The sequence below is a fragment of the Gymnodraco acuticeps genome, unplaced genomic scaffold, assembly GCF_902827175.1.
Source record: "Gymnodraco acuticeps unplaced genomic scaffold, fGymAcu1.1, whole genome shotgun sequence".
NCBI lineage: Eukaryota > Metazoa > Chordata > Actinopteri > Perciformes > Bathydraconidae > Gymnodraco > Gymnodraco acuticeps.
Window position 1 is genome coordinate 1 of NW_022992185.1, and position 72089 is coordinate 72089.

Here is a 72089-nt window from a genome sequence, read left to right on the forward strand (position 1 = left end):
TCTCTCTCTCTCTCTATCTCTCTCTCTCTCTGTCTCGGTCTCTCTTCTCTCTCTCTCTCTCTCTCTCTCTCTCTCTCTCTCTCTCTCTCTCTCTCTCTCTCTCTCTCTCTCTCTCTCTCGACAGCCCGTCAGTATCAGGGTTAGTCAAAATGAATCCCTTGGCCGGTTTCTAGTGTTCATTTACCGTTTTGTCTTCTCTTTGCTTAATCGATTTGAAACCAAGTCTAACGTAGCTTAAACTTAACGTTAGCTTTCTAGCCTTAACACAACACGTTCACGCACCTTTCTCTGTGGGGTTTGTTGTATAGTGACGAATGAAGTTGGATGTTGTGGTGGTCGTTGTCATTGATTCTTTATGCTTGCAGACCCTGCATATCGCTGTTCTCTTCTTATTACCGTCATCGACAACATAATCCTTGAATCCAAACTTCACTATTTTTGGAGTAAAGCTAGCTGCTGCCATGTTAACTGACACTCCTGCCTTCTAGTGGGTTGCCAGGTTTGCGTGCATGGCGCTATAATAATCCAATCGCATTTCGAAAAAACTAAACGTAATATCTCAATACAAAAACAAATGCAAATATAAAATGTTGTCTCAAACTTAAGTCAAGTCTCAAGTCATGAATACCAAGTCAAAGTCAAGTCAAGTCTTTTATCAATGTTAGTCAGGCAAGTCTCAAGTCCAAAAATATGCGACTTGAGTCAAGTAGTCATGTGACTTGAGTCCCCACCCCTGATGGCAGCCATTCCATTCCAGCGTCTGTTGAATTCCAAAACAAAAACAGAGAAATGTTGTCAGTAGTTTAGAGAATAAAATAAAAGAAGGTTAATTTTACTCAAACACATACCTTTAAATAGTAAAACCAGAGAGACTGATAATGCTCTCTTGTTTTTTTCCAGAACTGTATATGCCACAACAACAAATGACTTTTTAAATGTTCCTGAAAGCATGCTTACATGATTGGATATGATGCAACAGGTCATGAAAGGAATAGGAAAACATGTGTTCAGCTTTTATCTGACAAACTAATGCTTGTGTTGGTCTTGTTTATAAGTTAATATCTGTGTTGGCTCACTGATCCCCGCACTGTTTCCAAATGAGGGTCAAATGAGCTGGTCATGCTGATAAGAGTACCATGTGATGAAGAGTGGCCAATGGTTCAGAGGCAGACTGGACAATGATGGAGGGCTGAGATAAGGAGGTCAGTGTGGCCGAAGTAAGGCCTCATGGGACAGGAGATAGGATCCTGGCTGGACTTCAGACTCTGCAGCAGGTTAGACTGTCTGAGGAGTCATGTTGGCGCTTGACCCGAGACAGAAATCTGACTCTGACCCGACATGAACCTGGCTCAGTTTGGTCCACATCCCAACAGACTTTGACAACTATCATGTGTCAGAAAGCAAGACCCCAACGACCCACGTATTCCCTTTTTAATAAGTATATTAACAAATAGGTATGATTTTTTTCAAAATATTTGTGAAATTGAGCTCCAACCAAATTGAGTCATTCAATACAAAATTCAGCCCAACCCGACCCGAGCACAACAGGTAGGGTTGCTTTTGTTGCGTCTGGCATCAGTGTCACACTCTCATATGCACTGGGGCAAGAGAATGTCAAAATGTAGGACCGGTTACAGTGTGGCACAACCAGGACTGGTGAAGAAAGTGTGCCAGAAGCTGCTTGATGATTAATAAAGCCCATTCGCTCCAGGTGCTTTGTGACAGCTGAACAATTTTTGCAATCCTTGCTTTAATCACTTGTTTTTATTAATTTCTACTACACACTTTTATTCTCCCCCCTCAAACCACACTCTTTCCTGCTCCCTCCTCCCCTCCTCCCCTCCATAACCCCAAGCCCGTCCCTCCACCACCACCTCCCTCTCAACCCCCCACCGGCTGTGGGAAAGCCATTTTATCAGCGTCTGTCCGTTGTTCTCTGGTGGGGATAGATACAGAGAAGATAGATGAGTGTTTTGACATGGAGAGTGTTAGACAAACACTCTTATCAGGCCCGCCACTTTAGACCGACCCCCCCGAAAAATTCGCCTGAACCATTGACTAGCTGAGAAGGGGAGGGGGGAGGGGAGAGGAGGGGCGGTCGGAGGTGGTAGGAGGGGAGGAGAGACAGATTTGTGTATGCGTTTCGATCAGAGATAACAGTGAAACCAGAAAGTTTCCCACTGTCACTCTCCAGTGTTTCTGACACATGTTGTTCCTCAGATGTGCAGAGACTTGTGTAAAGTACAGACTGCTGCCCATGCTGCACTCAGATCTGTTTTAAGTAGATGGATCAGTGTGCCATGCCTCGGGGCTAACTGGCTCTATCAGGACTGCAGCAGGCTCAGGCCTCAGCCGTCACCGCCATCCTTCGACAGTTATCAATTTGAGGAAGTACACAAGAAGTTTCCTCTGTTTCCCCGGCCAGGACAGAAAGAGCACGGCTGGTATCACACCCCCCCTGCTGGTGGTATCACACCCCCCCTGCTGGTGTCAAACCCCTCCTGCTGTCGAGCGTGGACAGTTTCAGCTGTTTTGTCTGAACTGATGCAGGGTTCAGCTCAAGTTCATCCACATTCTGTCTTTTTGTTTGTTGTTTTGTTTTTGCATTTGAGCCCGTCATGTGGTCTCTATTAAATGCTATGGTTCATGTTTTAACACTATGAAAGGTATAAAAAACACTTTTTGATTAAAGACCATAGTTTCTATTAATACTAGTTATCCCAGTATCGAATAGTCAGTAAGACATCTCCCTCTTCAAAAAAAACGTTAGTACTAAAAGCTATAAGTAAGGGTGACTACAAGCTATAAATAAATGAAATATGTTCATGCTTACAAATCATTTGAAAAAGGATGTTTTGATACCTATGATATAAATGTACCTACAGTTGTTTTATATCCCCTGATGTTAACCAATCCTTTCTGTGTCCTTCCTCTAGATGAGCTGGAGTTAAGTGAAGTAGGGGGGGGCAGCAAGGTGGTCGCTGGCAGGGATCTCGAAACAGACACAATGTGGGGCCCCTACCCAGGAATCCTCCAATCAGAGGGCAGCACAGAGGATCCTGATACAGAGGTAAGACCTCCACTTACCTCTTGCAAAGAGTCTGTCATGGTGACTGAGGCTGAGCCACTATCACTATGTATCAATCCTTATACACATGGACATGATGCTCTTCCTGAATAGCCTCAATGCACTATAACAAATGATGAAAAGCCATTGTAAAACAATAGAAGGTTTCAATCATCTTAATTTATAAATTATGTTTGTCCTACGTTGTTGAATTTGTGATATTGAGGTATTTGTTCTGCTTTTGGTGTGCCCTTGTCTTGCATTGAAATCCTGCTAGATATTACCACTAGAAGATTACAGATATTCTAAACATATTAATTTATAGTATTGACTGTTGACATCAATAGAAACTATATTGTAACACTGTTGGTGAGCTTAAGCTTCAGTTCAAAATCGTATTATGTATGTTTTCTAATATCTGCTAACCGTGGCTGACGGCACACACAATTATCTATATTTTCTAAATTCCACCAGTGATATCTGACCTGTAATTGCAAGTACAAATAAGTTGTTATTCCAAACTAGTTTGAAGCTGTCGACAATTACTGTTTAACAGTGGTGGCTGGTGGAAAATATTTTTGGTGGGGCTGTTGATATAGTGAGTAAAAAAATATTTTTTGGGAGAATTGACCCCTTAAATTAGGACTTCTGGTGATGTAATGGCGCGTTTCCACGGCAGCGCGGAGCTCGCTTTAAGCGTGCCGAGCCGTGCGGGGCCCGTTTTTGGTTGCGTTTCCACTTGGCCTAGTACCGGCTAGCGGGTCCTAATTCACAGTATTTCTGGCCCCATAAAATTGTGGTTCTAGGGCCAGGAACAACCAGGCTGAGTCGGGCTGAGTATGCTAAACTAGAGAGAGAATCGCTGGCAAGGGAGCTACAACTACAACAAGATGAACATATTTGACCGTGATTTAATTGTAATACACGTTTCAAAATGATGCCGAAGTAACAACATACTGATACCGGATAGTAACAACCATGAATTAATGCTTTGACAAGTCTGCAGACAGACGGCAGGCGAAAAACCCTTTTAAAATGCGTGTTTTCTAAATGGAGATTGGCTAAGCTAACGTTGTAAATGCTCCGACCGTCACAGGAACATGTGACTTATCAGTAACTTTAGACATCGTCGTAACACCATTTTAAACGAGATTTTATTGTAGATTATACATTTTACTGATACCAATTATAAAATATTTACCTTGTTTATTAAAATAAAAATAAAATAAAAATATATATATATTTTTTTAATTTTGTATGTGGGAAGAGGTGGGGCGGCGCCCCTATGGGCCGGCCACCACTGCTGTTTAATCTTTATAAGAATAGTCTTGGAATCATTTGTTAATTATTTTAGAAAATTGTTCAGAAAATGAATTCATGTGATGTAGAGAAGACATCACTATGTGAGTCTCCTCACACACCGGGGACACATATTTATGTGTAAAAGACATCAAAAAGTGCATTTTGCATGATAGGTCCCCTTTAATAAAATGACATCTTCACACAACACTGAGGTTAGAGTTGATTACTGTAACTACAGCAGGATTTTGTGTGTGTGTGTGTGTGTGTGTGTGTGTGTGTGTGTGTGTGTGTGTGTGTGTGTGTGTGTGTGTGTGTGTGTGTGTGTGTGTGTGTGTGTGTGTGTGTGTGTGTGTGTGTGTGTGTGTGTGTGTGTGTGTGGTGTGTGTGTGTGTGTGTGTGTGTGTGTGTGTGTGTGTGTGTGTGTGTGTGTGTGTGTGTGACCGGAAGGAGCCCTATCAGGCTGGGTTTGTGCATCATGTGCAAGTCCATATGATACTGATGCTAGGAGAGGTTTCCTGGCATGAAGCACAAAACACAACACAGAGACATAATCTCACACACACACACACACATATATATATATGATATATTAATGCAATTTGTGATCTACCTTGCTTTACCTGCTATTTTCAGTTGCCAAATGTGAGTCCAGCTTAGCCCAGTGTAACTGTCCATGTCTGTCTGAAGCAGATCATATTCTGTTCACTAAATGGCCCATTCAGTTCTCCTCTCCTTCACTTCTTTCCTCTCTGATCTCTTCTCTTCTCTCTTCTCCTCCTAGCCGTCCCCTGACTCCCATCCTCTCCCCTCTCTTCTTCCTCTCCTCCCAGCCCTCCCCAGACGTCCGCCTGTTTTTTATCTCCACATGGCGCCATCCTCCTGGATAACAAACCCCAGTGATTGATTCCTGCTTGATAGGCTCTCATTTCTAAGATTTCATTTATTATCAGTATGGTTCTGAGTGTACAGAAGATATGTGTGTGTGTGTGTGTGTGTGTGTGTGTGTGTGTGTGTGTGTGTGTGTGTGTGTGTGTGTGTGTGTGTGTGTGTGTGTGTGTGTGTGTGTGTGTGTGTGTGTGTGTGTGTGTGTGTGTGTGTGTGTGTGTGTGTGTGTGTGTGTGTGTGTGTGTGTGTGTGTGTGTGTGTGTGTGTGTGTGTGTGTGTGTGTGTGTGTGTGTGTGTGTGCACTGACTCTCACTCTCGCACACACTCTCTCACCCATCACCTTTTGTTCTTCCCCTCCCTTCCGCTGCCCATGCCTCCTCTGGACTGTAAAGTCAGTGTCTGTTCTTTCAAAGGTTCCCTTCGTAAAGAAAGCATCTCATTCTGACTCTAAATACATATCTCTCTCTTCTTCCTCATTTTCTGCCCTTCCTACCACCCTCTCCCCTCCTATCTGCGTCTGAAGAAGTGAGGAGATGGACATTCAGTATCTGCTGGAGATAGTGGCCATAATCTCACATTCCTCCTGTGTTTCTCCCCCTGTCACTCCACATCCTCCCCCTTCTCCATCTATCCCTCCCTCATGGGTCAGCAGGGGTCAGGGCTATCCTCCTCAGTGTGTGTGAGAGTTTCTTCTCCTGCTGCGCAGCTGAAGCCCAGCATCAAACCCAGTTCACAATCCTTTTCTACAAGTATAATATTCTGTACTCATCTTCCCATTTCTACCACATATACAGTACTGCCCCAGCAGGGTGGGGGGAGGTCGGGTTAGAATGAAGAGTAAGAGCTGTTCATTATTAGTTCATATTGGGTGGTTCATATAAAATGGTATAAAACCTACAGGAAATTATACAATGTCACTGTAAATTGACATTTACAAATTAACAACAACATGTTTCAACAACTTTGAACCACACACTCATTTTGACATGTTCTGACTTTTTTCTGAGCTTAGCATTGTAGGAGAATATCGTACATCAACAGCACACTCAAATCTGAAGTGTATATATATACTGTGCTTTGTAACTTCTCCAGTGTGAACACTGCATACTGTGTGCAGCATAGGAAGCTACTTCCTGCCAGGAGATTGGAATTACAACTCTATGATCACATGCCCTTTTTGTTTGTTTAGGCATTCTAATTATTCCAGTGTTTTGTAAACTCTAATTGCAGATACAAATTGATGGCTAGAAAGCCACAAACATAGCCCAACTTAATATTCTCTTTTTTATTATACTCGTTTTTTATTATACTCATCTCATAGACATGGTTGGATTGCTTGTAGGAGTAATCCTCATTCCTTTCTTCATATCTTTTGTTTGGCACAATACATTGCAAACTGAAGGTGGTGCAGAGTGACACACATTTTATTTCTGAGACACAGCTTTTAAAGTATAGTGGGGTTACAGTTTGTATCTTATCTTAGAGAGATGTCATCTTTCGACTGGGCCCCGCTCTCTCAGAATCCTTCTCTGGTTCATCTCCCTGTTATGGACATGCTTCATCCTCACCATAAAATATGTGAGATCTATTGCAGTTGTCTAGCCTTCCTCACTTTGATCTTATTCGTGCTGTCTTCCTCAGTCCTCATCCTTCCTGGGCTCTGTGAAGCCCCCAGGCTTTGCCCCCCGTCTCTGTATGATTGGCATGGCCCAATCGGCAGTGTTGCCCCCCTAGCATCGCCCGCTTTCTCAGAACTTTTTCTTAACAAATGTTCCTCTTATTTGGCCCGGACAGATAAGTTTAATACGAGGCTGGCCCAGCAACACAACTACACCTGGAAGCATTTCAGTGCAATGATTATTTTTTTCTTAAACAATACAAAATGAGAGGTATTTGACGTTGTCTTGGCTTGTTGGTGTATTATCATGTGGGTGGGGTGAGTTGTCAGTTCTGAGAAATCAGGGTGGAGCAGAGAGAGAGAAATGAGATCCAGTGCTCGCTCTCCCTCCAACAGATCTCCTTCATTAGATTATTGCCGTGTTAACTGGTCTGTGTCATATGGAAATCCTGCCATTTGCATCTCTTGAGAAAGAGGCGTAAAACCATTTATCTATTTAAATATATTCTGGCTGATATGGCTGTTGGACTTTAGAACACGGTATAATAATGTTTACTGATCAGCTGATCGCTGGCTGCTGATTCCTCATCGTTTTTGGTTGAGTGAACAACCTGGTCCTCCTCGACAAGCCTCCCATGGCAACCCAGCAGTGAGCACACCACTTGTGCTATTCTGATTGGATCGCACATAAAGAATCTGATATTATATCTCCTCTCCTTCTGATTGGATCCTGCTTTAATTAACTGATAGTGCAAGTGCATGTGATTGGACCGAAGTTGCGGGATTGTTGGGAAATGTCAGTTATATGAGGTGAAAGAGTAATGATGCTTAAGTGTATGCAAACCCAGAGTTTGTTGCATCTGTTGAATCTTCCAAAAGGACAGATGTCCAAAGTAAGCCACAGAAGAAACTCTTACAACATGATCTTATTGTTCTCCCTCCTTCAGCAGCACCCAGCAGCTCGCCCCACCCCAATCCTGTGTTTCTTGGAGAGGCAGCCTGAAGGCACGATCCTAGAAGGAGCAGAGTAAGGGAGTTCAAAGCGTTATCACGCACTGAACGTCTTTTCATCATGTTTTAGAAACAAGCGTTCGCACTAATCCCCCAATAATCTCTCCAGGAGAACTGGGGCGATAAGGCGCGCCACCCACGGCTTTTCAAACACTTTTTGGGTAGTCTCTTCTCACTCCCTATATATCCTCCGCTCTCCCTCCTCTACTCTCCTCTCCACTTCCCTCACTCCCCTGAAAGGACGAGTGAAGGTGATCAGCGTCTCCTTCTCATTTTCTCTAGGGCTGTTTTCCTTTTTTTGTGTTGACTCTGAGCCGGGTTGTTTACATCCTGATTTTGATCTTTTTTATCTGGGCTCATCAACAGTGTTTCTCTGCCTCTCTGTTTCTTTCTTTCCTCCGCCCATCAAATTAGAATGTTAATTAAAATGGTGCTCCTTCAGAAGATGACAAATAGATGATTACAGCGAGTGTTGAGACACCTTCTGCGATGCCCCCCAGAAGAACCCAATACTACAGAACATTATTATGAACTAGAGAGCAAGACCAGAGTTTCTACTTTTAGTTCACAGTCAAATATATTTGTCACCTTATATACTGTACTTTGTGTACTTATTTCTGCTGTAAACTCCCTTTTCTATCTTCTTGTTAAAAGGAAATAGCTCCGCTATGTACACAAATAAAGTCATCAAAAGCAATCAAAGCCAAACATACTTATTGCGTTGGTCCTGGCTTGCAGTAGCCTGTAAGGCGGTGTCAGAGTGTTAGGTGTGAGTGTGAATATTATTTGGAAAAAGATTTGTTTACATTGTTTTAAAGGTCACCTATGTGCAAAATCCACTTTTTCATGAATTGTATCAATTTCTATAAAAACCTGTCTGAAAATGAGCTGATCAGATTTTGGCCACTTTATGATGTCATAACGATGTTTTGGCTTGTGTAACCATTAGCCAATCAGCAACCAAGGTAACCCCCCCCTTATCACCTGAATGTCCTCCTAGAGCACCATTGAGTTCTTTGTAACCAAATGTCTCTCAGAGGGGCGTGGGGAGGGGCTCCTTATTTTCATCTAAAGTAACAGACAGAGAATCAGCACTTTGGAAACAGGGCTGAAACAGAGAGGATTATGGGTAATGCTGCAATGATCTGTTTGGTGTTTCAGCCAATCAGAGACATGTTTTGTATATATCTGAGACCTGTAATATATTGATGTAAAACAGTATAATAGGGGACCTTTAATGTAATTGAATTGGTTGATATATCTGCTGTTAGACAGCCAACTGCTTAGGGTTTTACTCATAAGATGGGCAGACCAACAGCAGTCACTGACGATGTCATCTCAAAGAAAGGTACAGTCCTCTTGCAGCATACAGTGTGGAATGCTGCTTTGAGTCAGCTTTCAGGGTCTCCATCTTCACCAATCAAATCAAATCATTCAAATATTAGATTGAATCCCTCTCTCATATTATTTTTCACGGGAAAAAACTAAAAGCCAAAACTGCTGGGACTTCAAACCTGGACAAGGAGTTTTTGGGCACAGCCCTTGAGTAATGGATGTCTCTTCTCAAAATGTTGACACTGTGGATCATTGCCTCAAGGAGAGCTAGCTTTTATCTGTGGTTATTGAATCGTCGTGCTCCACACAGGCAACCTGTCGTATGACTCGCCCACATCATGACAGCAGCTGTCTGTCTGCAGGTCTGTCAGCCAGGCAGACAGAAGAGCCCGCACCTCAGCACGGGAGAGGGGGGTGATTGGAGAGAGGGGAGAGAAAACTGCCAAATAAGATAAAATACTGATAGACAGAAACTCAGCCAGGCCAGGGGGGAAGAGGAACAAAATAGAGGCAAAGAGAAGGGTGGGAAAGGTCCATCCCCTGCAGGGCTCGACAGTAATGGTTGCCAGGTTGCCATTGGTAACCATTCAGAAAAAATGTCAACCACTTCTTGGCCTTTGGTTGCCATCAGTGGCAACCAGTTAACATAAAGAAATAAGGACAGCAAACAGCTAAATGTGCACCCCAAAATAGATAAATGTTAAATATTTGTTGTATTAAGAGTGATATTTAATTATTGTTGTGACCAGTCGGAACCTGATACTTAAGTTGCACGTGCATTGGTGTGATTACGGAGCCAGAAAGCGATGCACGTTTACTCGCGTGCGCGGTGCGCCGTGTGTTTGTTTTACAAAAGATGGCGAAGCAAATGAAGTTGTTTGACTGTGCGGTAAAATGTTCGGCCAACCCGTCAACATCTCAAACGAATGTTCAAAGTGATTCAACTGATAAAGCGCAAAGTGAACTAGAACGAAAAGCAAAGAGGAAATGTGTAAAGTCTTGAGAGGCGAAATATATGGTGTTATTGTTGTGCCTTTTGAGCATAGAAAATGTTATTGAGCCATTGAACATTTTTGACTACAGAAAAATATATTTTGCAACATCAATTATATTTTGAAGAGAAATTGACTCAAGCCCTCTCACAAACTCCTGCACACGCTCTCTCTCCCTCGCTCAACCTCGCCACCCTGTGTGCGCTCAAGTTTGCCTGCGGGCTCGCTCAAGTTGTCACAGCGTTACAAATGTGCCACAAAACCAACCAAATCTGAGAACTCGAGAAGGTCAATTCTGATTGGCTGTTTTGTCTCCAATCATATTTTCTATCTGAGGTACGGAAAGAGAGGGATTTTAGGTTGCCATCAAGTTTGGCCAGACTAATACATTTCTAATGTTAAATAAATGAAAACCATTCACAGTTAAGAATTATATATTAATTATTAATGCCATAAATGATTGCATACAATTACAGTTTCTTATTTCTCCGGTATGATAGCCGTCAAACAGAAGTTACATCCATTTCTCACTTATTCTAAGAAGAAACACTTTTAGTGGGTTCAATTCTGCTACGTTGTGCCTTCACTTCCGGTAAAAGTTCCTTCAAAATAAGAGTCCCGATCTTATTACTATCAAAATAAAAGTGCCAAACGAAACTTTACCATAGGAAAATATTGGCATACAAATATAATCACTTCTATAAAAGAGAAAGAAGAAACTCGTGACTTGCTCAATTCATTTGTGAGGGATCTGTGAAGAACATGACAACAGCTGCACTACTGGTATTTAGTATACCAGCAATTGAGGGTGGACAAGTTTACTACCACTTAAGTTTCAAATAATTGTGTTAATTACTTATTGTAAAGCATTTGAACATTCTTTTGTGTCACATGTTCATTATTAAGTTGATGTATAACTGTATGGTATCTTAATTATTTAAAATATAAGGCGACTAAAAATGGCAACCGTATTTTCAGTTTTGGAAACCAAAAGCTGATGCCTGGTTGCCAGCCTGGCAACCACTTTTAAAAGTTAGCGTTGAGCCCTGCCCTGAAATAAAACATGAGACAAAAGGAAATATGAGAGAAAATGGAGGAAACGTGGAAGAGAAGGATTAAAGGAGATAGAAGGAGCCGGTGTTCATCACTCAGTGGCTGTGACTGGCTGGTATCTGCATCTCCCTGTCATCTGCAGGGTGAGGAGGAAGGAGCGAGTAGGAGGAGGAGGTGTAAGAGAGGAGAAGAGGAGAGGGAAAACCTCTATCCTCTCTATCTCTGAGCCTCATCTCCGGCAGTTCAGGAGCCTGCTTTCCAAGAGTGCCTCATTTTCAAATCTCTTATCTCGGCCCCCGTTTTAAGTATCGCAGTTTTATATTTTTACATGTCATTTGCATGCAGCTCATCAAACCTGGCTCCCTCCATTTTTTTCTCATGCGAATACGCTGTGACTCTTCTGCTGGGCCGTAGCCATGTAGTGCGTTGACCATATCCGTACCTGGTGAGAGGAACATACAGTGTTAAACAAATCTTGCGTCTCTGTTGAATGTAAAAGGATGTGCGTGAGTGCAACAGAGGAAAAGTGTGTGTGTGTGTGTGTGTGTGTGTGTGTGTGTGTGTGTGTGTGTGTGTGTGTGTGTGTGTGTGTGTGTGTGTGTGTGTGTGTGTGGTGTGTGTGTGTGTGGTGTGTGTGTGTGTGTGTGTGTGTGTGTTGTGTGTGTGTGTGTGTGGTGTGTGTGTGTGTGTGTTGTGTGTGTGTGTGGTGTGTGTGTGTGTGTGTGTGTGTGTGTGTGTGTGTGTGTGTGTGTGTGTGTGTGTGTGTGTGTGTGTGTGTGTAAGGCGGATGAGAGTAGGTTTCTGATTTTATCTGCCTTCCTTTTCTTCTTTGTATTTTTGGAGGATTCACACAGTGACCTCTTTGTTTGGGACAGTGAGTACTCCCCTCCAACCCCCTGGATCGGGAAAGAAACCATTTCCTGTAGCTGAGAGATAGAACGAGAGACAGAAAGAGGGAGAGATTGGACGGGAAAGGAGGGGCAGGCAGACAGAAGGGGAGGAATGAGAGTTGGGGAGAGGACTGGAGATTAAGAAAGAAAGAAAGAGAGAGGGTGAATTGGATGATTGAATGAATGATTTTGTGGGAAGAGTGAAAGAATGAACGATGGTTGAAAAGGTCAGGAGAAGAGCAGGGTGGGTTTTGAATTCCCAGCTAGAGAAGCACAGTGAGAAGGACGGGTGCACCTTCAGGAATGTGTGCTGATCTGCAGATGATGTCACTGGCTCTACTTTTTCTTTCTTTGTCTTTTTTTCTTATTCTTTTTTTTAATGTATCAAACACCCCCCCCCCCCCCCCCACACACACACAGGACACCATGGTTACTGTTTGGGCCACAGTGGTGGAAGGGACTCAGCACTGAAGTCAGGACATGCAGAATAAAGCCCTTCAAATCTTGAATGACATCTACCAGTTTCCCTACTTATGTTCAATGCAGCTGTAGTACCAGTCTGGACCAATTGGAAGCTAGTCTAATATAATGTTATCTAGAGATGCAGTATCTTGGTAGCTATCTATGGCACTGTAAATGTATGCGGCCCAGGAGGGAAGAAGAATATGTTTGAGGTCATTCAAAAACACCTTGCAGGTATTTTGTAAATCAGGAGACACTGACAAGTTTACGCTGTATCCATAGCCGCAGGAAGTCATTTTACTTAGGGGGTGCGGTAAATTGTCAACGGGGGGGGGGGGGCGGGGTGCTAGAACTGTCAAGGGGGGGGGGTAGCCTTGCTGCGGGGACACGGTGGACCTCTGTCGCCTGTCAGCGCAACTTCAATGATGCCGTTTAAAAAGACCGTGAGCGAACCGAGCCCTTGCACCCCTACTTCCCGCGGCTATGTCTGTATCCCCAACAATTATAATCTGTATATGTGGAACTCATTTCAATCATGTTCATGTGCTGACTAGTAACACAAGATCAATGATGTCAGTGCTGTGACAAATTAAAAAACAAACAAAAACAACAACAATAAAGCCCGCTATGGCTGACGGATGTATTCAAAGCGTTTGAACCGATGTTGGCGGGAAGCCTTCACTTCTATTTCAAAGCATCCCACAGAAAAAGTAGTATCTTTATATTCCAAAGAACAGTTGTGTTATTGTTTTCTGTGGCAATAACATTTAATGACCATGAGGCGCTCCTGTTTAGACATGATAAAGTGTAAACAATATGAGACAATGTAAAACAGTATACACATTGAGACACAGATGAGCTAGATTGCACCACTAATGATTTGCATATACAAACATCCTTATTCCCCAGTGGCAGCAGTAAAACTGTGGCCGTTGACAGCTGTTCAGAGAAATCTTGCTGCTCATCTGCACATCCACCAGACCATAGGTGTAGACCAGCTGGGATGTGTGATGAGGCTCTGCATGGTTGCGATCTAAAGATGATTTGCTGTACAGTTCAAATCCCCACCTAAGAATAACAAAAAGCCACAGCCGTTTCAAACATTATTCACTTTCTGAGAAAAGAGCTTCCACCCCGCACCAATTGTTGGAGCATTTGAGAAACAGCTGTGAAAAGGTCAAACTGTGCTTTAATTATAAGCATCCTCACCGTAATAAAATGCTCCACCTCCAGTGAGTAAAGTACTTTGTGGAGAGGAAATGGAATCTGTTTGCCTTCCTGCATCGTATGGATTTCATCTGTTGTATGTATCTGTTACTCACCAGGAGTACCCCGGGCCGGGCAGAGCTGAACCACCATCCCCGGACCGCCACTTGTCTCTCCTCTCTGCAACCAAAACATTATAAATTGTAAAAAACACATAGTCGTAATTATCTACCTTAACATCCCAGTTATTCAGTATCATGTATGCAGTCTGACACGACATGCATACATGTGGGGAGACCACTTTCCCGTGTCTACAGACCTCTCTGCTGAGGAACTCATGTGTAATGAAAGGAGGGACATTTGAAGAACTTTGTATTTGGGCAGCCTCAGCGGCTTCACCATCATACCTGTCTCCATGACGCAATTCACTTTCTCCACCTATCAAGGAAAATGACAGCGGCACTGTTTATCCGCACCGGTGACCTCATGCTGCTGTGTCCCACCACCTCTCCCACAGCCAGCCCGATGTTCTCCCCCCGGCATGGGAAGTGGGCTGGGGTTTTTGATGCCATGCTTCCTCCGGAGTTCACCATGGCGTCAGACTCTGATCAGCCTTAAGCATCAGGAAACACCCCAACAACTTCCCCACCATAATGCTCCAAAGTCAACTAAAATAAAGTCATCAGTGAACCCTGTTAAACTAATACCCATGAAAACATTTTAAAAAACAGGATGCACTCTGAGAGAGAGAGAGAGAGAGAGAGAGAGAGCGAACAAGAAATCATTGTGATTATGAGCGAGAGAACGGAGAAATAAAATGAAGAAATGAAATCCGCCTGGCATAATTTGCATTCAACTTTTATCGGTGTTGAGGAGGGCGTTTTTGGGCCTGATAAGGAGAGGGCGTCACAGGCTGCGCTGGAGGTGGAGGGGGTGTGTGTGGTGTGTGTGTGTGTGTGTGTGTGTGTGTGTGGTGTGTGTGTGTGTGTGGTGTGTGTGTGTGTGTGTGTGTGTGTGTGTGTGTGTGGTGTGTGTGTGTGTGTGTGTGTGTGTGTGGTGTGTGTGTGTGTGTGTGTGTGTGTGTGTGTGTGTGTGTGTGTGTGTGTGTGTGTGTGTGTGTGTGTGTGTGTGTGTGTGTGTGTGTGTGTGTAAACTGACGTTGGCAGAAGAAGATGGTTCTAGAGTGTTGTTGCTGTGCACTAACACACACACACAGTGAACGTTTAGCAGCTATAGTGAGGACAGGGTGTTGGGGGGGTGGGGGGATGTGGTGGAAGCGGGGGGTTAATATCAGACCAAATAATTAGATTCGCTATCGTCTCGGCGGCAGCAGTGCGGGGATCAGGCAGATTAAAGCCAGGCTCGGGGCTGGTTAATATTCATGAGGGGACCGGGGTCCGGGCGAGGGGCTTAGACTGCAGCTCAAACACTCTCCTCTGCTGATGGGGCTTAAGGCAGCACTCTCAACTCAGATGGAGCTCTGCCGGGGAGGCCTGACATCCCATTGATAGATGGAGGGCTATGCGGGTAGTTAGGGTGATACAAATAGAAGACGGGGTGATGTATGTGGAAATACAGATCTTTATTGGAGGATGATGTTTTTAGGAAAAGCTGAGAATGTGACAATTGTGGTCAATCCTCTTGGTACTCCAGATTGACTTTTTCCTTGTCATTTCCCCCCAAATCTCTTCGACCAGGGGTGTCCAAACTTTTTCCAACTTTCATATTCTCGTTAAAAAAAACAGCAACACACTTGTGCTTTACTTATGCACCAGCACTTACAATGGTCTTGCTTGTTTGAAGTAAATATATCAGCATTGTTTTTGTATCTTAAATCGTGCACTTGTTGTAAATCGCTTTGGATAGAATCGTCAGCTAAATGCTACGTAATGTAATGTAATATACTATATTGTGCTGAGCACCACGGTTCGATACCCAGGCAGACTGCTCTCTGTGGGAGGAGACGTGCTCAGCAGGTGTTTCTGTCACAGCAAATGGGATCTGTTGAAGGGGGGGTGGGGGGCATTCCCAGCAGTGAACACTGTCATGTTTTCACTCTTTGTGGGTCGAGGCACGTTCCTCTGGGTGACTGCTGTCTGCCTTTTGAGTCAGTGAGATCGGCGTCAGACCAGAACAAGGGTGATCATTTTGTATGTGTGTCTGCTGTGTGTCCGTGGCCGCAGAGTGTGTACAGTTCTATCTTATTCTTCCTGCAGATTGACATTGAGTATAATATATTCATTATGTGTGTAGTTCTGTAGCCATTTGCAGGTTAAACCCTCCATTTGTTAATTTGTTAAGTAAACCAACATTATCTGCAGCATTTTAAATCCAGCTGTGTTCAAAGACAAATCTGACTTTACCATGATGAAAAACTGGGAATAGAGGAGACTCTATCAATGAGTGGACAACATTGGATTTTATTAAGAGTAATTATCCAATAAGAAAATATGGAGTTTCACACTCACAGTTTTGAACAACAGTCTGTGTGATTGACTGTTTCTCTTCTTTTTTTTGTACACATGAGTGTGTGTGTTTTCCTCATTGCTCTCCCCATTGCCCTATCATAGCAAATTCCAAAGCCGTGGCCGTGATGAATTAGTCTGAAACAAATTAGCAGTACTTACAGCTCAGACGGCTCCAGCATTGGGTTACAAATTAAAACAAAAGAAGCAGTATCTCCACATCAGTGATGTTCCCCATGAAATCCAATACGCTCTGCCTCCGTCTTCATCGTGCAACACACTCAGAGGCTTCCTCCATTCACTCCTTCCTTCTCTTCTCACTGAAAAATAAACACATTTTTGTGTTGGCTTCATTTCGTTCTTCCTTCCTCATTTTTGGGTCCCAAAGCCCATATTTGGAACCACTTTTAATTTGAATAATCTAATTAAAGATGATTTTATGTTTAGTGCATTTGAGCACTTTAATAAAGTGTCTCAATGTAGGAGTTGGGGAGGAAAATATTGTGCAAAGAAAATGCATGAAATGTGCCAATTTGTATGGAACACACTTCCTGTTGTGGGCTCTGAATGACTTCTTGAAAGCCAGGGATAGAGCCAATTGTTACTCACCTGGAGCGGCTGATTCGAACTGATCAGCCTGTCTTTTAATACCACGGTACTGACATCCCAAAGGAGTAATAAGCATTGTAAACGTTGCTGAAACACAGCATAACATGGGGATAAGGATTTCATGAGAAAGTGCTGATAAGCTCTTATGGATTTTAAAAAGCATTTTTGTTTTTGGTGTCAGGAAATATATATTGTTTTAGATATATGCTTACCCAAATTAAGTACATATATTTATATATTCAGTCCCTAATGATTCAAATCATCAGGGACTAAATATATGTACTTGTTTTGGCTAAGATAGCACTATGACTTTGAATTGGAACACATGAAAAGGTTATGTAGTTTAAACAGTTGAAGAGCAGAATACACAATCCAGTGACCTTTGACCCTCAGACTGTCCCTGCTCTGTGCAGTGCTGGGGGAAGGCTGCCTCCTGATGGAGAGGGACAGTACTGCATCACACTGACTCAATGCTGTGCTTTGATAGAAAAAAGACATTCAGCATTGCATGGATAAAATACAAGTGTTTTATTCCCTTTTAAGATGTTGTATTAATTGTATTTCATATAAGATATGAAAGGAGAAAAGGCTGAGCCATACCACACGTATCCCTGATAGAGATACGGTACAGTGCGCTGAGTGTGTCGCTTTGCTAGCCATTGCTTTTAATCAGCTAGTAAATTGACCTTTTCAGAGCCTAACACTAGGACTGGTGCTATTTACAGTGAGAATGAACATACATACTGCCACAATGTCAATTCAGCATTGGCGTATGTACTGCAGTATGCTCCTGTGTACTTAAACCAGTTTACTATGCATTGCTACTAAAGAGATGATTGGTCAGGTTGATGATTGTTGAGAACAGGCATTTTAAAGTTGACATTCTACAATCTATGTGTATGTTTCATGTATTCCCTCTGTCTCATGCCTCCACACACACACACACACACACACACACACACACACACACACACCACACACACACACACACACACACACACACACACACACACACACACAGGCTTTTCCTCTCTTTCCGGTGTGTTCCGTGGATCTTATTATGGCAGCGGTCTGAATAGCCCCTTCCGACCTCATCAGATCTTCTTCCTCTTCCTTTTCTTCTCTCACTCTCTCCTGGGGTCTCTTTCCCTCTTTTATTCCTATTCTCCTCTTTCTTCTTTCTTCTCCTTTATTTTTCCATGCAGCTTTGTTCAGCCCCTGCTCCCTTTATTTCCTAATTTCCTTCTTGGGTAGGGATCATCGTCTGCTCCCTGGCATCCTCTTTATAAATGGGTGTTTGCCACTGGAAACCCATGAGACAGTATTGTGTGACTGTGTATTCCCAACTTACAGCAATTCATGCTTTACTGTTTGAATTTTGATTGTCTCGCCATGTGCATACTGTACAGCAGTGGCAAACCGTGTCTATCACAACTGGACCTTCTGTAGACACACACACACCCCCTCCGCCATTATAATGTCCGTCTTTTCACTCAATTGTCGTCTTGAAAAGGGTATAGACAACAATTCCGCAACAACATCATCTTCATCTGTTGCACTTGCCATTTCAACGTTAAAAACAATAAAAGGGCAAATGAATTGCTTCGTCGCATTTATCTAGATCCTCTGTCTCGAGCCAGTGAACTAACGGGCCTTCAAGAGCAGTGGTTCTCAACTGGTGGGTCGCGAACGGTTTTTTTGTTTTGGGAAATAAGTCAAACTTTTCTTTTGAAGGCCCGATTTTCTAACACTGGGCATGCAGTTGGACTGGAAGTACCGGAGACCATCAACGGTTTTGAAAACTTCTGTCACGTAGTGATCATCTTCTCAATAAAACATCTTTGTTGATATTTTTCGAGTCTTCTGGCCTTTGATCAGAATCGAGATTGTTGCCGGAAGTCCCCACGGAGAATAACTTTGCGGTAGAACTATTCTTTATACATCCATGGGTACAACTTCAGATACAGATGAACACATAATGAAATACGATCCCAGGTTTGATGATTGACAGGTCACAGAACAATGGGAGCTATCTACCCTTACCCACAATTTAAAGTAATTCACACAGACTCTCTCCTCTTTACTCTTCTCTCTGTGTGGAGCAAGCAGCAAGTTGAGCTTCAGAACAAAGTGAAAAACAAACAATGGCATCAAATATTATTAATATGTCGGGTAGTAATACATTTATTTATTTTCTTCTCAGTGTACCAGAATGCGTAGTTTATATGTTAGTATTTCTAAAAAAAATAAACCTTTTTTCAAAGCATACTTTAGTTCTGTGAAGGGTTATAAGGGATATATGCACTGTACTTCACTTCAATTAATAATGTATGCTGAAAAGCATATATATTACAGCATGATTTCTTGTTGAATAGATTTGAGTGATTCAACATTTTGGGTCGCGATTTATTGACCCGAGGCCTGACCAGTTGAGAACCACTGCTCTAGAGTTCCCTGGCAAGGGAAACTCTGAAAGAATACGCCCATTGGCTACAAATCATTATAAAACAGACAAGTCAAATCAAGCAATCTGATTGGTTCTTAGCCTTGATATACTGAGTGTATACCACGGGTAGAATTGTAAGTTACTTTTCACAACAAGTCAGTATCCTTCCGCGTCTGAGAAAAACAGTATACAGTTTGCTTTTCAAACTGGAACAAGAAAGCAGCGGAGAAGTAACGGGGCAGAAACCCTCCTTTTTACGCAGCGGTCCAGACATAGACATCAAACGGCAAAACATATTCAGTGTGCAGTTCCTTTGGCATTATGGCAGGGATATCTAGATACTTTCCAAGGTTTGACATAATGAATTGAGCTACTTTTAAAGCAAGCAACAATGTTTTCAAATCTGTAATCAAAAAGGTCCGCAAAAACGCTATCGACCAATCAGATTGCTTGATTTGACTTGTCCGTTTTATAAATTTACATTTCTTCCGTTACGAAACAAACTTACAAAGCATAAGATTAATTTCGACCTCCGGGGGGGTCTTACTATTGAGGAGTGCCTATCTCCAGAAAAAAAAACGCACCTAAACGACGACATGCAGAGCTACGTGAAGAGCAGGTAGACCAACTGGAAAAGTAGCACCACCTTTCTGATGCAGGTTTTGAAACAAAGCAGAGAAATTATGACCGTTAGTGGCCACAGGTGCGAAATCTCTCTCCAGAGCTACTGGAAGCCGAATCTCGGGTACCGGAGAAAGTGGAGCAATATTCTCGCCACGCCAAGCAACAGCCTAGAACAACCTCAACCTCTACAAGTAACCTCGTAAGCCATTCTACTGATGCTGGACAGGTTTTCAGTGGGTGCACAATAAACGGCAACATACAAACGAATGTAAATAAATAGCCAAATAATGGATCAACGCTCTCTGTCTAATATGTTCGCTAGCTGTTAGTGTTGTTGCATAGCAACCACCTCGCATTATGTCGACCCTCCGCTTCGCGTCGGGCTGAACCACGCCCCTTAGCTGTGATATAATGAGCATATACCACGGCCTGTCGTGAGCTATTGCTTAAATATATGATTGGTTGATAAAACTGTCGATCCAAACGTACGCTCTCAGGCTCTGTTTACTCAAAGACGAAATGGAGAACGAACCGAATTCGGTATCAAAAAAGTCTTCCGTCCACATGGTATCGGCTCAAGAAACGTGTCTGTCCACACGAGACCGCTCGACCCGCTGGAGACACTGTAGTACATTTGCCGGGCCTGTAAGTGGCTGTACTTCCGCCACAAAATACACCAAAAGCAGTGAAGAAGACCCCCCCGAGCATGGTTGCCTGGTTGCCCTTCTGTTTATTCTCTGCGGTGGATTTAGCAACATGTAGTTCATGTTGTTGCTGATGGTTGTGGTAGAGGAGCTGTAGATGTTGCCCTAACATCTGTAGCATGGTCAGTAGCAGTAGCTACTGACCATGCTACAGCAGTGAGCAGCAGAGGTGGGGAGAGGTGGGGCTATGGCTTCATCGTTATCAGGAAATGATCGTATAGGATGTACACACAGAGCCGTTAGGCCCCCCAGAGCGTTTCGTCCGCAGATCTACCCACCTTGAGACCCGTTACCGTTTGAGGGCTGCGTTTCCGCGGTTCCGTTACGGCCTCGTGTGGACGAACCGTCCATACGATAGAGAACTGTAGCGGATACAACCCGTTTCGCCTCCGTGTAAACGTGGCCTCATTCAGTGCAACGGCCAGGGCATTCTATCCAGGATGTAGAATACCTTGGTTAAAGGATGTTCTACCCAGAAACCCAGAAAAATATCTGATTGGTTGAAAAAAAATTCTAACACAAAACCACTCAAATGTGTAGTGCATGGATCAAGAAAGACAAATAAATCAACGTAACACTGTAATATTACAGATCAACAACACAGATACGATTCTAATTTATTCATTTTATTTACATTTTATTTATATAATTAAATCGATTTTTTTGTTTGTTTTATCTGAGTGTTCCAGGGTATTCTCTGAATACCTTGAAGGCCCTGACAGTTCACCACTGCTGTACAGTTAAAGAGGAGAATGGACACTTGAAAGTGACAATGGCAGAGACAATCATTTATTGGATTTGATATATTTTGAGGGAGGGAAGAGAGAAACATCTGGACCAATTGAAACTAAACATTTCCAGCTGTGGAATGGTAGCATATCACGTTATGCACTGTATTGCTAATCCCTTGAACACTTTCATTATTCTGATTATGTAATGTTTGTATTATCATAAAAGACTCATCAACAGTTAACTGTGAGGAAGAATATCATTTACGTTTGTTTTTAAAATCAAGAGATAGTGTAAAAAGACACATCGGCCAGAGTTTAAGGATGCATCTATAAATAGTTTTTTGTCTGACCAGCGTCCAAAATGCAGTGATATGAAGGAGAAGCTTGCTATGAGAACATGAACCTTTTTTTATTTCAATTAAATATAGATTAACTAATTGTTTTGGCACTAATAGTCACAAGCAACATTGTTGGTAAATTCATGTCAATCTTTGTAATAAAAAAAACTCTTTGATTATTATATGTTCATTCTTAAACTAAGCAGGTGTCCTTCATTCTCACTGTGGGGGTGCGTCATTATATACACTGTGTGATGAGTCTAACCCATCCGTTCTGTGTGTGTGTGTGTTTCCAGAACTCTAGGTTTTCTCTGGTGTGTGAGGATCCAGACTGTTGGATGAGTCTGCTCCCTCTGACCTCTGACCTCTCAGCTGCCAACTGCACCATCTACAGCCAACGTGAGTGTTCCAGTGTAGCAACAGCATGTCCACCTGATGTTTCCTGTTGACTGCCCAGTGTTCCCAGTGTGGAGCAGCTCCACCACACTGGCTCAAAGTCATTATTCTGAAACATTTTCCCCCTTACATTGTACTGTTACTTCTCTGTTAAGCATATTTAAGTAGAGCTGCACATTTTAGTCGACTATGCGATCCATCAATTTACAGAAAAAAAGTCTACAACAATTTTGATAATCAATGTATTGATTGCAAGTAAGTATTTAAGCAATAATGGCAGAAAATGTTTTTTATCAGAATCTCAAATATGGAGATTTCCCGCTTTCTAAGTTTTATATCATTTCATTTCATTTTCATTTCAAACCTTTATTTAACCAGATTGGTCCCATTGAGATCATAGATCTCTTTTTCAAGGGAGACCTGCAGCATATAGGTTCCACATGAAACATAAAACAATAAAGGACATTATACATTATATTTACAGGATACATTTACATAGTTATAGACATTTACAAGTGGCCATAGTATCAACGAGCATTTCATTTAGCCTAGCTTTAAAAACATGCAGAGGAATGAGATTGCTCAGTTTCAATTCTTGCTGAAGACTGTTCCAAGCAAATGGAGCTGCGCACATAAAAGCTGTCTTACCTAAGACAGTCCTTGCTCTTGGCACATCTAACAATACTACATCATGCCATCTCAGACAATAGCTGCTTGCAACTCTCTGTGTTATCAGAGAGCAGATATAATACGGGAGTTTACCCAACAAAGCTTTATAAATAAATGTGTACCAATGACTGAGCCTCTTTACAGAGATCTTTATTATCATATCCAAGTAAATCTCTTTACGCCAACATAAATGCTAGAAACCATTCATCAAATGTTTTATTACTAATTTGAAATGTCACGTGAGTGGTTGAAGTAACATGTTAGCAGTTTCCTGAGTAGATGACCCTCATCACTAAGCAGCTATTGAACAGGCTTTCTGGCTTGAACAGGACAGGGACATTAACCCCTGACACTGAGAGGTGGGTCAGTCCCAGGGCTTTGCTATTGTTGACTTCAATGAGAGTAGTTCCACCTTTTCTATGTTCCTACCACCACTAGTCAAAATGTTGTTGCCTCCAGACAACACTACCCCCAAATGGAATAAATGTACTGTATATTAACTTGCATGAAAAAAGATAATCTTTACTCTGTGTTTTTTTGTTAGCTTCCTGTGGTGACCTGAGCTTCTGTGTTTCAGGTGAAGAACTGTTCTGTAAGGTTACCAGGGCGCTTACAGCTGGTGAAAGGCTCCTGGCGGCCCTGTCCCCAACTGTGGGCCCCTGCTCCTCCCCCCCCCAGGCCCAGCTCTCTCCTCCACTCAGCCTCGTCACCCAGAAGCCCCCTGTGGGGACGGAGGACTCTCTGTACCCCCCAGCGCTGCGCTCAGAGATCCAGCTCCTCCCACAGCAGGCTGGCATGGCCGCCATCTTGGCTACTGCCATTGTCAACAGTGAGTAATATATATAAATCAAAGTCTGTTTATTCGTTAGCAGTAGAGCTATTTTCTTCAATAAAGTATATGTTATATCTACTATATACAGTGCTATATACAACAACTAGCTTCTAATCTGGCTAGGGAAACTATCCATTAGAATAAGATAGTTTGGCATTTAAATCATTCAAACGATACAAAGTGGTATTAAGGTTTCTTTAAGAAAGATATATCCTTAAGAATCTGTATTTAACATGTAGAGTAAATATGAGAGACTGTATGGCCTATAAGTATTACATGCAATATAGTTTCCCTTCTAGCCTTTATGCTATACTTATTTTGTTTTGTCAGCCCAAAAACTTTTATCCAGGCACTGTTTTTGCGATAGCTGCGATATAAGTTGGTACCGGAAAGCCATCATGGCATAAATCTGTATTTCAGCATCTGTCTTCTGGCTGCAATGATCTATTTAGCCACAAGATGGTGCCACAGCTCTTCAGCTCAGCTGAAATATGATGATTATTGTCAATGCCCTTACTCTCTGTGTGTGTGTGTGTGTGTGTGTGTGTGTGTGTGTGTGTGTGTGTGTGTGTGTGTGTGTGTGTGTGTGTGTGTGTGTGTGGTGTGTGTGTGTGTGTGTGTGTGTGTGTGTGTGTGTGTGTGTGTGTGTGTGTGTGTGTGTGTGTGTGTGTGTGTGTGTGTGTGTGTGTGTGTGTGTGTGTGTGTGTGTGTGGTGTGTGTGTGTGTGTGTGTGTGTGTGTGTGTGTGTGTGTGTGTGTGTGTGTGTGTGTGTGTGTGTGTGTGTGTGGTGTGTGTGTGTGTGTGTGTGTGTGTGTGTGTGTGTGTGTGTGTGTGTGTGTGTGTGCTTGCTTCCTCTCTACGAGCTGTCGCTTGACTTTTGGAAATGGTCTCTGAGAGTTTTACAGGTAAAGGTACTTGAGTCACTAATTTGTGAAACATTTTAAGTCATCTAACTCTAAATTTATCTTCTATCCGTCTATCAGAGGACATCTTCCCATGCAAGGACTGTGGGATCTGGTACCGCAGTGAGAGGAACCTGCAGGCCCACCTCATGTATTACTGTGCCAGCCGGCAGAAGCAGCCGGCTGCAGCCTCGTCTCCACCACAGGACAAACCCAAGGAGTCCTACCCCAACGAGCGCATCTGCCCCTTCCCACAGTGCAACAAGAGCTGCCCCAGTGCCAGCTCACTTGAGATCCACATGCGCACACACAGTGGTGAGTGCCAGACCTACTGTCTCTCCACGCCCAACAGACAGGTCCAAACATGGAGACCCAACTTGTAGATGCTTTACCAATGTGCCTTAATGTTTATCACATCGTGTGGAAGATTGGCTCATAATGTGTCCCTCTAAATAAGTGTCCCTCTGTCTTTTAACAGGTGAGCGTCCATTTGTCTGTCTCATCTGTCTGTCAGCCTTCACCACTAAAGCAAACTGTGAGCGCCACCTTAAGGTCCACACTGACACACTGAACGGGGTGTGTCATGGCTGTGGCTTTGTCTCCACAACAAGGGACATCCTTTACAGCCATCTGGTCACCAGCCACATGGTTTGCCAGCCGGGGTCTCACAGTGAGGTCTACTCCCCAGGTCCCGGCCTACCCAAGCTCCCCCTGTCCACTGGTAAGACATACCATCAATGTGACTAAATGTGGCTACTTTTCCAGATTGTGGATCAATTATTGGCTCATTGATATAACTGATGCTTTTCTAGATCCCTTCAAATGTATGCTACTGTTATAGTTTGCTGTTTTTTACTGTCTTCAGGTCTCAGTCCAGGAGACTCTGGTGTGGTGCTGAAGTGTCAAGTGTGTGGCCAGAACTCTGACTCACCTGCCCAGCTTCAGCAGCATGTGCGAACCCACCTAGAGGTTAGGGTCCCAGTCGAAAGGAGCCCCACCCCCTGCCAAAGCACCCCATCTTCAGTTGACAACCCCCACCTCCAGCAGTCTCCCCAGGACAGGGAGTCCCTGGCCTGTGTCCCTACGCCAGAATCGGTCAGTCCTGGTGCAAACGGAGGCTCCGCCACGCCTCGAGACTACAGTCCTATTGATGTAAAGATCAAAGAGGAGCCTCCTTCGGACTTAGAGACAGAAGAGCAGCAAATGGAGATTAGGGAGGCTGGAGAAGATGAGGAGCTGGGTGAAGAGGCAGGAGATCAAGAAGCAACAAGGAAGACAAACAAGAAGCAAACATCCTCCTTCCAGACATCCACCTCTCCAAAAAGTCTGGCCACTGCAACTGTAAAGGCAGAACCAACTAGTCCCACCCCTGGTTCTAGCCCCGCGCATGTCAGTGGTACAGGCTCAGTTCTTCCCGGAGGAGCAATGTTCTTGCCTCAGTACATGTTTAATCCTGAGGCCGCCATCCTGCCTCAGGCCTCAGAGATACTGGCTAAAATGTCAGAGATGGTCCACAGCCGTCTGAAGCAAGGCCAGACAGTTCCTCAGAACAACCCGGCTGCATTCCTACCCTCTGGACCAACTGCACCTACAGCCACAGCCACTCCTCCTCACAAAGGAGCCACCTGCTTTCAGTGCGATATCACCTTCAACAACATCAACAACTTTTATGCACATAAGAGGCTGTACTGTTCCAGTAGGCATCATGGAGAAGGTGCAACCTCAGCTTCAGACCCTGGGGCAACTAGAGATGCAGCGCCAGCGACACTCCCTTCCAGTGGGGCCCATGGCACGTCAGCATCACCTCAGGGCGGAGCAGCAAGTAGGGCCGCCTCTGCTTCTCCCTCTGACTCTGACCCTCCTGCAGGCAGTGGAGCAACAGAATCCGGGAGGGTCGTGGAAGTGAAGACAGAAACCCCTGCAGGAAAGGAAGGACTATCATCCTCTTCTGAAGGGGAAGGTGGAGGTGGAAGTGTGGGAGGAGGTGGAGGAGGAAGAGCAAGCGAAGGCAGCCAGAGTCCTGCAAGTGGTTTTGCAGAAGAACAAGAAGACGATCCCAACAGAACCTTCTGCGGAGCCTGCAACATCCGCTTTAGTCGTCATGAGAACTACACCGTTCACAAGCGCTTCTACTGCGCCTCCCGCCATGACCCATCCAACCACCGGTCCCTACACATGGCCAAGGCAACAACCACAACGCCCTTCCTTCCCCAACCCATCAGGACACGCAAGAGAAAGAAGATGTATGAGATTCACATGGCCAGAACTGAAGCCTTAGCCAACGCTGCTGCTGCTGCTGCCGCCGCGTCCGCGGCTGCCTCAGCTCCGTCTGCCTCTGTTCTGGGCTTGGCAGTGAAAGAGGAAGGTTCTCCCAGCGGGGCAGGCAGCTCCAGCCCTGAAGGAGATGGCCCGATTGACCTCAGCAAGAGGCCCCGTCTGAGAGAGGTTCCACCCAACAGCAGCAGCAGTGTTCTCCCCTCCCTGCCACTCACTGACTACCACAAGTGCACTGCCTGCAGTATCAGCTTCAACAGCATTGAGAACTACCTGGCTCATAAGACCTACTACTGCCCTGCCACCACCCTGCAGCCTCACACCCTGGAGCAGCTTCACAGGCTCAAGAGATCGGCCTCTACCTCTCCCAAAAGCAGGCCTCAGCAGGAGCGCCCAGAACTTCTGCACCTTATAGATGCTAAAGCTCTGCCAGCTGAGTGGGTTGCCCTGGCTCAAGGCACATTGTCCAGTCCTCACCCCTCCGCCTTACCCGCCTCTGATGCCACGTCTCCTCTCCATACAGCCACCACACTGGCAGCCATCCCAGGAGCCGGAGCCAAAGGCCTCGGTGCCTCTCAGGTGGTCTGCCCCTACTGCCCTAACAGGCTCATCCCCTGTGACCTGATGGAGCACTTCAAGACTACCCACGGCATGCTAGTAAGCATTCAGCCCCCCCAGCAGGGCGGTGCAGTGAGCCGCAGCCCCAGCCTCAGTCCCAGGGATGGAGCTGCGACCACCTCCACCCTCCAGATCAGCCAGCCCAGACTGCGAGTCCACAGAGAGAGCCTCAATGGGCAGAGAAGGAGTGGTTCAGCTTCACCGGCCTCCCCCCTGGCAAACGGCAGCCCTTCAGCTGGGGGGGGGTCACCTTTGGCTGGCTCCCCCCTGCCTGTTTCTCCCCAAAGGGCTCCCTCTCTGACTGTGACCCCTGTGCCTGAGGTCCTCAGGGAGACTGTGGGGGCTTCCCTCCTTCCAGACAAGGCTGTCCCGAACACAGCCTCCCATCCCGACCCCACCCCCCAGCCTACCCTCATCTCCACCCCCAAAACCACAGTGATCTCCCCTGTCCTGAACGGTAACTCCCGCTTCTGTCGGCTCTGCAACATCAAGTTCAGCAGCCTGTCCACGTTCATAGCTCATAAGAAATACTACTGCTCCTCCCACAGTGCTGAACATGTCAAGTGAGCGTCCTCGTCCCCTGACTGTCCTGCTCTGAGCCCAGGCTCTGCTTCAATAGGTTCAAAGAAGCCATATGTCCCTTTTCCTCTGCCAGTCCTCCCCCATGGGTGCCAGAAAGGCGCTCAGCTGGCATGACCATGAATGGCAATGAACGACTGTTACTCTTACCTGACAGGGCCTAATGCTCCGAGCAGAGTCACAGGTGTTGTTACTACCACACTGAAGTGAGGCTTCTGATGGGTCAACGTTTGGAGAACACTAAGAGCTCAGATGCTACCTGCACACACTGCTGTGCCCTCGTCCCATTGATCACTCTGTGTCTTTGTACCGCAGTCACCAATTCAACTCCTGCCACTCCCAGGCCTCACAGTTGTTGCATTATGGGATGTTTCAAACATGTATTTCACGTCCTCTCTCTGTTGAACTGTCAGTAATTAGGTTCTGACATGTGGAGGCATTTCTGACGATGACTGATAACCCGCTATGTTAATCTGGTTATGATACATCTCCAGACTTTTCCTGAGCTCTTAATGTTCCAGACTAAAACAGAGGAATCATTTCTCTAGTGGAAAAAGACTTGATCACTGTTAATGTTTTTATTATCTGTGCATAATGTATGATGTCTGAAAACAAGAATTCTATTATACTATTGTTTCAACACTGGCTCTTTCTTCCTTACTCGAGAAGCTGAAGCGTTTTTAGCTGAAAAACAAAAATGTATTATCACAATGTTACTAATTACTGAAGGATAATATTGCAAAATGGACCATTTTTGGTTTATTTTCATATACACATTTTTTTCTCTTCAAAAAATTCAAGCAAGAAGAAGATGTGAAAAATATTTATCTTTTTAGTCCTCACTGATTTCATGTCAACAGAAAACTACCTACCTGGTGTCAGAGAGTACTTGTATTTTTATTTGTATATTTTTAATACTGTTGGAAGGATTTGGATGTGTTTTTCTAAGTGTAGATATTTAATATCTTCTCACAGTAATCACTGGGATCACACTGAACTTTGTTATCACGTTAGCCTTTGGTGTTCTGGTTATTTAGTTGGTGGTGATGGCTTAAACCAGCGCAACCCCCCCTACGTTTTGGTGAGAATAAAGTAGGCTCCCTAAACTAAATTCATATGTTCAATCAAAGTCTCTTTAGTGTCCAGCCTCAAGACCATGCTTTTGCTTTTTTACCACGCACAGCTTCACATTATTGTTGCACAACGCCTTTCCATACATATTCTGAGAAATACACAAAATGTTTACCACACATGAACAATAATATGTTTTATTTTTAAATGATTGTGGTTCTGTCCGGCAATGAAGGCATAGCAGGGAACATGTTGAGCACGTCTCACACTGTAGTCTATGCACGTACAGTAAGTGGTTTCCCCTGAGTGTGGCCCTTGGTGTGTGTTAGATCCTAAATGCCCTGTCAGTGGTGCACACAGTTTACGCCATGTTCCATGCTGCTGCTGCTGCAATACAGTGTTAGTTAGAACTGTGACATGTTAAATTTTTTCAAATATTGATGCAAACTTACCAGTAAGGGCCATCATATGTTTTTAAAGTCCACTTTTTTTTATATATATAATATATAAGTTGCCAATATTGCATCCAGATGCTGAATTAATTTGGTTTTCCCTCCTGACAGAAATGGTTGGGAGACATATTGTCATACCAGTTGATGTTGTTTTTGTACACCAAGGGACACCAGAGCAAGCTGTAAACACAACAATATTTCATATTAGAATCAAACAAGATTGTTGTGGCGAATGTGGCACTGTTAGTTTCTCATGAACTGAATGATGTTCGCCCCATCGCCCCCTTTCCAAAACTGGAAACCAAATGTAAATTGTTGGATGTTTTCATCACAGTCCGATTCTTGGTTCACTTCCTGCTCTGATGTGGTTTGAAGCAGCTCTGTATCAGACACATATTCTTCTAAGTGTTTACAATATGCTGGTCCCTCAGTTCAAAAGGAGATATACAAGCAGAAAGACAAGTCATGTCAGTTAGTCACAAATGAAATAAGTGAGTGCTTGAAAATCATCCTGCACTTGCACTGTGTTGTATAAAATGTGCTGAATGTTTTAGTTTTAGGGACTTACTTACTTTTGTGATGTATTTATGTTATGAAGATCTTTGTCCGTCCAAAGTGCGTTACCTTGAAGGATTTTCTGAAAAATGTTGAACCCTTTTTTATCTAGTTGTAAAGACATGTTTTCTTATTGATTCCTCTGATCATAATGGAAAGAATCACAATGAAAGTCAAAACTTTTATTTCCATTTCATTTCAGTTTCATTACACTCTTGTTCAAACTATGCATGGGAAATAAAAAAAGTTCTGAGAGACAGTGATGGAGAGAATGAGTGAACTTCTTTCTAGTGGCTTCCATGGTTTCGGTGAGCAAGGAGTCCTTGACTTTTGCAGGTGAATAAATGTTGCTTATGTGTAGTCACTCGTTAACCACTTCCTTTTATAAGAAAGTTTTCACTGTTTAAAACTTGCTCTTGAATAAAGGCTGCATGAGCACCCCTAAGAAGAAGAGTGGGCCAATCAGCTTCAATGCTGTCTCCATCCCAGGCAGAGTGCACCCATAGCCATAACACTGGTGCCCCAAACGCAGATCAAATGAAGCACACTGAATTTCTCGCCCTATGTTTATTCTCCAATTCTAAGCCGTCTCTCTGGTCAGTCACCGTGAACCCCCCCTGTCGCCCCCGTCTGTAGCCGTGGTTTGGGTTGGCCTGCCTTACTTGTTTATTTGAGACACATTAATCAATAATCACGTTACAAAAACACAATAAGTTATATTGTAACAGCCTAGTGAGGCCTGTTAACATCACATTTATATTAAAAGATTCGGATTCCCGGCCACACCAATACAGTGAGAAGGACAGCACAAAAGGTGTAAAATGGTTTATTTATACAAAGTTACTTTAAAAACACTCCTTTGATAAATACTTAAAATAACGTAAGGTTAAAATAATGTTCAATAAATACAAACCAGTTACTTAAGAATTACAGTTCTAGCAGGGGCTGATAAAATCCTGAAAGTCCTGTCCGCTTGGAAGCGAACTCCACTCCCGTTTATTTGCCAGGCAGAAGTGCAAAGTTCAAGTCCCTTCCAGGAAATCCAGTGCCAGGATTTCCACATTGCCGGCACTCTGTTCGTCAGCCTCTGAATGAATGAGCCCTCGGTAAACAACAAAAGGAGACAACAATGTAACTTTTGTGACGTAAAACTAGACGCCCAAAAGCAGGAGAAATAGCCACTTCCCTTTATCTGGAGTTTGTTTGAGCGTTGAATCCGATGGTTAGAGGAGGGTCCGGTCCGATCTGCGGCGAGGTGAGGAGGAGCAGGAGGGATCCGATCCGGTCCGATCTGCGGCGAGGTGAGGAGGAGCAGGAGCGATCCGATCCGGTCCGATCTGCGGCGAGGTGAGGAGGAGCAGGAGGGATCCGATCCGGTCCGATCTGCGGCGAGGTGAGGAGGAGCAACTGTCAAGAGAAGAATAGCTGCCGTCTAGCAGGTAGTCGGCGTATTTATGGGGGAGTGGATTTGGCAACTGGCGAATGAGATCGCTGATTTTCACTGGGTGCCGGTGTGTCAATCAGCAGTGTCTGTGTCTTTGTTGTGACAGTTCTTTGAGGAGGTTAAACAAGCATGCAAATAAAAAGAGTTCATCGCTATATAGCGCACAACATTAGAATCACAACACTATATGTAACATGCAACAATTATATAAAAGGTTTAACCATCCGTCCCACATACTGACTTTATTCACTTTGTGACACTCCTCCCCCCTTTAACAGTTGTCGTCCCGACAATCTTACTGTCCATACCTGTCTGGAGGCCTACCCCTGTTTTGCCTCTGAGACCTTCGTAGGGGTGATGCATTTCTGTGCTCTTATGGGGCCACAGGGTCCTCTCCTACGGGACCTGTGGGAGGAGCAATTACTATGGGCACAAGGGTCAAAGGCAACAACAGGGGCCTGGGAAGTAGCGAATTGGGGAAGATTGAGTTTGTTTCAATCTCTGGGGCATGATGTGGTACTTCAGGTTGATCGAAAGGGCAAGGCCTAAGATGGTTACGATGGATTGTCTTAATAGGGCCTTCTTTTCCTTCTGGCCTGATCTGGAAAACTGGCAGGCCAGGGCGTAGTTGATCATGAACAACATAGAGTTGGGGCTGCCAGTGGGGCGCCAACTTTCCCTCCCCTCTGCGGCAGAAATTTCGCAACAGCACCCGCTCTCCGGGTAACAAGGGGAGGTGCTTTGCTTTCCGATCGTACCTGTCCTTGTCTCTCAGTCTGTTTGCTTTGGTCCTTGCTGCCACTTGTTTGTAGACTCTCTGCAAGATCAGGTTATGCTGATGTACCCAGCCTACCAGGTCATGTCTCTGAGTCAGTGGTGGTGCTCTCACCACAGTTTCAACAGGCAGGCAAGCAGGCATGCCGGCCAAACATTACAAAATGTGGGGTCATTCCAGTCGTCTCATGAGTGGTATTGTTATACATCTGGCGCAGAGAAGGCAAATGGTCTGGCCAGTGTACTTGGTCCTCCAAGCTCAATGATCCTAGAAGAGACAACAGAGTCTTGTTAAATCTTTCACAGGCCCCATTTCCTTGGGGCCTGTAGGGTGTGGTTCGGACCTTCGCACACCCATAAAGGCTGCACAGCTGTGCTACCAGGTTGGACTCAAATGCTCCCCCTTGGTCAGACAGGATACGTTCCGGGCAACCCCATGGCTGGATGAGGTGTCGCCAGAGAACACGAGCTGTGGTGGCTGCCGTCTGGTCTTTTGTAGGGATAGCCCATCCATACTTTGTGAAAAGGTCAGTCATAACAAATAGATAAGGGTAAGTGTCGCCATGCCGGCCAAGAGACAGGTAGTCGATTGAGACAATTTCCAAAGGGTATGATGTTAGGATAGGAACCAAAGGTGCTCTTACCTCTGGGCCCTTTTTCTGTTGGGTGCAGCTCGCACAATTGGACGCCCATGTCTGTAGGTCAGTTCCCATCCCTACCCAGTAGAAAGTCTTCCTCAGCAGGGCATCGATCTTGGCTATGCCCATGTGTCCTGAGGCTTGGTGATACTTTTCCCACAGCTCCTGTGTCTTGCCAGTGGGCACCACAATTTGGGAGAGGCTCAGCCCAGTATGACGCTCTTGGGTTCTCCGCTTCAACACACCTTCCTGGATGTATAATCGGCTCCATTCTCGCAAGAGACGTCTTACTGCAGGCTGACTGGCTTTCCTTTCCTCAGGTAGTGGGAAGTGTCCTCTTGCAATCCACCCCTTTACTTGGACCAGTGCTTGGTCTCCTTCCTGAAAATGCTTCCAATGGTCTTCAGTTTCAGGGATGTCCTCCGATTCCACCACTGCTGTCTCTGCTGGGTGGGTTCTGCGTCTTGTGGCAACCTGGACAAAAGATCAGCATTCTGGTTTGCAGAGCCAGGGCGATATTTCAAGTCAAAGTTTGCCAGTTGGGCTGCCCACCGCTGTTCAGTGGCACTTAAGTGTGCTATGCTCAGGTGGACAAGTGGGTTATTGTCTGTAAAAGCCAGGAATTTGTTGCCCCACAAATAGTCTTTGAATTTCTCAGCGACAGCCCACTTGAGGGCCAAAAACTCCAGTTTGAATGAACTGTAATTGTTGTCGTTCCTTTCAGTGGGGTGTAAGCTTCTGCTAGCATAAGCAATAACCCTCTCCCTGCCATCCTGTACTTGTGATAGCACTGCCCCCAATCCTCCTAGGCTAGCATCAGTGTAGAGATGGAATGGCTTTGCGAAGTCGGCAAAGGCCAAAACTGGGGCACTCACCAACGCAGTCTTCAGAGCATCGAATGCCACCTGGCAGTCTGCAGTCCAATCCACGGCATTCTTCCCTTGTCGCATGCTAGCAGAACCTACTAGGAGAGCGTTAAGGGGTGCAGCGATTTTGGAGAAGCCCTTCACAAATCTACGGTAATATCCTACAAATCCAAGGAACGACCGTACCTGGTTGAAGGGGTTGCCCAGTTCCTTACAGCGGCAGTCTTTTCAGGGTCTGTGGATACTCCGTCCTTCGAGATGACGTGTCCGAGGTAGGTGACCTTTTTCCGAAACAAGTGGCATTTATGGGGCTGCAACTTCAGTCCGTGTGCGGCCAGCTTTTCGAAAACCTGCTCCAGGTGTTCAATGTGGGTGTCAAAATCAGGGGAGTATACTACCACGTCATCCAAATAGATCAGTAGAGACTCCTGGACCTGTCCTCCCAGGCAGCGCTGCATTAGTCTTTGGAAAGTCGCTGGGGCATTACAAAGGCCAAAGGGCATCCTCTGGAACTCGTAGAGGCCCATGGGGGTGGTGAATGCCGTCTTCTCCCGATCTTTTGGGTCCATTTCCACCTGCCAAAATCCACTGGCGAGGTCCAGAGTGGAGTACCAAGCAGCTTGTTTGAGACTTGTGAGGGATTCTTCAATTCTTGGCAGGGGGTAGGCATCTTTGTGAGTCAGAGAATTGAGCCTTCTGTAATCGACACAGAAGCGCCAGGATCCATCTTTCTTCCTTACCAATACGATGGGTGCCGCCCAAGGGCTGGAGCTTTCCTTAATAACATCTGTGTCCAACATGTTTTGGATGAGGCTCCTCAACTCAGGATAGAGGGTTGGTGGGATTGGCCTGTAGCGCTCCCGGCTAGGTGGTGCAGAGCCTGTGGGGATGGAGTGGAGGACTGCATCAGTTTGACCAAAATCCTCATCCCCTGCTGCAAAGACATCCCGCCATCGCTGCAACAGGGAGTCCATTTTCTGCTGTTGTTCGGTCAACAATCCCTCCCCTTTTAGCAGGTTGACTGGATGCTGGCCTTCAACGGTGACCCGGTTCACCTGGACATCCACCTCTACCTGGGTCTGAGGCTTTCAGTACAAGGTCCTTTTCTCCCCGAATCTGGCTTGGTTCAACCTGGAAGACATTAGCAAGCGGGCGCCGTTGGGCTATTGTGACTGGGTAAGGATTTGGGTTACATACCCTTATGGGGAGCCGTCCTTTCACCACCCAGGCGACGGTGCGGGCTACCTGTCACTCGTCATATATTTCTGGTCCTTCCACCAGGGCACAAAAATCTGACTTGGTCTCCGCCCCATACAGCTGTGTCCAGAGCACCATCTCGCTGTTTGGAGGCACAACCACTGATTCCTGGCGGGTCAACCTGGCCACTCCCACTGATCCATCTGAGGAATTGGTTTGTGACACTTTTTGGCAGACAGCAAAGGCACGTTCCCACTCTCCTTTGGCTAGTTGGGCCATGGTGGCTCCGAATGCAGTCAGCCCGGGGTGGACACTAGGGGTGTTGAAAATAATCGTTTCTACGATGCATTGCGATGCGGACGTGGACGATTCGGTATCGATGCAGTGACGGAAGATAATCGATTATAGCGTAGTAACGTTGCTTCCTGATTTTCCGGCTGCGGCTTTACTATAACGTTTTTTTTTCTGTCACTTTAATATCAAATCGGTCGGTGACGCAGAGATCAGGGAACAGACGTGACAGCAACACCAAACACGGAGCAGTCTGCTTTATCCACCAACACCAGTCCAGAACCAACAGCAGAAGGACCCGCTCTGAATCACTCCGTGTCGCTGCGGCTCAGAGACACAGGGATTTATGTTTTTCAAAAATAATCGCGTTACAATCATGTCAGGTTTTTGGTGGATTTAATTACGTCTTGGATTGCAGAGTATGAATGCCCTCTAGCAATTTTCAGACGATATATACGTGTGTAAAGTTTGTGAAGGCAGCAGGAAAAAAAGCTTCCGCGATCACCGTCTCCTCTCTGCTGCTCCAAGCCCCGCCCCCTCCCTGAAAATAATGAGTGACAGGCTGATAGTGACCCGATATAAACTTTATTATTCACTTAATCACTGAGATATGATTAAGCTAACTTAATCTCATACATTCATGGGATTTATGTAACAGTAAGACAGAGAATGTAAGTGTGCACCCACATGCAGTATTTTAGTTGTTATATGCTGTTGTAAATACTCCTGTTGTCTGCTGTGTTCAGACTCAAGTCCTGTGTGTGATGCCACATTCAGGACATTCAGTGTCCTTTTTTTAACAGAAGACCGTTGCTAGAAGCTGCAGCTAGACTGCAGAAGCATTATTTTTGTTTTTTTGAGGATGGAACAACTTTACACACAGAGGCTAGACCTAGACAATTCATTTATTTTGGTTTATAAATGAATGTCAAGACATTTATGTTATTGATTTCTGAAGCACTTTCTAAATAATAAAAAGACAGTTCATATGTATTTACTGCATGTATGCATTGATGAAAAATAAGCCATGTGCAGTAATATAGAAAATTGAGGATGCAACGCATTGGTATGAATCGTGATATCGAATTGAATCGAAGACAGGATAATCGTAATCGAATCGAATCGTGAGACCAGTGAAGATGCACAGCCCTAGTGGACACCCTGAAACAGTTCTTTCCAGCAGTGTGAAATCACATTCATCCCTAGTATACCTCTTTCCGCCTTCAGACACTCATCTTTGACAATGATGATTCCTTTTCCTGGCACAGTGACTCCTCCCACTGAGAAATCTAGGATGGCGTACCCGGTGTAGGGGATCTTTAGTCCATTGGCTGCCTTGAGCGTTAGCCAGTGCAGATCTTGTGGGTTTCTTTTCTGTTCTCCACTCAACCATTTCTGAAAGAAAGTTGCACTAAACAGCGTAACTTGTGAGCCTGTATCAAGCAAGCAGGGCAATTTTACTCCTGCTACTAGTATGTCAACCCCTGGGCACTCCCCAACAATAGAGGGCCTGTCTGCTTGGTTTCCCTGATTCCCCTCCCCAACCACATGGCTCTCAGTGGCTGAGGCTGTTAGTTTAACGGCCCTCTTACATGCTGGCAGTTTCTCTGAATATGGCCAGCCTGCCCACAGCCTCTGCAAATAGGTTGGCCACGTTGGTCCCACTCAAACCTTTGTTGCCTGGGGGAGGATGCATTATGGCCTCTCTGAGCTAGTCTGTTAGGGGGTGGGGTAGGGTCTCTGTGCCCAACTGGGGCATTTTGTGGTGAGAGTTGGCATCTGATCTCTTCTGTAAGAGTCTCTGTAATAATGGACAGTTGGTCTTTCATTTCTTTCCTGAGTTCAGTTCTTACTGTTTCTCTCCATTCTTCCAGGCTAGGTGGTGCCATGGCCGGTCGTGGCTGTGGCACTGAAACATGTGATGCACAGGCAGACTCCATCCTTAGTTCAGTTTATAATGCTTTAACTTCACCAGACACCTCACGAAAGGACATTGTAGGATTTCTACGCACCTGCCGTTGAAGTTCCTGTTGTACCATACCGGGCTTCAAACCAAGGACAAGCTGGTCTCGGATAGTCCTCTCATCCTGGGCTGAGCCAGCTGGTTCAACTTCTTCCCATTGGTGGAATAGTTCACGGAGCCGAAGGAGGAAAGAAGCAGCAGTTTCCTCTTCCTGTTGGTAACATTTGAAAAACTGTGTCCGAAGCTGGGCTACTGGGGTTACACGGCCATACAGTCTCTTTAACTCCTGCAGTATGGCTACGCTACTTGAGAGTTTGTTGGGGTCAAGCAGCCGCATCTCTCTTTTTGCGTCACCCTCAAGTGCCACAAAAATAAAATCAATTTTCTGTTCCTCATTTAACCCTTGTGCCCTCAGCATTACCTGAACCTGACCATGCCATTCAGAAAAACACATCTTGCTTCGGTCACCATTGAACTTTGGGATCCATGGGACACCCATAAACCAAGGCATCATCATTGCATTTACCACAGGCTGACTATTTTCTAGCCTGCCCCCATTTTCTGATGACCCACTGGGCCTTGCTGCTTCATATTCTTCATCTGCCATTCTGCACTGTATGGTGTGGAAAAGGAATCCTGCCGACAACGCCACTAATGTAACAGCCTAGTGAGGCCTGTTAACATCACATTTATATTAAAAGATTCGGATTCCCGGCCACACCAATACAGCGAGAAGGACAGCACAATAGGTGTAAAATTGTTTATTTATACAAAGTTACTTTAAAAACACTCCTTTGATAAATACTTAAAATAACGTAAGGTTAAAATAATGTTCAATAAATACAAACCAGTTACTTAAGAATTACAGTTCTAGCAGGGGTTGATAACATCCTGAAAGTCCTGTCCGCTTGGAAGCGAACTCCACTCCGGTTTATTTGCCAGGCAGAAGTGCAATGTTCAAGTCCCTTCCAGGAAATCCAATGCCAGGATTTCCACGTTGCCGGCCCGCCGCACTCTGTCCGTCAGCCTCTGGTCGCGGAGCCCTCGGTAAACAACAAAAGGAGACTCAGGAGAGGGGACAACAATGTAACTTTCGTGACGTAAAACTAGACGCCCCAAAAGCAGGAGAAATAGCCACTTCCCTTTATCTGGAGTTTGTTTGAGCGTTGAATCCGATGGTTAGAGGAGGGTCCGGTCCGATCTGCGGCGAGGTGAGGAGGAGCAGGAGGGATCCGATCCGATCCGGTCCGATCTGCGGCGAGGTGAGGAGGAGCAGGAGGGATCCGATCCGGTCCGATCTGCGGCGAGGTGAGGAGGAGCAGGAGGGATCCGATCCGGTCCGATCTGCGGCGAGGTGAGGAGGAGCAGGAGGGATCCGATCCGGTCCGATCTGCGGCGAGGTGAGGAGGAGCAGGAGGAGCAGGAGGGATCCGATCCGGTCCGATCTGCGGCGAGGTGAGGAGGAGCAACTGTCAAGAGAAGAATAGCTGCCGTCTAGCAGGTAGTCGGCGTATTTATGGGGGAGTGGATTTGGCAACTGGCGAATGAGATCGCTGATTTTCACTGGGTGCCGGTGTGTCAATCAGCAGTGTCTGTGTCTTTGTTGTGACAGTTCTTTGAGGAGGTAAACAAGCATGCAAATAAAAAGAGTTCATCGCTATATAGCGCACAACATTAGAATCACAACACTATATGTAACATGCAACAATTATATAAAAGGTTTAACCATCCGTCCCACATACTGACTTTATTCACTTTGTGACAATATCATTTTCTTTCCCTACAAAAGGTATATTTGAACACGGATAAATTTACATTTCTATTTGTAGAGTGCTTTACAGATACAAGTTAAAAATCTATGAATAACATTTGATTACAGTTTTTCTCGATTGCTAACACACTAAAATTATACATAAAGCACAATTATTTTAACTGACACTCAAAGAGCAAAACATCGGCTCAAATCTCCAAAACTCTAAACACGTTTTCAGCTTTTCACACAATTTGCAAATCAACATGGCACTTTGTGCAAACCACTGCACACGTTTCTCCACGTGAGACACAGGAATCTGACATGAAGTCACGTGTTAGCAGGTTTAAAACACTGATATTCAAAATGCCTCACACATGGACCAATGATCAAGAAACACGTTCCACCTGACCAAACACCTGGTAGCATCATTGTTGGCTCATCAATCAGGATGTTAGCACTATAAAAAGACCACAGGTGAGAACTTTCTAACAGCAACAATGGAAGCCAACATGGAAGCAAGAGGAAGAGCAAGGGCTGGGCTGAGAGTGAGAGGAGGAGGAATGAGAGGTAGAGGTAGAGCTGCAGGGAGAGGACGTGGACAAAGAAGAATACTCTCTAATGAAATTAAGTGTTATCAACAGGGGTGCACATAACTTTTTTACCCTGGTTCTCAAAGGAGCACCTGGAGATGTTGCTTGGTGCTCATCCTTAAAATGAAATAAACTGTAACTTTTGAGGGGGTCTTGACTTTATGTGCCAGACACACGGCACTGAACACACATGCAGAGGTGAACACAGAACACACATGCAGAGGTGAACACAGAACACACATGCAGAGGTGAACACAAGACAACATTAGCACTACCAGTAATCCTACAAGCTGTCATCACTACCCTCCTGACTGTTCTCCTCACTGTCTTCCTCTCTGTCAGACATGGTAGCTGATGATGTAGGCCTACTACTTTCTCTCTGGTTGAGTCTGCGATTAGCTGCTTGCATCCACAAGTCAACAGCTGGTTTTGGGTCGAAAGTCTCTGTTGTCATCTTAGACAAGTGGATGTAATCAAATAAGTATGTGAACATAACCAATAACCTACCATAGCCAATAACAAATTAATGTAACTTATTTTATTTGTGTTGTTTTTTCATATCTTATTTTACTTTAACATTTATTTATTTATGCATTTTTTTTTATCTCTCCAGTTTTAAAGGATATTTTTGGTTACGGTCCTATAGTATACATTGGAATGATTTCAAACCTGTTTATCCAAATAATTATAAAGGAGTGCCTTGGAAATATGTGTTTACATAAATTGTGACAAAACCGTTTGAACTTAGACTAAAGTTAACTATCTAAACACTCAGAGTCCTTTACCTCACTGAGCTGTAGTTATCAGCCTCTCAGTCTGACAGGAGAGGAAGAAGCAGATAGCACCAGATTCTAATAAAAACAGCACCGGGCGGTGCACCCTTCTCTCTCTCTCCCTCGCTCACTCGCCCTTTGGCTGTGAGCTGCGGGCACCAAATAAGCCAACATCCCCCATTTTCATCACTTACAGCGCCCATCGTACAGGGCAAATGAAACGTGTAACCGGGGTGAAAAGGGTGTTACATTTACTTAAAGAGCCTGTGACACGAGTTTCCCCCATCATCCAAACCCATCAATTTGAGTAAATATTGTCCCCTTGAAAACCGTTACTGAACTGATTTTGGATATTTGTACTTTGATAACCATTAATCTGCCCTTCAATGTTGACCATTTTCTGGATCTTCTCGGGGATTCTTCACGTCCCGCCAAATTATGTGTGACGTCATTGCGGGCACAGCCCTGGTTATCAGCCCTGGTTATCAACCATGGTTTGACGATGAGAGAGGCTGGACAGAGGGTTCAGCCTAATCTAAGCCGATGTACTGTTGCCTCTGTAATCCGGACACTAATAATGGCGCGTTTCCACTGCAGCGGGTAGCTCGCTTTAAGCGTGCCGAGCCGTGCGGGGCCCGTTTTTGGTCGCGTTTCCACTTGGCCTAGTACCGGCTAGCGGGTCCTAATTCACAGTTTGTCTGGCCCCATAAAATCGTGGTTCTAGGGCCAGGAACAACCAGGCTGAGTCGGGCTGAGTATGCTAAACTAGAGAGAGAATCGCTGGCAAGGGGGCTACAGCTACAACAAGATGAACATATTTGACCGTGATTTAATTGTAATACACGTTTCAAAATGATGCCGAAGTAACAACATACTGATACCGGTTAGTAAAAACCATGAATTAATGCTTTGACAAGTCTGCAGACAGACGGCAGGCGAAAAGCCTTTTAAAATGCGTGTTTTCTAAATGGAGCTTGGCTAAACTAATGTTATATATGCTCCGACCGTCCACACTCGCAACAACGGCCTACAGACATAAATAAACCAGCGACTGTATTCGCCATGACACAGACAGTCTGTGGTTTGTACTTGTTTAACTTCTGTCTAGTTTCTGAACAGATATGAAGAGCTGTGAGCTCTGAGTGCTAAGAGCTAACGGCTGTGTTGTTTTTCTGGGGCTCTCGTTGAAGATGACGTCACGGCTCCGCCTACACTGCGTTACTATAGTAACTACCCCAGTTCCTAAACTGTAATGGAAGCGCAGCATTAAAGTGAGCCGGGCCTAATAAGGCCTAACCAAACCGAGCGAGGCCGAGCGAGGCCTGCAGTGGAAACGCGCCATTAGACTTGAAAACAGGTTAGTTACCAGTTTGTAGCTCTGCATAATTCATGATATATCAGTGCTTATATCTGTTGTATGAAACGTATTTACTTCATTACTATAATTGTATTGTTGGCATGTTGCAAACTATAACTGTACACAAATCCTGCACAATTGACTGTGGTAAACTTTTATGCAACACAGACACTGACCAATCAATCTTTGCTGTTTATCTGAAGGACTGAGAAACAAAGAGGTGGAAGGCTAAGGCAAGGCAAGGCAAGGCAAGTTTATTTATATAGCACTTTTCAACACAAGGCAATTCAAAGTGCTTTACAAAAAATGAAAGAGATTAAGAAAATAGCATTTAAAATCAGTCAATTAAACATTAAAAGAAAAAAAAGTACATGGATAAAAGTTACAGTGCAGTCTAAGATATGAATAGTTCAATTAAAAGCAGCGACAAAAAGAAAAGTCTTCAGCCTGGATTTAAAAGTAGTCAGAGTTGCAGCGGACCTGCAGGTTTCTGGGAGTTTGTTCCAGATATTTGGAGCATAATAACTGAACGCTGCTTTACCATGTTTAGTTCTGACTCTGGGGACAGAAAGCTGACCAGTCCCTGAAGACCTGAGAGATCTGGATGGTTCATCATTTAGCAGGAGGTCAGAAATGTATTTTGGGCCTAAACCATTCAGTGCTTTATAAACCAGCAGCAGTATTTTGAAATCTATTCTTTGACACACAGGAAGCCAGTGTAAAGACTTCAGAACAGGAGTGATGTGATCCACTTTCTTAGTGTTAGTGAGGACTCGAGCAGCAGCGTTCTGAATCAGCTGCAGCTTTCTAATAGATTTTTAGTGAGACCTGTGAAGACACCATTGCAGTAGTCGAGTCTACTGAAGATAAAAGCATGGACAAGTTTTTCCAAATCCTGCTGTGACATTAGTCTTTTAATCCTAGATATATTCTTTAGGTGATAGTAGGCTGATTTAGTAACTGTTTTAATGTGACTGTTGAAACTCAGGTCAGAGTCCATGACTACACCTAGATTTCTGGCTTTATCTGTTGTTTTGAACATTGCAGACTGAAGCTCAGCGCTAACTTTTATACGTTCTGACTTGGCTCCAAAAACCATTACCTCAGTTTTATCTTTGTTTAATTGGAGAAAGTTCTGACATCTAAGGATGTTCAATGAGGCACAGCAGCAGTTACAAACTTGGTTTTGGCAAACAATGCATCACACTTAGAGAGATCCGAAGCCACATCATAAGGAACAACACCATTTTCAACAACAGCAGGCAAGTCAGCTTGCCCACATTGGCCCGTGTTAAAATAAATAAAGATTTCACAAATCTGAAACTGTGTTATAGGTCTAGTGGTTTTAGATCAGGACCTGGTCTAATGTGGTCTACATGTAAAAAAAGCACTGAAATCTCCCTTGTTTGTATTTTCACAAATAGAATAAAGGTTTCACAAATCTCAATCTGGGTTATAAAGAATATTTAGACTCTCTGGGATAATCCAGTCCAGATTTGATGAGTGTAGGTCTAGTGGTTTCAGATCAGGACCTGGTCTAATGTGGTCTACATGTAAAAAAAGCACTGAAATCTCCCTTGTTTGTATTTTCACAAATAGAATTAAGGTTTCACAAATCTCAAACTGTGTTATAAAGAATCTTTAGACCCTCTGGGATAATCCAGTCCAGATTTGATGAGTGTAGGTCTAGTGGTTTTAGATCAGGACCTGGTCTAATGTGGTCTACATGTAAAAAAAGCACTGAAATCTCCCTTGTTTGTATTTTCACAAATAGAATAAAGGTTTCACAAATCTCAAACTGGGTTATAAATAATCTTTAGACTCTCTGGGATAATCCAATCCAAATAAATCGGCTATGCAGCGATTTAAGAGGTTCAAACACGGAGGATTGTTCGCTCAGCGCTGTAAATTAAATGTCTCTTAACTTTCCCCTTAACTGCCGAATCGGATGCTCTGAATCAGAAGCCAACTTCAGCGTCGTCCACCTTGGTCCATATACAGTGGCGTTTTTATATGTACAAAAGTGGTGGGGCACAAAGAACTTAGATGTATATAATATATATAATAATGATATATATAAGCTTCTGCAGTGAGGTTCATGGCTGGTGAGGCACTGGCACTGACTCTTCAGGTTTACAAATATTATATTTTGACCTAAATCAAAATATAATATTATTTTCAAAAGCTTTTTTTGTCTGATGCTTCGATTAATTTTAAACAGACAGTTCAACAAAGGGATACGCAAAAAAATAAATTGTATCATTTAAATATTGAATTGTTCTCTCTTAGTAAGATCCCATTTTCAATTAAATTGCGGTCTTACCTTGACTTGAAGATTAAGTCCATTTGCCTATCCTTCTGGACAAAAATCTATTTTTTGTTAAAGTCCTCCTTATGTTCTTGTAGTTTCAAAAGTCTATCATAAATCTAATCGATAGATTTATGATTAGAAAATTATAAAAGTAGGGTAGACATGTGGATATTATCCGGCTGAACAAAACATGCATTTATCTAACAGCTACGTTTCCCACAGATCTTATTTTGAGCTCTTTTCTAAAATCCTATGGAGAAATCTCATTGATTTTTGTGGAGGGAAGCCATGCGCAGCTTACTTCCCGGGTTTTAGGACACGTCTCTCGTCTCCTCTTCACACACCACACTTTTCGCGGCACACGTACTTACAGCCAATCAGCTCTGAATTATGTGAGATGACGTATGGTGGGGATGGCAGCACTATGCCCCTATGGTCATTATTTTTTTGCCACACACATTAAATAGGACAATACTCTGAGCATGCGCAGTGTAGATTTTACAGTCACCGTTCACTTAGACCAGGGGTGGGGAACCTCCATTTGGTACGGCCCTCGAGGTAAAATAAACACACACAAAAAAGAAAAAAATTAAAGAAATCTAGACCGCAAAATAATTAAACAAGCCAGTGCCTGTTTTTCGTGGCCACGGTCAGGGTCCTCGAACACAACACAAACCTAATGTGTCATCACGTGGTATATGTCTCGTCTGACAGGGGTGCAGTTCTGACGGAGAGCACCAGAACGTCGCTCCAGCACTTCAGAAATTGCAGTACCCTTACGGAGCCGTACACATGCCGTAGTTTGTTCGTGGCTGTGTCTTTAGTTGAAAGCCCAGTGGCGATCTGTTCATCTGTCATACTGATCATACAGTCAATAACTTTGTTGTTATTAGCATCTGGTTAGCTAGCTATGCTAACGAATATAAGAAGCTTTTTCTACAACCAGTGAGGTAAAGGCACATCTTTATATGATCATTATACTTATAAAAAAACAAGAGAATAAAGTATATAGTATAAAATACTATATGACAGTAAAAAAAAGTTTTTATTAATAAACAAGAATACAGTTTAAAAGGGGAGTGATTTGTAAAATATCCATAAAGAAAAAGAAAATCTGCCTACAGTTCTGTTTCATATGGGTGTTGAGAGATGTATCCATAGATCTCTTCATGTTGCTCTCAAAGTGCACCAGATTGTTGCTTTTAACTTCAACATTTAAACAAAAATCTTCCCGGGGGAGCATGCCTCCGGACCCCCCTAGCAGAGGTTAGGTTCCCACCCCACTTAAATCATGTCCACATGGATAGGAAACTAAATACATTTGCACACATCTTGTGTCCATATCTTTCCGTGCACGTGCATGCATGCGCGAGTCATGGTAAAATATCTGGATTAAGAGGTTGCTTTTTCTTTGCACAGCATGAAAGAAAGGCCAAATGAATGGGCTGTGATTTTAGTTTTTTAAGCAGAGGTCAATAATTTGTACGGCCCTCGGAGGATGTTGAAAAAATTGAAATGGCCCTTGAGAGGAAAAAGGTTCCCCACCCCTGACTTAGACAGTGAGAGGGAGGGGCATGATCGGCTTTTGTCCCACATGGCTCTAAACAGCTCAATAGGCACACACTGTAGACACTAATTAGAAGAACACAGACTAAAACAGCAATGTACAGACGAATGAGATGATTAAACATGATCTTAAAATATATTTTATATATATTTTTTTTTTTTTTGTTGCATTTTGTTGTAATTAGGGCCGGGACTCGATTAAAAAAATTAATCTAATTAATTAGAGGCTTTGTAATTAATTAATCGAAATTAATCGCATTTTTAATCGCATATACATATTTGACCTAAGAACAATGAGAAGCAATTTTTTTTCACATGGATTTTAGTATACCATTAGGCGCATTCACACCGCAGTACTTTTCCCACAAAGGTTCATGAGAACTTAGTTCATGAGAACTCTTTGAACCTGGGGGAGGATTAGGCAAATGAAGCCGCTGACGTCACTTCTTCTTCTTCTCTGCTTTGGGTTTACTGGCAGGCCGCAAACCACTTCACGGCGTATACTGCCGCCCAAAGTCCCCGGCCGGAAGTCCCCGGAGTTGGGGACTGGCTTCAGTAGAAGCTGCTGGGAGTCCCAGCAGCCTTCTGAGTAAATCGCCAGAACGCCGACACCTCCTCATCTCCACCGCTCCCATGTTTTATTTTGTGTTGCCATAAGTTAGTCTCTCTGCGTTTCTGCGCTGGGCTAATGCTAATAATGCTAATGCGAGGATAATAAAATGGCGGCTTCACAAAACTTTTTGCGAGTTTTACGGGGCGTGGTTTGCAATCCGCCCAGCCAATCAGAAATATAGCTCTTTTCTCACAAGAGAGCCGTACGAAAGTCCCTGCTCTCTAGCAGCTCTCTGCTCTCTAGCAGGGACTTTCGTGGGGGTAAAAAGGTTCTCATGAACTAATTTTAGTACCGGCTCTTTTTGGTGTGAACGCGATAAAAGAGGCTAACGTCCACGCTAGCTTCCACGCTAGCTGCTATATGTTTTGCATTGAGGTGATACTTGAGGCTTGATGTGCTGCGGTGATATGCGAATTCCTTTTTGCATAATTTGCACACAACCGTGCTCTTATCGACGCTTCCATCCGTCCGTTTTTTAAAACAACATTTCCCACTGTTGTTCACTGTGGTTTGTTGTTGTCTGAAGTCATGAACGTTAGTTGGTGCTCCAGTATAATCGGTACGCCTGAAACTCATCCAGTGAGAAACGTTCCGCGGTGCAAAAATAAGTGCGATTAAAATGCGTTAATTTTTTTAACGCGTTAATTTTTGTGTAATTAATTAATCTTAATTAACGCGTTAAAGTCCCGGCCCTAGTTGTAATCATTATTTTTAAGATTATTTTTACTTTCTGCTGACACTAGGTGGGGCTGTGACCCTAATGACCAGTCGCCACTGTCCATATAACACAGCCCACATTCGAACATTTCTGGACAGACTGCACTACATTTTGACCCAGGCAGACCATGTTCATCATGCAGAGCAGCCTAGATATGTTGTGGTATGGGACAATGTCAGCTTCCATCGTGCTATCTTAGTCCAAAACTGGTTTGTTGAGCACCAAATCCGCCTACAATATCTTCCACCCTACTCTCCATTTCTCAATCCAATTGAAGAGTTCTTCTCTGCATGGTGGTGGAAGGTGTATGACCGTCAGCCCTATGAGCGCATGCCTCTTCTGCAGGCAATGGAGGAGGCATGTGATGATGTGAATGTGAATGCTATCCAGGGCTGGATACGTCACTCAAGACGCTTCTTCCCGCGCTGTTTAGCCAGGGAAAACATCGCCTGTGATGTGGATGAGGTGCTGTGGCCAGACAGGCGAGATGCAGCCTAAGCATTTTTTCCTTTCCTTTGCTCCAAATATTTTCTGTATATTTGTTTACTCTAAGTTTTCTTTCTATCTACTGTATTTGACAGAAGCATTGTTACGGTTGCTGTTTGTCTGCTCCTTAATCTGTCTGGGATTGTTTGCAGCTGTGTGCGTGTGTGTGATTATGCAAATGAGCTGTGTGGTAGCCCCAACATCATTGGCTGCCCATCTCCTGGTCCGCCTCTGAAGATGGTGATTGGATCGACGTCGTCCAATCGCAGCGCACAGCCGGCGCACAGCCGGCGCACACCTGCTGGGGAGGAGTACAAAGGCTGCGGACTATCACCACTCTGGAGGCTCTGTTGAGTGAACAGACGCCTCTTGCATTTTGCTCTTCATTCTGTGGTTAATCTTGTGTGTTTATCTCCGTGTGATATTGTGTGTTAGTAGAGTGTAGAGTAGGTTAGTTAGTGTTTAGAGTATCGTTAGGATTTGTGACTGTTGCCTTTAGGTTAGCTGTGTGTTTTGTGTAGACTCCCTTTGTTAGGTGTACCACTCTTGAAGTAAGGTTTTGTTTCGTTCTTTATTTAGTATATTAGTATTTATTTCCCCTATGCCTTTAGACTCCTTTTGAGTCCTCCCTTAGTTTGGTTATCTGTCAACCTGTGCCCTTTTGGCCCTTTTGTTTGTTTCAGGCTGCACGCCTTCCATTTTGTTTACCGCTGCTATTTAAAATAAATCACCTATAATTAATACCAATTCTACTCTGGTCGTGTCGTTTCCTTTTTGTCCCCCTAGCCAATTGTGAACGTAACAAGCATCATTTTTGTTTTGCGTTACAGAAACAACTGTAAATATGTGCTGAGGTTGCACAATGTTATTTTTGAATAAAATATGATTTTTTTTCAACAACTCGTTTGTATTTCTTCATTTACTGTAATTCTGTAAACTCAAGCAATCTCTCTCTGCAGAAAACTCTCTGTACAGAGCATAGCCCATACAATATGAAAGTGCTTTAGATTATGCTCAGCAGTGTGTACAGTAGTTGGGTGGTCAAGCAATCTAGTATTATGAATGAAGTGTGTTATATTTGGTGCAAAAGTTTGGTAAGTGTTTGTGTAGTTTTGAGTGCAGTTCTTTATTTAGCAGGAGAAATTAGGTGTGTTTCACTTTGGGTGTGTGGTTTTGTGAATTGTGTTTAGTGTTCTGAGAAACTGAGCAATTAAAAAAAAGTGTGTTAGCAACTGTAATGGTGGAGTTTTGCAATTACTCAGTGTGCTCTTTGCTGACTCCTGCTGGTCAACTTCCGTATTGCTCTGTTTGGGTTTTGATTTCTAGTTCCGGTTTGACAGCAAGTCAGGCCCAATCCCAAACCACGCCCTACACCCTACCCCTACACACTACCCCTCCGTTTGCGCGTTCGCGAGGGTCCGCCACATTAAGTGCTGTTCCAAACCAACGAGTGTGGAGCGGTGTGGAGGGGGAGTGGGCTATCAAGCCCTCAAACAGCAAGTCTGCAGCGGTACTGACGGAGACCGGTCTCTATGGCGGCAAATCTCTGTCATAAATCGCGAGGGCATATGAGATCCACGCGGGCATATGAGATCCACGCGAGCACAAGTCAAGCAGCCACGGACGTATATTATTTTCGCGAGCACTAAAACGGCACTTGCGCAAGAGCAATATTGAAGCCTGCAGGGGAGAAACATGCCTTGAGCATGTGCAGCATCTACATGAGCTCTCCTTGGTCTCCTGCGCTCTCGCGAGCAATTCCTGCTCGTGAAACTCTGGCCTGCTCTCACTCGCAGAGAAATTTTAGGATATGGGCGTACCGTGTCCCAGTAACGCCAAATCTAATTGGTTACACCCCTCCTCTTTTATGATTGAGAAAGGCAATTAAGTGGTGAAGTCCCTCCCTTCCGGTGGACCTCCATGGGACCTTATTTCGGAAAAAATATGTATTGAAGTCAATGGAGAGACAAAGATTATCTTTCGATCCCGTTTGAATTGTGCGACGAATTACACATATGATGTTTGTCAATTTAAAAGATAATTTTGCCAGTCAAAAAAAAAAAAATGTCGTAAAACTGTGAAGTAATACATTTTTTTGTGTGAAACACTCAATGAACTACATCTCTGGTCTCGCAGAACAACACACGTCACCAAGATGGCCGTCACTACTGTCTTGCTAAACAAGGGATTAACTCCCCTCACTATTACATTACATTACATTACATTGCATTTAGCTGACGCTTTTATCCAAAGCGACTTACAATAAGTACATTCGACCAGGAAGACACAACCTTGAAGAAAACAGAATCATATAAGTACATCAGGTTTCATAGAGCTAAACATTTCAAGTGCTACTCAATTAGTCCTTTATTAGTATAAAAGTGCTTCGTTAATAGTTCTAACGCTCGAAGTGGAGTCGAAAGAGATGAGTTTTCAGTTTGCGCCGGAAGATGTGCAAGCTATCTGCCGTCCTGATGTCAATGGGGAGCTCATTCCACCATCTTGGAGCCAGGACAGCAAACCCACGTGTTTTCGCCGATGGGAACTTGGGTCCCCCTCACAGCGAGGGCGCAACGAGTCGTTTGGCTGATGCAGAGCGTAGTGCACGCGCTGGGGTGTACGGTGTAACCATGTCCTGGATGTAGGAAGGGCTAGATCCATTCGCAGCATGGTAAGCAAGTACCATTGTCTTGAAGTGAATTCTAGCAGTTACCGGAAGCCAGTGAAGGGAGCGGAGGAGCGGAGTGGTGTGGGAGAATTTAGGAAGGTTGAAGACCAGACGAGCCGCTGCATTCTGGATGAGCTGCAGAGGTCGGATGGCACATGCAGGTAGACCAGCCAGGAGGGAGTTGCAGTAGTCTAGGCGTGAGATGACGAGAGCCTGGACCAGAACCTGAGTCGCTTTCTGAGTCAGCTGGGGACGTATCTTCCTGATGTTGTAAAGCGTGTATCTGCAGCAACGGGTTGTAGCAGCGATGTTTGCAGTGAAGGACAGGTTGTTATCTAGGGTCACACCCAGATTCCTTGCAGTCTGAGTCGGGGAAACAACTGAGGTGCGATGTTGATTGTTAGGTCAAGAGTGGGACGATCTTTTCCCGGGAGGAAGAGCAGCTCAGTCTTGTCAAGGTTGAGCTTGAGGTGGTGAGCAGACATCCACTGAGAGATGTCAGCTAGACAAGCAGAGATGCGTGCGACGACCTGGGTCTCTGAGCGGGGAAAGGACAGAATTAATTGGGCTTCGTCAGCGTAGCAGTGGTAAGAAAAACCATGCGGGCTAATGACTGATCCGAGCGAGTTTGTGTACAGGGAGAAGAGGAGGGGACCAAGAACAGAGCCCTGAGGGACCCCCGTAGTTAATTGACAAGGGTCGGACTCAGACCCTCTCCAAGTCACCCTGTAGGTACGGTCTTTCAGGTATGAGGTGAGGAGGAAAAGTGCGGAGCCTGAAACTCCAAGTTTTTGGAGAGTGCGAAGGAGGATCTGATGATTCACCGTGTTGAATGCAGCAGACAGGTCCAACAGGATGATGACAGAGGAGAGGGATGCAGTTTTGGCAGTGTGCAGTTCCTCCGTGACAGCAATGAGAGCAGTTTCTGTGGAGTGACCTGCCTTGAAACCAGACTGGTGCGGATCCAGAAGGTTGTTCTGATTGAGATAACAGGAGAGTTGTGACTATCATCACGTCCAGAAGAATGTCATGAAAAGCTGCCTGCCTGCCTTCCTTTGATTCTCTCTGAACTGCCTGGTCTTTTTAATGTTTAATGTCAACCATTTGTGCAGATAGCATGAAGTAGAAAAGATCGCCGATGCTAATGTAGCGTTAGCGTTAGCATTTCTCCCCCGGGCTTAAATGGTGTATTATAGACTGATCACACCGGTGTGACAGTACTCTTCAAAGGGTTCACGAAATATGACTACTACTCTTACTGTTTAACATTTTGGGTTACTTAATGTTACTTCATGTTAACGCTAATAAAAATGACAAGGCTAAGCCGGCTATAATGCTAACTAACGTGCTTGCTACTAGGTAGCTAACTTGATCCAGCCACTCCAGGGCCGTTTGTCAATCTCGAGGATACTGGCTTCCAAGCCAATATTTCAAGGATGCTACGTCATCGAATGCCGCCGAAGGACTGTTCCAATCTCCAGCATACTTGGAATTCCACCGAGGCTGCGTCCTTGGTTTGGGGGAAATTTCGAGGCTGCACATGAGTAGACTTTGCGTCCTTAAAATCCCCACAATGCTTTGCGCACGGACCAATTTCAAAAACCCTTGCGGAGAATGGCTGAACCGACACAGCACACATTTAAATGTAAGTATGTAGTGGCGTATGCCACTATGTCTATGAGTAGAACATGTAAATATGTTACTTTGTTACATTTGTTATCACCAAAAATGTGTTCCGTGAAAGTAAAGCAAGTTCATAATTAGATAGACATCGTGAGGTATTTATTTTCGGTACAGTTTATGTTGAAACCGTTAGAGAGAGTGGCACACTTGTTAGCTTGTTCCATTCTTCTTCGTTTTCCGAAGCCGTGGCTTGGAAGTATACTTGCTTCGTTTCTGAAGGAAGTGACTTGGAAGTACGCAACTACCAAGCCAGCATCCTCGCGATTGAGAAACACCCCTGGTCCTTTCATCAGACGGGAAGCGAAAGAACGAGCAAGACCCATTGCTGGTATGATAACAACCTGGTACTAAGCACACAGGCATTTTGTTAAAGTTATCTTATCTTAGCTATCTCTTATATTTAGCGGAGGAAAACAATTGTGACATCAGTTGTCACTTACGCGACTCTGGGATTTGTAGTCTTTCTCGTTGCGTATTTTTCAACAGTTTTACGACAAACTGTGACTTTTTTGACATGGAAATGATTTTTTAAGATTGACAAACATCATATGTGTGGCACAATTCAAACGGGATCGAAAGATACGTTTTCTCTCTCCGTTAACTTCAATACATAATCTTTCCGAAATGGAGAGGCGAAGTCACGCCCATCTACTTCCGGACCATGGGACCCCGGAAGCGAAAAATTTACATTGAATTCAATGGAGAGAGAACACGTATCTTTTGATCCCGTTTGAATTGTGCCACGAACTACACATATGATGTTTGTCAATCTTAAACAATCATTTCCATGTCAAAAAAGTCACATTTTGTCGTAAAACTGCTGAAATATAATACTATGAAAAATACGCTACTACAAAGACTACAAATCCCAAATCCCATTCTGGGTCGCGTAAGTGATGTCACAGGCATGCTCGGTGATTTATAATAAGACTCGTAATTAAAGCGAAGAAGAAGAAGATCTCATAACTGATTTATTCCCTCCAATAAATGATAGATCGCTAAAAATAAATTCACTTTTACAAGATGCCTGTGTGCTTTGTACCAGGTTGTAGTCATAAAAGTGATCATACCACTTGCTCCTTCTATCGATTCCCGTCTGATGAAAGGACCAGGAGTCGCTGGATCAGACATATCAGGTAATATCATAGGTAATATACATGTTGTGCATGTTCATGTGCATAGTCAAGTTAGCTACCTAGCTAGTAGCGACGAGTAGCGAGCACGTTAGTTAGCATTACATTACTTAGCCTTGTCATTTTTAGTAGCCTTACCATGAAGTTATTATTTTATTACATGAAGTAAACCAAAATGTTAAACAGTAACCAAACATGATGGTAAGTATTTCGTGAAACTTTTGAAGCCTACTGCGCCCTCCACCGGGTGCTAAGGAAGCAGTTCAGGGAGAGTCGAAGGCAGGCATGGAGCTTTGCATGACATTCTTCTGGACGTGTTTCATTGTGATGACAATCTGTTTGTTGGAAAGACAGTAGTTGTGTGCTTATTGAGAGAAAATTGTTAGAAGAGATAATTATTCAAAGTGTTGTTACTTTAAAGTGTTGTTACTGACCTTTTTCTCTTTTATTTTCTTTACCTCACCTGTAACTGCTGAGACGTTGAGGAACATGCACACTGACCTGCTCTGGCAACCTGATTTCCACTGTACGTAATAGTATTTGGTTATGGTATATTATTTATATACATCAAAGGCACAATGCACCCTCCAGAGACACACATGTATTGAGTGTGATATGTTGCATAGGTCATGTGAAATCATCTTTACATACTAGAAAACTGTAGGAGCGGCAACTTGTTTTGAAATTGAATTTTTAATATCCGATAATAAAGTTGATCTGTTTTCTTTATTCTTCTCTCTTCCCAGCTCCATCACCATTCTCTGTTCCTGCAGGTCCTGCTTGCTAATCAATGCTCATATTTTTTTACACAATTACAAATAAAGTCATTGTATTGTATGACATGAAGTTGTGCTTCATTCGGAGTCAATAATAAATTCATTCTGCCTTCAACTGCGCAATGATTGTGGACTGCACCGACATCCATGTAGCTGCCCCCCAGTAAGATGAACCAAGCAAAGAGGGTCCCTATCATGCCCAAGGACATCCAGCTGGCCCGCCGCATCCGCGGAGAGAGGGCTTAGACTGACCTGAGACCAGCACACCCAAACACAACGGCTCTTTTAAGAGCCACCTACAGTTTCAAAGAGTTGCAATCCTACGTTATTATAATGATTAAACTGTTTCATGTATCACTTAGTTTACTGAACCGTGATGAATGAAAGAAATTAGTGAGGTAGTGGTTTACTGAAGTTACAAAGACATTAATATATGAGTAACAGGTCAGTGTAAACACAAGCTTCTGTCAATTATGGATCATTCAAACTATTTATATAAAAATATGTAATAAAGTTCTAAAACAAGTATTCGGTATATTCCTTGATAGCTTTTGGAGAAGGTTGTTTTTAAGTTTACTAAAATCTATCGTTTCAACTGTTTCACTTTATAAAAAGGGAACAGGTGAGTAGAGCATCATTGAGTTTCTTATTCTGTCAGCAAATTATCCAAATGAATGTTTTTCATTATTTTAGTCAACCCTAAACAAATTGATTGTACCTTTTAATAATGACCTTACATGGTCGGCAAAGTTAAATTAACTTCATAAAATCAAATCTGTTCTGAGAAAAAACTAATAAATGTTTAAAGATAGGAACTTGCCATCCCACTGAAAAACAGTCCGTAGAGATTTAAAGGCGTAGTTGTAGTTCAGTCCAACGTTTCATTTGGATTCATTTGATAACAGTCAACTATTTTCATAAAGAATATATATATTTTTCAAAGTCAACTTTATTGTCAATCTTACTCAGTTTGAGAGATCAAAAAGACGTTTAAATAAAATTATACAATTTACAGATATGTATACAAATATATATATATCCTATATACACCATCATGTATAATGATGGTGTATGATGTAGAAGGAAGTGTGGTAGATAACAAGTAAATATAGAGTTACATACAGATCCATGTTACAGCAAAAGATGGAATAACTAAGAAGCACACAGTATAATAATAATTACATGCAACAATTAAATAACTGCTCAGCATCTCCACCACAATCCCAATCTGCTGTGTCCTGTTTTCCTCCCCTCTGCATAACACCCCATCACACATACGAAACACAACGCAGAGTCCGAGGGTGTTAAGAGTATGTTTATTGAAATGTCCTCCTCTCTACTGGCCAACACAGGGAGCATATGCTGGGTGTAGAATTGTTCCAGGAGGAGGAGATTTCCATGCCATGCAGGGTCTTTGGGGATGGGGATGATGATCGCCTCCTTCGTGGTCCACACAACAAAGTAGCAGAGACTCCGGTCTGTGATGTGCAGCTGCCCTTGGACCTGGTGCCAGTATGGGTGATTCTCCTTGAGAATATATGACCCACCCTCCTCACGGAGACAGAAGGATGGTAACTGGACTGCCTCCGTGATGGTCATGTTCCTCTGGCTGTGTGGACACTTCACCTCCAGCAGGGCAGATGGCTGCACAAGTCCATCGGGTGATGCTTCCAAAACACCCGACTCACTCACAAAGAGACCAGACTCGATTCGAACACTGTCACTTGATAGGCCTCCACAAAAGCCTTCACCCCTTCGGCCTCGTTTAAAACCCCCCAGTTGACAGTTGGCGATGTCTCTGGCCAGTGGGTTGTATGTCTCCTCTCGCTGTTGGTAAAGTTGAGACACCGGCTGGACTACTTTTTAAGTGCCAGGCTTCCTCCACTGGCACTCAACATCTGTGGAGCTGATCTGCCACATGGAAAATATTGCCAATGCTGCAGCGTGGCTGCATTTGTACATCTCCTGTGCACAATCACAGACAGCGCTCTGCATCGCGCCATCGTCTCCCATGCAGATCTGTAAAAATAAAGTAAGTACCATTTGTTAGCATGCTATAATAGATTGAATGAGCAATAATACAAGGATGGTCCGGATCTGGGGGTGGGAGGGTTTATTTTTCCATAGTTTTGTCCTCTTTTCTGTTGTTATTGTTTGTTTTTTCTGTATTTTTTGTAATTTGTGATGTATTGGTTATGATTGTACATTGTATTTTTCTAAATGTGTATGAATACATTTTTTAAAAACATTTGATCAACAATAAAAAAGGATTTGGTCAGGATCTAGACTCAGTGTGTAGTTTATTAGTTAATCAATGCTCTCTACATTAGGAAAACACATACCGGTGTACCAGAGGGAGTCACACACAGCTGTGCCTAGATAACCAAAATCCTTGAATCGACACACAGCAAATAAAGTCAAATGACACAACGAGAAAAAGGAGATCACACATACAGTATAGTCGATATAAAACTGGCCACTTCAATCTGAAGAGCAACTAAAACAAAACACGGGAGTGTACCTTGTTCTTGTGAACACTAATGTTATCCACAACATACACAGAGACCACGAAGTTCTTAAGGAGAAAACTAGTTGTTAAAACAAAACACGTTACTGTACCTTGTTAGCTAATGTTAGCTAGCTGACATTAACGTTACACATTGCACTCATATTACTCACCGAAACCTTGTAAAGCCGGTCCCGCATGCTGGCTCTTACAGAACCGACTAACTCCCCTTTCATATAGGTACAGCTCTCAACGTGCCCAGACTTGTAGTGATTTTCACCTCGTAAAATACTTTTATTCTCATTCTGAAAGAATGTGGGGAAATGTGCTAACGTGACGGCCATCTTTATGTTGGTGACGCGTATTGTGCGAGACGAGAGACCTGTAGTTCACTGAGCGGTTTCACACGAAAAAATGTGTAACTTCACAGTTTTACGACACATTTTTATTTTTTTGACTTGCAAAATGTTCTTTTAAATTGACAAACATCATATATGTCATTCGTGGCACAATTCAAACGGGATCAAAAGATAACCTTTCTCTCTCCATTGACTTCAATGTATAATTTTCCGCTTCCGGGGTCCCATGGAGGCTTTCGGAAGGGGAGGGACTTCGCCTCTCTATAAGGTCCCATGGACCGGAAGTTGATGGGCGTGACTTCGCCACTCTATAAAAACTGGGGAGATTTTGAAAAAGCGACATTTTGTGAATAAAATATTTTGCTAAAGTCATCAAATTATTAATTCCAAATTCAGTTTTTGAAAGCTACATTTTATATTATCATATGTCAAGACCGAAAAGGTAATTGGTTCTTATCTTTATAATAGAATTGTTTGAATACTTTTGAAAAATATGTGTAAAAAATGTATTATCTAAACAACACAATCCATTTATAAGTAAGGACGGCTCTTGTGGAATAACCACAGAATACAAAAGCATGCCTTTAATTAAAACAATCATTAGTAAAGTAAAGTAACTTACCAGAGACGTTTCCACAGCCATATTTCATCACGTTGGAGGGGACAAAAAGTACTTCTTGGTTTAAATCCAGACAACGGCCAATCATAAAAGAGGGGTGTAACCAATTAGATATTCTTTCACACACACATACGGGTATTGGGCCGAGGGCGACACCGTACTTCCGGTATCCGCCGTTTTACGCGAGGTGTAAGCAGGCCGATGGTTTAGCCGTACACTGTCTAGGTGTTGCTAAACTTCCTGTACTGAATATCATAGTCTATTGCCTTAATCAATATCTAGTCAACTCTAAAATACCACATATATGCAATGGCATGATAATATTATTGTGACAAGTGGGGTATTCACCTGGTGTTTCCAGAAATTAGACGTAGATGCAGCCAAAATCGACGAAGGCCACTTTCGAGGGTCGTTTTTCCATACATCTGCAGGCAGTCTGTAAGGGCAATCCGACAACCCACACAGCTCTAGTTTACGCTGGTAACGACCTAAAGCACACCCATCAAGTCCAGAGATGTAATCCGAAGACATGCAGCGATTTCTTCGGTCGTTAAATCAGAAAAAAAACCTAGTGCGCTCTGTCTGGCTATGTTAGCTAGCTGTTTATATTTGCACTTCCAGGATATTTGCACCTCCAGGAAAATGGCGTATTTATATATATATGGCGCGTGTTGCATTGTGGGTAGCTCGTGACGTCACTGGGACACGGTATGCCCTCGGTACGCCCACTTCCTAACATTTCTCTGCGAGTGAGAGCAGGCCAGAGGCCCATTCCCAAACCGCCCCCTATATGAGGTGTGACTTGTGCCAAAGAACAGATAACTAAGCTAACTGAGCGGAGCACTAACGTGTCAACGTACGCCTACGCCTCCATCAATTTTGAATGGGTTGACGTAGAATACAGGCGACGTCACGACGATGTCAGACGTCAGACGTCACAGCGACGTATCATAGGTGCGCTCAAAGTACACGCTCACGTGGCGGCGGCGTAGCTTAGAAAGTGCTATCTTAGATATGCGTGTTGATAACGTACGTGTGTATATGCGCGTGAATAACGTATGTGTGGATAAGCGTGTGAATAACGTACGTGTGGATAAGCGTGTGAATAACGTACGTGTGATAAGCGTGTGAATAACGTACGTCTCGCCTCCGTTAGCATTGTATATTATCTGGTACAGGGATTAATAAGAGTTGTGTCTAGCAGCTCTCTCTCTTTCTCTGCTCGGGAACAGCTGATTGCTGCACGGCGATCAGCTGTCCCTCCCTCCCTCAAGGTGTGTGTGGGTGTGTCTGTGTGTCTCATTCACTGTCCCTCAGGTTGTAGCATGTTTCGATTGCCAGTCTGTGGCTTGTATGTCTTGTGAACGCAACGCTGGCATAATATGATGTGGCCTGCTGACATGGCCTAATAAACACACAGGACTAAAATAATACGTGTGTAATTCAGCCCAGATGCGGTGACTGCAGGCTAAATCCATTAATGTGGCATATATTTGTGAAGTTGCACCGGTATGAGGCGCAGTGAGAACCACGCACCTGAATACATGACTAAAAAGGCATACTGTATTTTGAGTATGGGCAGCGGCAAATAGGTGCGTTTTTAGTTTTAAAAATAGGAAGTGTTTCGGCGGACGTGCACGATTTGGGCAGTTTGTTCAAATTGTTGGGGCATAATAACTAAAAGCTGCTTTTCCATGTTTAGTGGTTATTCTCGGAACAGAGAGCAGACCTGACCCAGAAGACCTGAGACTGGATGCTTCATAGTGATGGAGGAGGTCGTCTATATACCTCGGTCCTAAGCCATTTAGAGATTTAAAAACTAGCAGTAGTATTTTAAAATCAATTCTTTGGCAGACTGGAAGCCAGTGTAATGATCTCAGAACCGGAGTGATGTGATCCACTTTTCTAGTGTCAGTGCCACTATTATGAGCCACTTTTCTTTCTATATTGTAGCCTGATAGCACATCGACTGTCAACAAAACAGTTTCTCAGTCCAATGCTAAGTTAGTGGCAGGCCCTGTGTGACTGGAGACTATAAGGCTACACAAAACCCAAACATGTCCTTAATGTTACTCAAGGAAAATATATGTAATATAACCGTTAGACTGCAGCTAACTGTGGGGCTACAAACCCTTCATACTGTGAGTGAATAACTTGAGATGGTTATGTTGTCTAAAGGGGAGACAATCATTATGGTATTAGGCCATGCAAATACAGGGTCAACTTAGTGATCAAATAAGTGTTGCATAATATATGTTCTTGAATAATGTTATTTCATAAATAGTTGTTAATGTAATGATTACATGTTCTCCTTATTCAGTTCCACTATCAGATGATGGTGATGGCCCTGAGGGAGAGATGCAGAGCTCAGTGGACAGAACTGGCAGGTAGAGAGGAAACTGTTTCAATAGGCTATGACTGACACTGAACAAAACCAAAGGAAATGTAATGACAACAGTATAAGCAAGCTATGTTCATGTTCTCTCAATAAGTTATTATAGTTATTGATCAGAGTTTAATCCCAATGCTGGTTCTTATTCAGTACCAGCAGATGCTGAGGAGGTTGACAAGACAAGTCAAGATTCAGGGTCCAGCACAAGGGAAATTGCAACTGAGTAGGGCAGCAACGTTGTAGATATTGACGATACATCCAGCAAAACGCCCCCAAAACAAACTGGTATGGCCTGGCTGGGTGTATAAATCCCGGCCTGACCTATGGTCCCAGTCCGGCCCTGCTGACACATCACACACCCATACACTACAGTATACACATTACTGATTAAACTGATATCACAATTTAGTTACTCTCTTTAAATAAATATACTGTAATTGGAAACGAACCATGTGTGGTGTCCTTGTTTTGTCCGTCCTTGATCCAGGGCTCCCTATTGTTGTATGTAGGTTATTCTTGTTTTTAGAATTAATTCAGTAATGGTGTAACACAAACATAATAAATCATTGGATAGTGTTTCTCAAATGAAGGGGGAACATAATGAAATAAAGTAATGTATTAAGATTCAGTGCGAGTTATTACTTTCTTCAAAAATACACAGACATTGCAGCACATCGTTTCACAGCCTTTCTCAGCAGTAAAGCAATGTGTTGGTGAACCTTTGTTTCCTCCTGACAGAAGCGCTCACTTCAAGGTATACTCAATTCAATAGCTTTATTAGCATGACCTCAGTTAGTATTGCCAAAGCTCTGTATAGTTGCAACATCTATACAAAATATAAATATACACTACTCTCCCTTGTGGCCAAAGGCAGACACAACTCTTGTCTTCAGATGTACAGTATGCTTGAGTGTAGCAAAATGTAGCTCAGTGACTATTTTGTCAACTAAACATCATAAAACAATACATATTTTAGTAAATGGGACATTATAATCTCCGCACATTAACTCTATATTTGCCTCTACCATGGTGCCAAAATGAAACGAAATAAACAATATATAGGGGTTGCTTCTTCTCTGAACTTCTATATACTGCATCCCTCCATATCAAATAAACCATAAACAAATACATAAAGTCGTGTTCACTGCAGCGATCTATTTTACACACAAAACTATGAAAACTTGGTGATATAGAGTGGTGTTTTCTCCTGGAGACCAAGGGAAGACAGGCTTCTCCTGTTTTTTCAGCCTTTGTTATCATTTTGATAATTACAAATATATATTCTTGTCTGTGGTTGTTTTTCCGTTCAGGGCATACAAGAGGTGTAACATTATTTGAATACCAAAACTATATTGAAATAGAGTCTCGCTTGAACAGCAACTGCGTAGCTGTAACATTACTGGGTTATTAGGGGATAACTGAGTCATTCTACAGAAAAGGTGGAATCTGGGTGATACAAATCTGCTGAAATATATTCCTTCTGAACACATCTAAAACCTGTTGAATAGCAATAACTAACGCTTAACTTGATGAATCCACAACAAGTAGAGCTTAAAGTATTTTTATAAAAAAATTGTTTACAAAGCGTATTTATAACGTCACGTGTTACCAGGAAGAAGAGTAACACCAGTGACGGTAACACCAGTGACAATTTGGAGAAAACACTACAATTTTAACAAAATGGCTGCAATGTGTCAGACCAAATATGGCTTCAGTCAATATCAAAATCGTTTAACTCTTCAATACAATACATTTTCCCATTCAAATGTTCACCCCTAGGGCTATGCAATGAGTAACACTAATGACAGACTTGAAAGACGCATGTAACATTTGAAGATAAAATGACACCTTTAACAAACAAAGTAAGAAGTATCTGACTTTCCTTATGTCTTTGTCCACTGCACTGCCTCAAATGATCTCTTGTTACAGGAGTATGGGCATAGATATGTCTCATAATTATTTGTGTGAACATAAAAAAAATGTGTGTGTAAATATGTGATTTGTAAATGTAAAACACCATCCACAAATGCATTTAAAAGATTTGCAAACTCACAAATAAATGTGCAAGTGTAAAACGGATCTGCAAATACGCTAAATATTTTCACAAATTAAAAAAAGATCTGTGAATATCTCTTAACATTGACAACTTTCGATCAGGCATTTGTGAATCCATTTTGTATTTGCCGACCAAAAATGCGCTTGCGGATCTCAAATCTCTGCTCGCGGATCTCACATTTCTGCTTGTGGATCGTCTTTTTACACACACGGAATTTTGAGACATATTCTCCGCCGGTCTCGGCTAAAATCTACTCGTGTCACTCGGTGATTTTCGGAAACCACGTGATGGCCTGCTGATGACGACATTTCTGCATGATTTCAAAGTAAGAGCATGATGGTTTGTTTAATGCTGTTTTTTTTTAATAATGAACAGCGGAACGTTAGATGCATTCTTTATCACCATCATCATCATCATCATCATCATCATCATCATCATCATCATCATCATCATGTTATAGTGATACAGTTAGTTTGTGTTAGTTTATTGGTTCAATACAGCATATATCGAGCACTTTCGTTGATGTTGAAGTGCAGGCTATAGCCTACGCCACTTTCGGATCCCAGGGGGAGCAGCTGGCAGCGAAGCAGCCCAGATAAAACTATTTCTTCATTGTTTGTTGTGTATTCAGTCAAGCGGGTCAAAGTTACAATGTAAAATTGTAAGTACAATGTAAAGTCCTGCAGGTGCCGGTAAAGAGCAATACAATGACAAAACCTTTCCAAACAAAACAACTAGTAGGTAGGTAGGCAGGCAGGTATATAGGTAGGTAGGCAGACAGACAGGCAGGCAGACAGTCAGATAGACAGACAGATAGCCAGGTAGATAGATGGATAGGTAGATAGACAGACAGACAGATAGATAGATAGATGGATATCATATATATATACTTCATTCATCCCAAATTGTGAAATGTGTGGAAACAAGTATAAACACAATAACATTAAATACAAATGAAAGCAATAGACAGGAATATATGCATATATAGAAAGGACACAATGAATATTATAACATTTAATGTAGCCTTACTGTGAAGGCTGACCTAAATACGGTGCTTTTCTACAGATTACTTTATTACTGCACTGGTAAAGTAAAATTAGGCCGATTAATAAGATGTGTAGTGCTTTGTAACTTTGACCCGCTTGACTGAATACACAACAAACAATGAAGAAAGAGTTTTATCTGGGCTGCTTCGCTGCCAGCTGCTCCCCCGGGACCCGAAAGTGGCGTATCGCCTGTACTTCAACATCAATGCATGTGCTCGATATATGCTATATTGATCCAATAAACTAACACAAACTAACTGTATCACTATAACATGATGATGATGATGGTGATGATGATGATGATGATGGTGATAAATAATGCATCTAACGTTCCGCTGTTCATTATAATAAAAAAACAGAGCATTAAACAAACCATCATGCTCTTACTTTGAAATCATGCAGAAATGTCGTCATCAGCAGGCCATCACGTGGTTTCTGAAAATCACAGTGACACGAGTAGATTTTAGCCGAGACCGGCGGAGAATATGTCTCAAAATTCCGTGTGTGTAAAAAGACGATCCACAAGCAGAAATGTGAGATCCACGAGCAGAGATTTGAGATCCGCAAGCGCATTTTTGGTCGGCAAATACAAAATGGATTCACAAATGCCTGATCGAAAGTTGTCAATGTTAAGAGATATTCACAGATCTTTTTTTAATTTGTGAAAAATATTTAGCGTATTTGCAGATCCGTTTTACACTTGCACATTTATTTGTGAGTTTGCAAATCTTTTAAATGCATTTGTGGATGGTGTTTTACATTTACAAATCACATATTTACACACAAATTATTTTTATGTTCACACAAATAATGATGAGACATATCTATGCAGGAGGCACTTCAGAGACAGTACATTATTTCAAAATAAAAGCATTTTGTGTAGCAGTAACACCAATGAGGTAATTTTGGGTGACTGACATTTATTTGATAATAATAATTTGCGTTTTTTGTTACCATTTCAGTGTTATATTTAATGTATGTAATCTTATGTAAATATGAATGAGATTTATTTATTTAAAAAAATGTTTTTAAATGAAAACTATAGGCTCCACTTCCATGTATGATCAAAGTGACAAGGCAGTTCCTTGAACTTGACATTTTAAATAAATAACAATTTATGTATAAAACAATGTTTTGAATTTTTGAATTTAGTACCATTGCAAAGACAATCTCTATTTATTCAACATAATGGATGTGAGTATTAGGTCAACGTCATGTATTTTGGTGTCTGCAAAAGTAAGTGACAGTACTTCCACCTTCTCTGTAGAATGACCCAACTACCAAAGTAAAGTAACTTCAGACGCAGACGTCACATAGCTTCTCACCCCCAGTTTCCACTGGGTCCGTCTGCGCCGCGTCACGGCTGCGCCGCGGTTTTGGTCCGACCTCCTCTAGCACCATAACGGCCCCTACACACGGCGGCGTCCGTTACCGCTTGGCGGTGGGCGTGTCTGAAGCTTGGGGATTTTTTACGAACAACGCGACCAACAACCAATCACATGAATGTCCCGCCCCGGACATACAAAGCAAAGCATTCATGCTACATCCATGCTGGCTAAATATACTGTCTATGCTTGCTAGCTGTCCATTCAAACGAAGTACACTGGATATAAACTCCCCAAACAGGCGAAAACCTACCAGTTTCACCCACTGTCTCTGCCACCTCCCCCCATGCCTGGCTCCTCCGGTTTGTATCCCTGTATGTAAAGAGGGACTGGTGGTCATATAGTACCGCCACAATAATGTTCTCCTCCATTTTTTGACATATGGGAAATAACTGCGGTCTGGCTCTCCCAACATACACGCGGTTTGATTGGCTAGCGCTTGTAATGTCAGATTTGCATACGCGGGATTTGATTGGCTGACGCCTCCGTCGAGGCGGCAAAAGTAGAACATTGCTCTACTTTTGCAGCGAGCACCGCGAGAGAAGCTACGCTTTGCTCTCACAATGCAGTTCGGCGAATCGTGACGTCACCCCATTCAAAGTGAATGGGCAGAAGCGTTGAAGCGGCAACGCACGCCGCCGTGTGTAGGGGCCGTAACCCACCGGGCGCGTTTCAGAAGCGTAGCATCATGCGTGCAGGCTCGCAGTTTTGTTATTGATTCGGGCATCCTGGACATTTGTACTTCTACAAGAAAGTTAGTAGGAGAAAGTAGTAGTACGTAGTTAAATGTTTTATTTTTGTGTCTGTTTAAATTGTGTTTATTGAATGGCTCTGTACTGTACCTACAAGTATTAATTAACTTTAAAACATTAATATGTAGTTGTTACCTTCCACTCCACAAACTGCAGCGACTAAAAACCAGGCCTTGTCCTTTCTGATGTTGTCCTTGTAGTAAGCATTGGTTACATCATATAAAATAGTGTGTTTTTCCACTTCCATGATGAAAACCTCGTCGTCCATTGTGCGTATCATAGTGGAGGTGTTGTGATGAAGGAGGGGGGTCTGCTAAATTAGTATATGTGGGGGATGGGCCTGGCCCGGATGCTCACCTTTCCACTTCCTGTGAGGGGGGGGGCTGCCTGCCCGACCTTACCTTACGGCTGGGCCGCGGCAAAAATAGGATTCATCCTAATTTTAGAGAAGTGCTGCGCCGAGCCGCTTCTGGGACGCGTTTGAGCCGTAACCCGGCGCGTGTGGTGGAATAGCACCCATTGACTAGAGTGGCCACGATCCTTACGACCGCCACGGCGCAGCCGTAACGCGGCGCAGACGGACCCGGTGGAAACTGGGGGACAGACGAGAGGGGTGGCGACGAGAGTGTCACGTTACCCCCAGTTTCCACCGGGTCCGTCTGCGGCGCGTCGTAAGGATCGTGGCCACTCTAGTCAATGGGTGCTATTCCACCACACGCGCCGTGTTACGGCTCAAACGTATTTTATATGATGTAACCAATGCTTACTACAAGGACAACATCAGAAAGGACAAGGCCTGGTTTTTAGTCGCTGCAGTTTGTGGAGTGGAAGGTAACAACTACATATTAATGTTTTAAAGTTAATGAATACTTGTAGGTACAGTACAGAGCCATTCAGTAGTTTAACATCTTGTGAAAGTCGTTAAACTGTTCAGTAAACTTGCATTTCACAATAAAGTAAGATCTTATTTCCTATATCAAGATTATAATATTATATTATTATTTTGTATTTATATTTTTATAAATATTGGTTTTTTAACTATACTTTATCTTGTGAATTTCGCCCAGGGATCAATACAGTTGTGTTTAACCCTTTATAATGATATTATATTTTTGTATTATAATTTGTTTTTATTCATGTGTTATAACAACTACCCAAAGTACTGTCAATAATGTTTAAATACAGTATGCTGTGGTGGAAAACCTTGCATTTATAGTCAGATAAATTGTGAGGACAGACAAGAATAATTTGGCAGTCATTTGTCAGACAAAACAATGTATTATAAATTGTATTACATACAAAACATACAGTACAATAACCTTTTTGTTCATCAATTTGTCAGTGTAATAACTGTTGTGTGTTCCAGTAATCACACCATTATATCCTGCCAAGACACACTGCCCTCAGGAGAGTTGAAGAAGGTGCAGAAAGCCTCCCTCACATTACAGGCCTCTCTTGAGGCCCTGTTTCCTCCCATGTTTCTCACTGGTGCCATGTGTCTCCCCTGCTCCTCGTCTTCATATAGCAACCTCTGGTTTTCACTAGGGGCCAGCAGGAAGTTGTGAAGGATGCATGCAGCCACCACAAGCTTGTCCACATTTTCCGGGTGCAGGTTGATACGGCGATGGAAGATTCTCCACCTGGGGGCCAGAATGCCGAAGGCATTTTCCACCACCATCCTTGCTCTGGAAAGTCTGTAGTTTAAAATCCTCTTTTGATGAGTGAGGTTCTTTCCGGGGTATGGTCTCATGAGGTATGGCTTGAGTGGGAAAGCTGCATCACCCACCATGACGAATGGCATCTCACCCAGGTGAGCAGCACCAGGTAGAGAGGTACTGGTTGGAACATGAAGTGTTCCAGCTTCCATTCCTTTCCCCAAATCCGATCCGGCATACACCCCACCATCACTTGTTCTTCCGAAGTCCCCCACCTGAATCACTCGGAACCTGTAGTCAGCATCAACAAGTGCCAAAAGCACTATGGAAAATGTCTTCTTGTAGTTGAAGTACTGACTCCCAGACCGTGGTGGTGCTTGGATGACGATGTGTTTTCCGTCTATTGCTCACAGGCAATTTGGGAAATTCCATTTTTCCCAGAAGCCTTGTGCAACCTCCTTCCATGTTTCTTCTGTTGGCCTGGGCAGGAACCTCTCCATCATCTTTTTCTCAATGGCTGCACACACCAAATGGACAGAGTTTGTCACAGTAGCGCATCCTAGGCGATAGCTGAATGCTAGGCTGACCAATGAGTCCCCGGAAGCCAAGTATCTGAAGGGTAAAAAAAAAATCAAAGAAAAATATGTGAAATCATGTTATTAATCTGAATCTATTCTTTGTTTCAGTCGACATTTGCAAGGCACGATGGAAGTCACTCCGGGATGCTTTTGTTAAAAACAGGAAGAAATCTCTCCCAAGTGGATCTGCAGGTGGCACGCAAAAGGGCTGGAAGTATACAGACAATGTTCTTCCTTTTGCCCTATGTACAGCAAAGGAGGTATGTATGCACATATTTTAATTTATATAATTTTGTAATTTGTGATGATGTATTGCAAAGGGTATGAAAGACTTTATTTTAAATTACATAAATATGTTCCTATTGCATAAATTAATCCCAAGAAAAAAGGTTTTAATTGTTTTCATGTTGTTTCTTTTCATATAGTTCAAAAAGCAGCTTGAGCAATCCTTCCCCTGTAGAAGACATGGAGAGAGCATCTACACCCCTGTCATTGGAAACAGAGGAACATGCCAGGACAGCATCTGGATCTCCAGGCCCACCACCTACAGCCCCACCACCTCTGGAACCCACAATCTCTGCAGAGAGGCAAAGGCCCTCTAGGTCCCGTAGCCCCAGGGATCCCATTTCCGCACCAGCAGCGGCCCAGCGTTCCATACGGGACACAAGGAGGAGGCCACAGAGCGCAGACCTTGGAGAGCAGCTGATGTCTCTACTGCAGGAACCTCCAACTGCACCACACATGCCAGACTCAGAATTAGAGGAGTCATACCACTTTGCTCTCAGTCTTGTGCCCATGTTGCAAAGACTGGACAAAGACAGAAAACATCAGGCAAAAATCTCTATTTTAAACACCATCCACAACTTGGAAAGAGACACCCAACACCAGCAACATTGGCAGCCCATTGACCATCCCCCCGCCACTCAACATTCCATTCACACCTCCAGGCCAGTAGCCTTTCGGCCAAGTGTACCCCAACCCCCACGCGCCCAATCAACACCTACAGGGCCATCAGACATGCTGTCCTCCAGCAGTAGCTCAGCATGGCAGGAGTCTTTTTACGAACAATTGTAGTTGAGCAATTGAGTTCATTGTTTTTTACTGTAAATAGTTCCTTTTTTTGTGTTGATTGTTTATATTTGATGTTTCTGTTTAAAATGTTGTTTGGGATGAAATTGTTAAAAATAAAACGTTTATTAAATTTGTGGTCAGTGATTTATTGTCTGTGAAATGTGCATTTTACCTCAGTGCAACAGTCAGTCTCTGCTTGGGTTCAATGGCAGCTCTGTAATTTGTGGATTGTCTGGTCAGTTCAGGGCCCAGGAGGGACAGCAGTTCATCCATCTGCTCTGCACTCATCCGAAAATATCGATGATGTCTTTGGCTGTCCAGCCTCAGCTCAGCCACGAGGTGATGAAAATCACCTTGTTGTCTTCTTTGCTGGTTGAGGGGGTGCACCCAAAACCGGCTCCTTCTCTTCCCCCCATCCCCCCGTAGTCTTTCAAGTAGGAGAATAAATGCCAGCGTTCTCCTCCGGTTTACAGGCACTGTAAATTATATATATAGAATAATTATGATGATGAATGCATTTGTTTACCACTAAAATACAGCAACACATATTTGATTCATGTAGTTTATAACGAGACTATTACAATTATTATTAACTGTGTCTGTAGACTACAACACAACAAAATAGGAAATTTATAACAACAATAAACACAATTTAAACAGACACAAAAATAAAACATTTAACTACGTAGCCTACTTACTTTCTTGTAGAAGTACAAATGTCCAGGAAGCCGAATCAATAACAAAACTGCGAGCCTGCACGCACGACGCTACTGAAACGCTTCTGGGACGCGTCCGGTGGGTTATGGCGCTAGAGGAGGTCGGACCAAAACCGCGGCGCAGCGCGCGCAGACGGACCCGGTGGAAACTGGGGGTTACTTCTCTCGCGGCATAGTTAACGGCATGGTAGGTGACGATCGACATGTTAGTGAGCTCAGTGAGTTTAGTTCATTGGCACAAATCACACCTCATACGCCTACACCCTACCCCTACCTACACCCTACCCCTCCGTTTGCACGTTCACGCGGAGGGTCCGCCATATTAAGGGCTGTTCCAAAGCAACGAGTGTGGAGCGGTGTGGAGGGGGAGTGGGCTATCAAGCCCTCAAACAGCGAGTCTGCAGCGGTGCTGACTTGAGACCGGTCTCTACCTGACCCGTCTCAACGCTGTGTGTGTCCGTCAGGAAACAAGCTGTTAACAAGTAGTTCCAGCAAACATCCACTGATAAATTGCGATGTTAACAACCTCATGATGACCTCATAATAACACAATGAAAGATGTTTGGAGTTTTATTTGAGTTATTCATTTACATTTTTTGTCAAAGAGATGCTGATTTGAAACCGTTGTTAGATACAGTTACGGCATTTCCTGTTTCTGCCGGAGAGAGGGGAGGCCGTCCCAAAGCTTGCTGCTGTATTTACTCCCTCCATCTGACAGGAGGGAGCCTCGTTGAGCTGCGAGTGTGGCTACAGACGGAGTTCACTCCGTCACGGAGGGGTAGGGTCGAGGGAGTGGTTTGGGGGGATTGGGCCAGAGTTTCACGAGCAGAAGAGCAGGAATTGCTCGCGTGAGCGCAGGAGATAGTGATGGGTATTTAGATTCCCTTCGGGGACACGAATCTTTTGATTCAGTTCACTTTAAAGATTCGTTCACCGGTTCGCAAACGACTTCTGGTGATTTGCACGTTCTCGAACGATTCGTCTTTGTACTTAATTCGTTCAGTGAGTCTTCACTTCAAAAAAATATATCCTCTACATCGGTGACGATTTATTCATATTCTATGTACCCATCTATGTTTACCTTTAGCTAGCGGCTAAGCTAGTGGGATGCTATGGAGCCCAGCTATTCGCCCTCTGAAGCTTTTAGGGCCGACAGGGGGAGGAGAATGTCCCGCTAACGCTGTGTGTGTGTGTTTCACATTAGCGGGACGCTATGGAGCTCAGGTATCCGCCCTCTGAAGCTTTTAGGGCCGACAGGGGGAGGAGAATACAACGCTGTGTGTATTTATCGCTAAGCTAGCAGCTAAGCTAGCTGGATGCTACGGAGGCCAGCTATCCGCCCTCTGAAGCTTGTAGGGCCGTCAGGGGGAGGAGAATGTCCCGCTAACGCTGTGTGTTTCACATTAGCGGGACGCTATGGAGCTCAGGTATCCGCCCTCTGAAGCTTTTAGGGCCGACAGGGGGAGGAGAATACAATGATGTGTGTATTTATCGCTAAGCTAGCGGCTAAGCTAACTGGACGCTACGGTTCAGGTATCCGTCCTCTGAGGAGGATGTCCCGCTCCTGTGTGTGTATAACGCAGCTCAGATGAGAGGGCTCTGATTACAGTTTTAATCCTCTGTCAAACTGCATGTTTTCTGCTATATTTGATGAGAGATAAAATGATTTTCTGCCACAGGAGTTTGACAGAGAATAACTGAAAGTACACAGTAAAATAACTTCATAGTAGCCTACTTGTGGTAGAAGTCCAACTAGTACTGAGTCCAACAGTAAAGTACTTCATTGTATTTGTGGTAGTTGTCTAACTGAGTCCAACTCTGTGTAGACGGAACATCCAGTATTTCGGAGGGGCCCTAACAGGACCCTCCTCTTGAAAGAAAGGGATATAAGATAAAAGAACTGTAGGAAACAGTTCTGACCTGTTTCCGCCAGTTCTTTAAGTTCGTCGTTCGCGAACAGCTTCTCTTTAGCTTTTGGCGGAAGGCGGCGACTCAAACAAACAAATCGTTTTGTGGGAGGAATCAGTTCATCTCGTTCACTTAAAAGATTCGTTCACTTCAAAGATTCGTTCAAAAAGAACAAATCGTTCGCGAACGACCCATCACTAGCAGGAGACCAAGGAGAGCTCATGTAGATGCTGCACATGCTCAAGGCATGTTTCTCCCCTGCAGGCTTCAATATTGCTCTCGCGCGAATATAAATATACATAAAATAATATACGTCCGCGGCTGCTTGACTTGTGCTCGCGTGGATCTCATATGCCCTCGCGATTTATGACAGATTTGCCGCCATAGGTCTCTACCTGACCGGACTCAACGCTGTGTGTGTCCGTCAGGAAACACGCTGTTTACAAGTAGTTCCAGCAAACATCCACTGATCAATTGCGATGTTAACAACCTCATATTTTTTTAACTTAGGATCATATACCTGTGTTTAGTCTAGAAAAAGATAAATATATGCATTTTATTATAAAGTTGTGTATATTTACAGACTGTTGCAAAAACTGAAGCTTATAAACATCAGGTTTAAAACTAAAAGAGCTTTACAAAAAAGTAACACAATGAAAGATGTTTGGAGTTTTATTTGAGGTATTAATTAAAAAAAATGTGTCAAAGAGATGCTGATTTGAAACCGTTGTTACATACAGTTACGGCATTTCCTGTTTCTGCCGGAGAGAGGGGAGGCCGTCCCAAAGCTTGCCGTTGTATTTACTCCCTCCATCTGACAGGAGGGAGCCTCGTTGTGCTGCGAGTGTCACTCCACAGAGTTCACTCCGTCTCGGAGGGGGAGTGTGTAGGGGTAGGGTGTAGGGCGTGGATTGGGCCTTAAGGCCCTGACACAATAAGCAGTCTCCAGAGAATTCGCCGACACCGACTGTTGTGTCACCGTGTTCTCCTGCGTCGTGGCCAGTTGTTTTGGTTTGTTGTTAGTCTGCTTTGTAAATTGGCTGGTGAGCCATCTTCATTAACTATATCTTCTAATTTTGCAGTTTCTTCTCTCTTTTACTCCCGGTTATTTTGATATGCACGCTACACTTCCCTTTGTTCCCCTAATTTATAAGGGATTGTAACACTATTCATAGAAGTCCTCAGAAGACTTGACTTTGGAGTCCTAAATGGTCAGGGAGGGTGTACTGATTTTATTCAAGTTGAATTATCATTTAGATAATATGAAAATAACCACTTTCAATATTTTACAGCTAAATGTCCGTAATGGAAATGAAAATGCATGCAAGTCCTAAATAAAAATCTATAATGCCTGAGTAAA

At 43.6% G+C, this 72089-nt stretch overlaps 1 protein-coding gene and 1 long non-coding RNA gene across 2 annotated transcripts in view; both read left to right on the top strand.

The window, feature by feature from the left end:
- Positions 1-2936: 2936 nt before the first annotated feature.
- Positions 2937-30349, top strand: zfpm1 (zinc finger protein, FOG family member 1; the record flags this gene model as incomplete). The annotated part of the gene is given in 6 exon segments (XM_034205094.1): positions 2937-3070; positions 22035-22137; positions 23381-23632; positions 24619-24852; positions 25016-25258; positions 25403-30349. Coding segments are annotated over 6 exon segments (3560 nt in total), but the record flags the coding sequence as incomplete, so codon positions are not given.
- A 39340-nt stretch (positions 30350-69689) lies between these two features.
- LOC117539073 overlaps positions 69690-72089 on the top strand; it is an 11734-nt gene continuing 9334 nt past the window's right edge. Inside the window, exon 1 of the long non-coding RNA XR_004567936.1 lies at positions 69690-69823. This is a non-coding gene — a long non-coding RNA (uncharacterized LOC117539073). The remainder of the gene's footprint in view (positions 69824-72089) is intronic.